The sequence below is a fragment of the Mustela lutreola genome, chromosome 10 (genome assembly GCF_030435805.1).
Source record: "Mustela lutreola isolate mMusLut2 chromosome 10, mMusLut2.pri, whole genome shotgun sequence".
Lineage (NCBI taxonomy): Eukaryota > Metazoa > Chordata > Mammalia > Carnivora > Mustelidae > Mustela > Mustela lutreola.
This window is the reverse complement of record NC_081299.1, coordinates 18,341,740-18,412,190: the sequence shown is the minus strand read 5'-3', so window position 1 is coordinate 18,412,190 and position 70,451 is coordinate 18,341,740. Positions and strand designations below refer to the sequence as shown.

The following is a 70,451-nucleotide window of genomic DNA, read 5'->3' as shown; positions in this document are numbered from 1 at the left end:
GATAAAATCTTTTTATGTTGAAGAATGCCTGGGTGATTCAGTCAGTTAAGTATCTGCCTTTGGCTCAGGTTGTGATCCCAGGGTCCTGGGACTGAGTCCCATATAGGGCTCCTTGCTCAGCAGGGAGTCTGCTTCTCCCTCTGCCCCACCCCCTGCTTGTGCTCTCTTTCTCTGTCTCTCTCTCTCTCATCCTCTCTCAAATAAAAAAAAAAAAAAAACTTAAAAAAAAATTACTCGTCAGTTGTGATAATAACACTTGTTGGGGCATACCTTAAAACGCACCCCCCCCACACACACACAGAACACCACCATGCTATCATTTCAGAGCCACCAGCCTCGTTTCTCATTCTAATCGCTGCAATTGTCTCCCTGCTTCATCTTAGGCCTCTACTCCCCCATCTTTTCTCCACACAGCAGCCAGAGAGGCTTTAAAAAATATAAAGCAGATTCTATTCTGTTCTCCAAATGCCTCAATGTCTTCTCATCTTGTAGAACAGAATCCTACAAAAGCCCTCATGCTCTAGTTCCTGGCTACCTTATCAGAACCGTTGCTTGCTGGCTGGCTCTGCTCTGTCACAGACCCTGAAACATGCCAGACTCCTGCCTTGGAGCCTTTGAACTTGGCCTCTCCACTGGAAGTGTTCATCCTCCATACACCCACACAGTGAGCTCTTTAACTCCTTTCAAGTCTCTGCTCAGATGTTACCTTTTAAGAGAGGCTTTCCCTCACACCCTGTCTTGCATAACAGCCTCAGCCACAAGTTGTCTGTTTCTCCTCAGCCTTGTTTTAATTCAAAGCAGTTATCACCACCTGACATAATCTTTGTTGTTTTGCCTATTGTCTGTCGCTTCCATGAAAACACAAGTTCCGGGGCGCCTGGGTGGCTCAGTGGGTTAAGCCGCTGCCTTCGGCTCAGGTCATGATCACAGGGTCCTGGGATCGAGTCCCGCATCGGGCTCTCTGCTCAGCGGGGAGCCTGCTTCCTCCTCTCTCTCTCTGCCTGCCTCTCTGCCTACTTGTAATCTCTCTCTGTCAAATAAATAAATAAAATCTTTAAAAAAAAAAATAAAAAAAAGAAAACACAAGTTCCATGAGACCAGGCACTTTATCCAGTTTATTGCTGTATCTTGGGTCCAAAGGTAACGCTCAATAAATATTGGTTGAATAAGTGAATTAATGCATAAAATACATTTTTTTCTTTTAATGAGCAGGTTGAATTGTTAAGTAAGGTGGTTCACAATCTCGGACTCCCAAACTCCTAGATGTCTTTGAAGGTAGCAATTTTCTGAATTTCTAAAGGTCTGGTCTCATATGAGTTAAGAACAGGGGCGCTGGTTCTTTCCTGGTTGTGTCCCCAGAATCTGGGACAGTTCCTGGAATACACCGAGCACTCAATAGATCTATCTTTATTATAATAAACTGGGAAGAAATGGCAACTTGGGAAATAAGGAATCATATTTTCTCCAAGCAAAGTTTTTGTGATAGAACTGTATTTGAAAGGCCAAGAAATACCAAGAAAGTTTATGTACAAGGGCAGTAACCATAGAATAAAATTATCTTTACGTAAAGTCTTTTACTTTTTAAAAAAAATATTTTATTTATTTGAGATAGAGAGGGGTGAGGGACAGAGAGAGAAGCTGACCCCTTGCTGAGCAGGGAGCCCGATGCAGGGCTTGCTCCCAGGACCCTGGGATCACAAAGGCAGATGCCCAACCAACTGAGCCCCTCAGGCATCCCAGTTTACATAAAGTCTATTAATAAGTACTGTTATGGACTGAAATGTATCCCCCTTCCCCAGTTCATATGTCGAAGCTCTAACCTCAAATGTGATTATATTTGAAGATAGGGTCTTCAAAGAAGTCATTAAGGTTACATGAGGTCATACGTGTGGGGCCCCCATCCATTAAGACTTCGTGTCCTTATAAGAAGAGGAGGAGACACCAGGAGCACACATGCACACAGAAAAGACCATGTGAGTACATGGTGACAAGGTAACTATCTGCAGGCTGGGAAGAGGCCTTACCAGAAACTGAGCCTGCCAGCCCCTTTCACAGAACTGTGAAAAAAATAAATTTCTGTGTTTAAGCAACCTAGTCTGATAGCATTCCCTATGGGTGAAGATATTAATCACCTTAGAATGTGAAGTTATTAAAGAAGATACACCCCCCTCTCCCCTGTGTTTTGGGGGTGGCATCAAATTCATTGTTTTCTGTACTCTATGAGAAAAAAATCCCTGAAATAAATTTTTAGTTTTAAATAATGAATAGGTTGGTTCTCTTTCGTTCAAATAATACTCCTAATTTAAAAGTCCTGGAAACCAGGGAGGGTGCCTGGGTGGCTCAGTGGGTTAAAGCCTCCTACTTCCGCTCGGGTCATGATCCCAGGGTCCTGGGATTGAGCCTCCGAGGGAGAGGAGAGAGTATCGGGCTCTCTCCTCAGCAGGGAGCCTGCTTCCCTTCCTCTCTCTGCCTGTCTCTCTGCCTACTTGTGTCTCTCTCTGTCAAATAAGTAAATAAAATCTTAAAAAAAAAAAAAAAAAAGTCCTGGAAAAATAAATTCACTGTCAAATTTTTTATCTGTAATTACAGTTATATAAGTGAAACCTTGATAATTTGGTAGCTTGTTTATCTTTTGTTTTTATTTTTTAAGTATTATGGAACCAAAAAAGAAGCTTGATCTTTCAGAATTTTCAATGAAAATACTCCTTTGACCAAACTAAGGTTCCCCACAGTAACAACCTACAGACAGCCATGTTCAGGGACTAAATTGTATTTATTCCTTTCTTCAGCAATGGAGTTCCTTTTGACCATTTTTTAAGAATCATGCAAGAAGGGGCGCCTGGGTGGCTCAGTGGGTTAAGCCTCTGCCTTCTGCTCAGGTCATGATCTCAGGGTCCTGGGATGTAGCCCCGCATCAGGCTCTCTGCTCAGCAGGGAGCCTGCTTCCCCCTCTCTCTCTGACTGCTTCTCTGCCTACTTGTGATCTGTCTGTCAAATAAATTAATAAAATCTTAAAAAACAAAAAAAAGAATCATGCAAGAAAACTGCCTATTCGTTTCCCATATTCTGTTTGGCAAGCAAACTGTGACAGAGCAATAGAAAAATATAACCCTGGGATGCGCTTGCAATCAGTGACTGTGTAGAAGTGTGGCGACAGCATTGAAACACTGCCACACACTGTCCATCTGTGTGTCCTGCAGCCAAAGGACTCGGCTTCTGCCCCTGGACTTGATGGTGGCCTGAAACATAAGCACTGCCAGGTTCACAAAATTGTCAGTTCTTTGAAAGACTTTTCAAAAAGGAAAGTATAAAAATCTGAAGACTCTAATAGCATATTCTCATTAAGATCCCATCAAGCACATGATTGACTATAGTTGTGACAAGCATTCTTCAAGAGCGCACAGTTCACTGCTAAAAAACCAGAGGACGGGGTCACCTGGGTGGCTCAGTGGGTTAAAGCCTGTGCCTTCAGCTTGGGTCATGATCTCAGGGTCCTGGGATGGAGTCCTCCATTGGGCTCTGTGCTCAGCGGGAGCCTGCTTTCCCTCTCTCTCTCTGCCTGCCTCTCTACCTACTTGTGATTTTTCTCTCTGTCAAATAAATAAATAAAATCTTTAAAAACAACAAAAACAAAAGCCAGAGGATCCGCCAGCAAGATTTTATATGTAATATATGAAACTTATTAACATATCCTAACTTTTTATTTTACAAATTTCATAATATTCTATCAGCATTAATGTTATGTGATACTACTAGAACCAATTTCTCTTAGAAGAATTGGTTCAAATAAAAGTTCATTTGCCTTTTCTAAAAACAGTGTAATAACCAGATGCCTGTGATATATTTCAAGGTAGGAATCATATTTATGTTAGTGTTGTTTTTCCTGTAACTTGTAGAAGAGGAAATATTGAGAAAATGCTTGTTGACTAACTGAATGGATGACTAAGCATAATTCAGAATTCCCGAAATTTCTAAAGGATAATAGATCCTTAAAGAAGGTACCATTTACTTCTAGTCTCCCCCTTTTCTGAAAATAATATGTAGATGGAAAGATTCAAAACTAGTCGGTTTTACATCCTTCTTCATTCAGCAACATTATCTTCAAGAGAAATAATAGTGCTAAAATAAAATCCTTGTTTATTATAATTACCTTGGACAGAAAAACTGAACCAAGATGTGTTAGTCTTTGCTGTTATCTAAATTCCTTAACTTTAATAAATTCTAGCATGAAGTCCAATGAACATAGAAATAGCAAGTTGAAAAATGTCTTTTGTATATGTAATGTCAACTCAGTATTAACTCCATTCGTTGAAAGCTGAAAACTTCTAATTTGGTAAGAGAAGATCAGACGCTGGAAAAAAGTAATACTGACTGGCCTCATTTTATTTTTTTAGAGATTTATTTATTTGTCAGAAAGAAAGAGTGAGCACAAGCAGGGGGAACAGCAGGCAAAGGGAGAAGCAGGCTCCCTCCCAAGCAAGGAGCCCGATATGGACTTGACCCCTCGTTTCTGGGATCATGACCTGAAGGCAGTTCACGATCATGAACTGAAGGCAGATGTTTAACTGACTGAGCTACCCAGGCATCCCATGATTGGCCTCATTTTAGACTCATGATCACAACCTCAAGTGGCTCTGGGTGATGCCTCGCTGTCCTACTCTGTGTAGTCACTGTCACCCTAGACGACTGTATTGAACTTTCTTCTTTCTCTTCAGACCTCCAATAACTCCTGCCTCTCTTTAAACTAAGCTGCTTATTTCACTGAGGAAAAAACAAAAAAAAAAAACCAAAAAAAACAAAAAAAACAGATCACAAGAGGACTTCCACAAATGCTCACCACCAAGCTGTCCTATCTCCACCTGGACTCACACTCTGTCTTCCCACTTGTCCTAGTCCATTTGGGCTGCTATAACAAAGTACCACAGACCCGATGGGTTATAACAACAAAAATACCTTTCTCATGGTTCTGAAGGCTACCAGTCCAAGATCAGTGATATTATATTTGGGTTCTGGTGAAGACCTTGTAATGGGTTGCAGACTGCTGACTTCTCACTGGGTCTTCACATGGTGGAGAGGTTGAAGGAACTCTCCAGGGTCTCTTTCAGAAGGGCACTAATCCCAAACATGAGGGCTTCACTCTCATGACCTAATAGCTTCCCAAAGGCCCCTCCCCCTAACCCAATCACTTTGGGGGTCAGATCTCAGTACATGAATGGAGGGGGCACAAACATTCAGACCCCAGTACCACCGGTTGTACTGTAGAAACTGTCTGTGCTCACATGTAAGGCCAGTTCCTCCTCTTGTTCCCTAGACCGTCATCACTCATGCTCTATACCTGGACCCCACAACTGTCTAACATCTCTCCCACATCATCCATTTCCCCCTTTCTATGAGATTATTTCCATCAGTATACAAATATGCTATCTTCAAACAAAAAATAACAAAAAAGCTTGCTTGATTCAACCACCTTCTCAAGCCACCAGCCTAATTCTTTGCTTTTCTTTACACCAAAATGCCTCTAAATTCATATGCACTGTCATTAAAAATTAAGAGAGAGAGAAAATAAGGTTTTGGCAAGGATGTATAGAAATGGGAACCCTCGTACATGTAAAATGGGGGATGTAAAATGGTACAGCCACTGTATAAAACAGTCTGACAATTGTACAAAAAGTTAAACACAACATTATCAAATGACCCAGCAATTCCACTCTTAGGTATGTATGTACCCATGAGAACTGAAGACATATGTTCATACAAAAACCTGTACATGGGTGCTCTTAGCAGCAGCATTATTCATAATAGCCAAAAAGTAGAAACAACCTAATGTCCATCAGTGGATGAGCAGATAAACAAATGCTGTATATCCATACAATGGAATATTATTCAGCCATAAAAAGGAATGAAATTTGGGTATATGTCACAACATGGATGAACCCTGAAAACATGCTAAGTGACAGAAGCCAGACACAAAAGACCACATATCATATTAATCCTTTTATATGAAATATCCATAATAGGCAAATCCACACAAACAGAAAGTAGATTTGTGGCTGCAGGGAGCTGGGTAGGGAGGGAATGAGACATGATTGCCAACAAGTAAGGGGTTTCTTTCTGGGGAGATGAAAAAGTTCTGGAATTAGTGAATATCTGGAATCCACAACACTGTAGATACACTAAAAATGGTAGGATTGTGTACTTTAAAAGGACGAATGTTCTGGTAAGTACATTGTATTTCAATTTTTCAAGATTTTCTTTAGTTTTTTGAGGGGGAGGAGCAGAGAGACTCTCAAGCACACTCTGCAATACGTACAGAGCCAGAGGCAGGGCTTAATCTCAAGACCCCCGAGATCATGACCTGAGCTGAAATCAAGATTCAGATGCTTAACTGACTGAGCCACCCAGGCGCTGGATACATTGTATTTCCATTTTAAGACTATTCTAATTGGTCTAAACTTGTCTTGACTCCTGTTTTCCTACTGTTTTCTTGAGCCTACTGCTTTTCCTTCCCGGTACCCCATAGAAACCACTATTTTCAGTGTCATCTATGCCCTGTTGTTTCCTGTAGTTTTAATCTACGGGATTAATCTGCAGCATTCTTTTCAACAGAATGTCAAGTAAAAATAAAGAGTTTAAAATTCCTTTAGTAAATTCTCATGACAGAGGATTCTGGAAGTCAGAAAGGAAGCTAAATATGTTCATTAAGGACAGTATTTTATTGTATTATACAGTGCATGATAAGGTGTGAGATTATGTATTTTTGTAGTAGGTGTCTGTTCAAGGAGAGCCTTTTGAATTTTATCCCCCAAATCCTGCAAATAGCTTCTTCTTTCCAATCCCATTAAGTAAAGCTGTTTACCATCTCGTGTATCTAGTTAGCTTTGGAAGGGCAGTTCAGTATTTCTGACAAACTAGGACCCTGCTGCTTGAGAAGAAGATATTCACATTTATGGCTCATCATAAGCTACCCTAATTCTGCATCTCCAGCTTCATCTTCCCCAGATTCTCCACCATACACTCTTTGCTCTAGCCAAGCTCACTTATTTTCTGTCCCCAAATAATAGGCATTTCCATTTCCAAGATTTTGCTAAGACCTTTGTCCTTCTCTAGAATGTTCTTTTTCTTTCCCTCTGCCTATCCTTCAAGACTTATTTGTGATTCTCTTTCATTTATATATTCATAAACATTGAGTGTGTACTATATGCAGTGCACTGTCTAGAATGCTGGGGTTCAATAAAAACAAGGCTGTCCTTATGTAATTTCTGTTCTAGCAGGAAGATGATACAAAATGAATTCAAACTAATTACAGTTGTGATAAATGCTCATAATATGAGGCACAGGAAAATAAGATAACCTATAATGGGGGACATGAACTGGTCTGTAACATCAGAAAGGCTTTCTCTCCTATATTGTTGTTACAACCTCTTTGGAAATAATATGGCAATATATTCAATCACACACAGGCCCCCTTTCTTTTTTTTTTTTAAGATTTTATTTATTTATTTCTCAGAGAGAGAGAGAGAGTACAAGCAGAGGGAGCGGCAGGCAGAGGGAGAAACAAGCTCCTCCCTGGGCAAGGAACCCGATGTGGGACTTGATCCCAGGAGCCTGGGATCATGACCTGAGCTGAAGGCAGACGCTTAACTGACTAAGCCATCCAGGCATCCCAATCATATAGACCGTTTAATCCAGAAATTCATTCTTTTTCCTTATTCAAGTATAATTACCATATATTCAAGTGTTATACTAGTTTCAGGTGTATACCATAATGATCCAACAATTCTATGCCTTTCTCAATGCCAGCAATTCCACTTTTGAGACTTCATGATTTAACAGTAAAAGTACCAGTACTAGAAATGGCATCTGACTGGGGCACCTGGGTGGCTCAGTTGGTGAAGCATCCAACTCTTGACTCTTGATTTTGACTCAGGTCATGATCTCAGGGTCTTGAGATAGAGCCCTACATCAGGCTCCCCACTCAGCAGGGAGTCAGCTTGAAATTTTCTCTCTCCCTCTCCCTTTGTCCCTCCACTCCTCTGCTCTCTAAAATAAATAAATAAATCTTAAAAAAAAAAAAAAAAAAAAAAAAGTGGCGTGTGACTTTTGTTCCTAGCAAAGTTGCAAGTCTTACAAGTTTTAAAGTCCTGCCCAGCCAAGCTGCCCAAGAGGTCAGCTCTCCAAGCTAGTCTTATGGATGGAGGAAAGTAAATGAAGATAATCTAATGTGCCATAAAGTACTACTCAAGTGGGTGCACCGAACATGAGATGCATGGAACATTCCAGAGAAATCAGATTTAGATCCAATTGCATAATACAATGGATCCAGCATGAGAGCTTGCTATAAGATCCTGATGGATGTCTCTGAGTAAAAACTTACCCATTCATGTGCTTTGACAAAATGGTTGCTGAAAATGGGAGCAACGGTTGGGGTGACTACTCAGGGCACATTTGTTTTTTTGGCCAGATTAGTTGATATGTCATCCTTTGCCTCTGGAAGGCAAATTACTATATAAGATCCTGTCCAGCTGGTAAAACATCATGGTGTCACTGCATCGTACCTGGAAGTAAAGGTCATCTCTTGTTAGGTTGAAGACAGAATAGTTCATCTTTACACAGGGCCAGACAAGTGCCCAGTCTCCTGAGACAGTCCCTGAGATTGTTTGGTTGTTGAGCAAAGGCAGCAAACATCAAGCATGGTCAGGTGAAGACTGTGAAGGGACTTGAGGAAGCAGGCATGCAGTAGACTGCATGGCATCTGACCCTTGAAAAGGAAGTCAATACTGTAGCCTAGTGCAGTACTCCAGCTTCCATTCTGGACCAGTCAACATTCTCTAGTTATTTTGCTTCCCATGACTGTGCCATTATTGAAGTCAAATTCCCTGTGAAGGTTGTGTAACATAATCCACATATGGTTAATGATGGTTCTTTTGACATTCAGGTGAGTGTGGCTGAGATGGCTTGTCTGATTGAGTAGCTGTACCCTAGGGAACAAGGTGTGCACTGAAGCGGTCTATTGCTTTGAGAGTTGAGTAATTTTCAAACAAGCGATTTGGGTGGCCATTAGGCATGGACACGAATGTCACATTCTTCGTTAGGCAGAGGTGTGGACCAGTCTGTATACTATAATACCACCACCAGTAGTTGCACCTTTGTGGGTTATTGGGAAAGACGTTGGTGGATACACATCTGGATCTATGCGAGGCTCACTTGCTTTCCTGGCTTTTTCAAAGCTAAATGACAGTACAGAATCCCTAACACCTCTCTGTGGTGGCTGCAGTGGGAACAGAGGAGCAGCTTCCATGGCGATGTTAAGATAATATCCTCATGCGTAAGTCTTCATGGCAGAAAACATGTGTTACACTTGATATAACAAGTGGGTGCCTCTTACATAGTGCTGTAAACCTGATATTCCCATGCCAGAGCTACCAACCTGAGAAATGGTTATCAGGAGGAGCAGGAGGAATAATAGTCTGGGGCACCTGGGTGGTTCAGTTGGTTAAGCAGCTGCCTTCAGCTCAGGTCATGATCCCAGGATTCTGGGATCGAGACCTACATCGGGTTTGTTGCTTAGGAGGGAGCCTACTTCTCCCTCTGCCTGCCGCTCCCCCCTCTTGTGCTTGTTGTCTCTCTATCTCTTTCTGACAAATAAATAAATAAATCTTAAAAAAAAAATAGAATAACAGTCTAGTTATAGCTCGGCTTAATAACCATAGGCAGTGGAGGAATGAGCCCACATGGGGTGATGATTGAGCCAGTGGCAGGAGTTCCTTGGGACATGCTGGAGCACAGGAATGTCACATCAGACTGGAGTTTATTGATCTTTGTGTTACTTGCCTTGAATGTTGCACTGGTTAGTGTAGCTAATGATTCTACAGCAGGTCTAACGATAGAGATGTCTGATGTCAACTTGTCTGTGATATTATAAGATCAATAAATATGTTTTCTATGTCAGAATCACTCAGAGCTGTTTTTCCTCTTTGTAGCTCACTCTAGATAGGCTCTTGGTTGAAAGCTCCTCTGATCCTGTCTGTTGGTCTGAGAAAGCTGAGCTTATCCCTGGGCTGCCATGTCACATATCTTGGAGGTAACTCCTTGTAATCAGCTTGTAATCAGCTCTCCAGCTTGTATCATGAACATGGCTGTGTTGACCTTGAAACCATGGATTAGGAGCATTCATGGGAGCTCCACAACTGTCAACATTTTCAAAATCCAACACCGGTTCCAAGGCATAGTTTTTAGTGGTGGAAAAACTGAATACCATATGACTGTTCATGAATAAGCAATAAGGGATAAAAGATTAATTTCTGGTATTTCTACTATGGAATATTATACAGCTGATATATAGACATAAATTAGATCTATATGATTCATCTCAAAGAATATTGACTATAAAAGCAAGTTTTAAATCAATTTTTTATGAAAAATCATAAAACCCCACATGTTTGTATTATATTTGAAAGAGCTTGGAGAAAGATGACAGAGCACTTGCTAAACTGTTAACATTGGTTACTTCTAATTTATGGGGAAAATAATGCGGACCTCTTTTATAGGATTTCATACTTCCAAGGAATGGGTGTTTAGCTTTTCCTTTGTATATCTTTGGATTTCCTCACTTGTTACAAAAGTAGCTGTCATTAAAATTAATGAAATTTTTAAATTTTGGTAGGGGAAAGGGCCATTACATTTTTCTTAACTTTCCCAACAGCATCTAATACAACAAACAATCTGTAAATATTTGTGGAAGAAGACAGGAGGAGAAGAAAAACAGGCTTATATATTTAGTAGAAATAAAAAGATAGCCATTAAACTACTAATGGCATGATGAAGCATTGCAGAACCTCTAAATGGGTAGTGAGAGAGGAAAAAAGAGAGACTTGATCATGCTGGCCAAACAAAATGGGAAAAAGTGAAAAAAGCTAAGTAAAAGAAATAAGATACTAATGAAAGTGGTAAGATCAACATTGCAGTTACTCTAGTAAATGTAAATGGATTGAATTTACCTATCAAGTGAAAGAATCTTTCATATTGTTTCCAGTCAAGGTGTCAGCAGGGCTGTGTTCCTTTTGGAGACTAGGGGGGAATCTCTAACACCTTGCTTATTCAGGTATTGACAGTATTGAATTCTGTGAGGTTATAGGATTGAGATCTCTGTTATCTTGGGGACTATCAGCAAGCTGCAGATGTTAGCTCCTAGAGGCCTTTTCAGGTTTTGAATCTCTCCAGGGAATGGACTGCACCTAGCTCCCCCACCCTCATAATTCCTGGTAATCTCATCACAAGATCCTTAATTTTAATCACATCTGCAAAATTCCTTTTGTAAGTGATGAGTGAGCAAAAGGCTAGCTGAGGACAGAGCCTTAGCGGGCACCCTACTCCACCCCCACCCCATGTGACACATGTGACATTCCTCAGGCACTCCTGGCTACCCTAAAGAACAGATGGTTAACTGACAGAGATCACAGTCCTGCAGGACAGGAGTCTCCCTCAGTGTACAAATGTGCTAGTGATTTACAAGGAAGAAGCTGTCTTATCAATAGCATAACTTCCAGGGGCGCCTGGGTGGCTCAGTGGGTTGAGCCTCTGCCTTCGGCTCAGGTCATGATCCCAGGGTCCTGGGATCGAGCCCCACATTGGGGCTCTCTGCTCGGCGGGGAGCCTGCTTCCTCCTCTCTCTCTGCCTGCCTCTCTGCGTACTTGTGATCTCTCTCCCTCTGTCAAATAAATAAATAAATAAATCTTAAAAAAAAAAAAATAGCATAACTTCCAGAGACCCCTAACTCAGTTCCTGAAGCCCTAATATCACACTCCCCTCCATAAAATTGAGGGAGGCTGAGGCAGAGGGAAATGTAAATAAAATTGAATTTCTTTTGAAGTTCCACTGAAAAGGACATGAGTCATAGGAGGAATGTAACATTCCTCCAGGAAACTCCCAACTGTCTTCATGTTAGTACCTCATTAGAAGGGAAAAATAGCCTTGGCTTGACAATAACCAGGCCTCCAGTATCCTGAGAGTCTTCATTAGCATATGACAGTCCTTCTGGACACCCCCTTTGTCCTCAACTGCCACCCCTAACTCCTGAGTATAAAATCAGCCACCCCTCACAACCCCGGGGCAGCAGCTCTTTCTGCCCACTGGTCCTGTTTCCATGCTTTAATAAACCACCATTTTGCACCAAAGACATCTCAAGAATTCTTTCTCGATCTCTTGACTCCGGACTTCACCCCCACCGAACCTCACTTATTTTCCAAAATTTCATCAGTAAAGTAACATTCCCAGGTTCTGGGAAATAGGGTGTGAACTTCTTTGGGTGCCATTAACCTGCCTAACCCCTGTGAAGGCCCTAAACAATTTTAAATAAGTGTAGAAAAGCATCACATTCTTGGATGGGAAAATGTGCTATTGTAAAGATGTCATTTCTGCCTGCATTAGCCTACAAATTCTGCAAGGTGCATTAATGGTAACTGAAAATGGATTTTGAATCAAGTGAGGGGATAGATGCTCAGAGAAGACTCTATTGCTTAGAAAAAAAGAAACATTTCTTCCAGACTTAAACTCAGGTAGACTTACACATATTATAGATACAAATGTTTGGGTTTTGGGATATAGGTGAGATTCCGTCGGGTGGGGTCCGGAACTGATGACCAAGAAAGAATTCTTGAGTCATCTTTGGTGCAAAATGGCGATTTAGTAAAGCACAGGGTCAGGACCTGTGGGCAGAAAGAGCTGCTGCCCCAGGGTTGTGAGGGGTAGCTGATTATATACTCTGGGGTTGTGATGAGGGAACATGAAGGCAGGCTGAAGACAAAGCAAAAGCTGACACCCTGCAACTTCCCCTACCCCCACTCCTGGTGAGGTTTATGTGACATTCTTTAGGAACCTCCCAACTATCTTAATATCTTGCTAAGAAGGGAAAAACAACCTTGACAATGGCAAGGCCACTGGTATCCGGTATCCTGTAGGTCTTCTTTAGCAACCACCCTTTTTCCTTACTTCCCCCAACCCCATCGTTCAGAACTTGCCACCCCTCACCCCAGGGCAGCAGCTCTTTCTGCCCACGGGTCCTGTCCCCATGCTTTACTAAACCCCCATTTTGCACCAAAGATATCTCAAGAATTCTTTCATGGGCTCCGGATTCCACCCCACTGAGCCTCACTTACATTCTTTAAAACGTTATCAGTTGGGGGAGGTAAGGAAAAGGGAAGTTTCAAAAGGACTTTGTTACAAAAAGGAAGACTTTACAGGATTCCTGAGGCCTTGCCATTGTTAAGGTTGTTTTCCCCTCTAGCAAGCCATTAACATTAAGATAGTTAGGAGCTGCCGGGAGGAACATTACTCTCTGCCCGCTTCATGTATCTGTCAATGGGCAGCAGGTCGTTAAGGACATTTAATTGTATCTACATTACCTTCTGGAAGCTAGGTTATTGAAAGAAATGCTTTATTCTTGTAGATTCCTAATACATTTGTAAACTGAGGAAGCCTTATGCCTTACAGGATTGTGACCCTACAACTATTTGTTTTTCCTCTCCTTGGCTTTAGGGCAACTAGAAATGACGGAGAATGTCACATATATCCCTTGGCTGGGGGTGGGTGTCAGCTTCTGATTTGTCCTCAATTTGTCCTTCTCTTCCCTCATTACGAATATACCAGTATCATGCACACGGGCAAGGTAACATATCCCATGGTTTTAAATATCCTCCTGTTAACATCCAGGATTTTTCTACTCACCTTATTATTATTTTTAAATTTTATTTATTTATTTGACAGAGAGAAATCACAAGTAGACCGAGAGGCAGGCAGAGAGAGAGAGAGAGGGAAGCAGGCTCCCTGCCGAGCAGAGAGCCCGATGCGGGACTCAATCCCAGGACGCTGAGATCATGACTTGAGCCTAAGGCAGCGGCCCAACCCACTGAGCCACCCAGGCGCCCCTCTACTCGCCTTAGTTTAGGCACTCATTTGACTGGTATTTTGTACCAGTCAGAGACTCCTACCACGCTCTTTTTTAATAACCCAAAGCTCCACACTCCCATCATCCTATATTCCCAACACATACACTTGTCAAATCTGAAGCTCTTATATTTCTGTGACTCATATAGCTTTATGAGAAGTTTCAGGAAAAGTTCCTGGCAGTTGGGCATTGTGTCTTCTGTTGTGATACCACTTAGATAAACGTTTCTAAAGAAACATTTCTTTCCCTAGGAACGATTTCCATCACGATACTTCCCTAAAGATGTGGATGATTGTGGACAGTAACCAATGCAGGTTACATGGGTGGGTGCAGATTCTGGGATAAGGTTTTTATTCCCTCCATTTCTTTGCCTATTTGGGGATGTGGGCTGAAGATGAGGAAGAGAAAAAATTTATATAGCTCCCTCGAAAGAACGCAACTTTAGTAAAACTGCCACTCTTGACTCGCAAAGCTCAAACAATGACTCTATTTGCAGATGTGATTAATTCATTCAACGAAAAATTATTTCAGGGCAACTGTTATGCTTTATTAAGCCTAAGTATGTTTGAAATGTATCCAATTTACAAATCCCCAGAAATAAAACAACCACCATTGTTTAATCCCCTAAAAGCAAGCACAAAGTCTTTGGAACTGAATTTTCAGCCGTCATTCTGACCCCCGGTATAGGTCCGCTGTGTCTCGAATTGTCTCCAACTTTCTTAATCTCTACTTGGCAAAACATGGGCGTAAGCGACCTTTTCTAAGTTGATACTGCATTGACGGAAATCCTGGGACGTCCGCAGCCTGGCACCGGTCCGGAAGAAGTGGCCGTGAAGAGTCCAGGGAGGGTCAGCCCGAGCCTGCAACTTCTTGGGTAGTTGAGGCAACGGCCCGGCCTGCACTGACCCAGCAGAGAGAGCGTCCTCAGCCTAGGACTGCGGCCGCAAGAAATATCCGCACTCCGCCGGGTTCAGCAACAAACACAGCCCACGGGTACCCGGATGCAGCAGCTCCGCGCCCCGCTCCACCCCCTCCCCCAGGACGAGGACCGCCTACGCTTCCAGGACTTTGCGCACGGCGGGCGGGACGGGGCGGGACGGGGTGGGACGCGCCAAGAGAGGAGAAAGGGCGGTGATTGGGCAAAGGGGAGGCACGCCCACCGTGCCAACGTTTCTGCGCATGCTCTGCGCCTCGGCTTCTGGTATTTTCGACGCGTTTGCTGGCGCCCGCCCAGTCCGCGTCTGGAGGTCGGAGAGGGGGGTTGCTAATCTGCTTTTCTCAAGAGTAGCTTCGAAAAGTCTCCCTTCGTCCTCAACTTCGAAAGGAGGGCGTCTGTTGGTCCTTTACTTTCACTTTTGGTGTGGCTTCGGCAGCCTGTGGTGGTAAGTTTTCCAGTGACGCGGGGTCGGTCCCAGGTACGTGGGTTGGGGGTGACGCACAAAGGGGCCGCTGGTAGGGCGTGCAGGCTGGCCTTTGTGGCCGTCACGGCCTGGAGTCGGAACGGGTTTTAGTTTCTTGGCTTGGGATCCTCCCGCGCGACTCACTTCCGGTCCCCCCCCCCGGTGGATTTCAGGTGCCGAGTTTCCGGGCAGGGATTCTCTGAGACAGGGAAGCTTGCAGTCTCGCGCCGAGATGTCCCAGTACGTGAACGACCTGTGGCCGGGCTCGCCGCAGCACAAGGAGTCCCCCTCGACGTCTCGGTCGGGCCGGTCCAGCCGCCTGTCCTCGGCATCCAGGAGCCGCTCGTCTTCCGGGAGCTCTCGGTCGCGCTCCAGCGGCTCGAGCCGGGCGTCGTCGCGGAGTCGGAGCCGGTCTTGGAGGAGGAGCAGGTCCAGGTCTTGGTCCAGGAGGCGCCACCAGAGAAAGTACAGGCGCTACTCGCGCTCCTACTCGCGCAGCCGGTCACGCTCCCGCGGCCGCCGGTATCGCGACAGGCGCTACGGCGCGTCCAGGAGATACGGTCGGTCGCCGTCGCGGCCCCGCTCCCGCAGCCGGTCCCGCTCGCGGGGGCGCTCGTATTACCGACGGGCCTACGCGCTCCCGCGGGGGCGGCGATACTACGGCTTCGGCCGCACCTTGTACCCTGAGGAACGCGGAAGTTGGAGGGGCGGGTCCCGGGGCAGATCCCGGACCCGGTCGCGGAGCCCAACCCCTTTTCGCTTAAGTGAGAAAGGTGAGTCCCCTGGTGCGAAGCTCTCTTCTGCACCCTCGTGCGTGGCTGGCTGGCGACAGCAAGACTACGCCGGGGGACCAAAGTAGTCTTGTAGTGCGGATTTCCATTGCTTTTGGCGCTTGTAATCTTAGTAGTTTCGTTGGGAGCAAACAAGGGACTCATTAGGAGGTTAAGAGCAGTTAAAAGCGCTGTTTGGTACCCCGTTTTAAAAGTGGACGTTCTTTTCCTTGGGGATTAGAAGTCGATTGTGGAATTAAACAGCTTGAGGTAGAGGAACTTCTTTTTCCCAGTGGTTGGCCCGCCCTTCTCCGTGCAGCTTTTCTAGGTATTGCTAGTGGCTCAGTTTGTCTTAAGCTTTTGTTATCCGTTGAGCGGGAAGAAGAATATCAAAACCATTTTTGTCAATACCGTGTTAGTGGTTAATATTTTACTTACTTGGTAGAGGACGCGGTGGGGGGGCCGGGTGAGGGGCAGAAGCAGCAGACGCCCCGCTGAACAGGGAGCCCTGTGGGAGCCTTGATCTGGGACTCAGGATCATGACCAGAAAAAGGCAGATGCTTAACTGAGCCATCCAGGTGCCGCAGTTCCAGTATTTTAACACAGGTGATTTGTTAATGGTGGGTAAGATCACAGAACAGAAAAAGATAACTTGACTGGAAACCTGTAGGAATCTGGGCGTCTGCGTGACTCATTGGGTTGAGCCTCTGCTTTGGGCTCAGGTCATGATCTCAGGGTCCTGGGATCCAGCTCCACATCAGGCACTCCTCTTGGTGGTAGCCTGCTGCCCCCCTTCTCTCTGCCTGCCTTTCTGCCTACTTATGTTGTCTTTCTCTGTCAAATAAATAAAATACTAAAAAAGACTTCTAGAAATCTTAAAGTGGATTTAGGAATGTATCTGTATTGGTTCATTAGTTGTGGTGATTGTGCCATATATAAAATCTTACAAAAGAACTTGATAGGTTTAGGGAAACACATTTGAAGGGAAAGAAAACAATTGGGAAATTCAGGCCTTTGGTAAAGAAAATTGAAAACCAGTTGAGAATATTTAAGGATGCTTGCTTGCTTTTCTCAGCTAAAAATGGGCATTCTTTGGGGAAGTGATTTACAGGAGTAATAATTGTCTTGTTTTTGTAGATCGAATGGAACTGTTAGAAATAGCAAAAGCCAATGCAGCAAAAGCTTTAGGAACCGCTAATTTTGACTTGCCAGCTAGTCTCAGAAAAGTTCTTGCATCTAAAGAGACGAACTGTGGAACAGCTGTACCAAACAGTGATGCAAAGTTTGAGGTAAGTATTCTAGGTTTATCCAGAGTCTTCAGAAAGCTGCTCTTAGGAAAATGTAATTAGCCACTTTTTTTGTTTTTTCTTAGAGTGCTTCTTGAAAAGCCTAAATATAATTTGTTAAGATCAAAGTAGTAGCTCCAGAAAGGGTCTCTCCCCCATGAAAATGGGAAATTAGTGATCTTTATTTTCATGACACAATACTAATCAGTTTCATAGTTGTAGGTGGTATTTGGCAATTCTGTGTAGCTATTAAGTTTTTCTAAATAGCCTTTACAGAGTATTTTATCTGTAGCTTTCATTTGCAACATTATGTTCCCACAAATTCTGTATTTAACATACAGTATAGTTTATCTGCTTTATTTCTGTCTTATAGAAATCATGAATGTGGTCTCCAGACATTGATGAAGAAAATCTGTTGGTAATTGATAAATGGGCAAAAGCATCAGAGGTTTAACTAATTTGAAGTTTACGTTCACACACTGAAAGTTTAGTTTTTTGTTGTTAGATCCATGTGCATGCTAGATGTCGGGATAGGTACTATTTTAATAAGACACTAAAGACAGTTTTTTAAAAAACCGTTTGTAATGTGGGGCATCTGTGATACAGATGTCCCTTCCATAATATATGCAATATATTCCAGATGTTTTGAAAGATTACAGAAGAAGAGGCCTGCTTCACTTGCAGATAAGTTTATTATATTCTCCAGAAATGTGCAGGATGTGCATTGGTAAATTGCACTGTGTGGTCTTAATTACATGAAGTAGAAAGTATAAAATTCATAGCCTTCAAGGTTTAAGGTAGTTAGAAGTTTGATAGAATCAGTTAAGATCGGAAAGTCGTTCTCTAGATGAATCTACCATTCAAACCCAGATGTGGGTTTGCTTAAGTATTTAGTAATAAACAAGGTCTTAGTCCAGTTGCTTCTTCAGATTAGGTTTCCAGCTGGCAAATGCCTTATTAGTTCTTTGGAACTAAGTATTTTCTGCTATGACTTTACTTTCAGAGTTAACTGGATTTGCATCAGGGGAATATAATACTGTTAGGGAAGAGTGCCTTAAGCTGATTATTGAATCAGTTTTGTTTTTAAAGTATTTTTTCTCTTGTTTAGCTGTCGGGAAAACTAGGAGAAGATGGAACTAAAAATCCCAGTGAAAAGACTTCTCAGCAAAAAAGCATAGCTTTTAGCTCTAATGTGAGTATATCTGGGCATTGACTACTCAAAAATTGGACTTAAGGGATATAATTCTATTATGTGGGCTTTTATTTTTGTTGGAATACTCATTGTTTTTGTGGTGTTAATTCGGGTCTACTAAGCCACTTTAGATAGAATAAACCTTTCATAATTTTTTTTTACCATTTTTAGAAGTGACTGGTATATTGGCTTTTTCTATTATATATGGTACAAAAATGTACCATATATAATAGAAAAAGCCAATTCTATTATATGATACATTTTTGATACCAGTATTTATTTTTACATATTTCTTCTGTACTTGCTGAACTATTTTAAAACCACATTTCAGAAAATCCTGTAATCAAATATTTTAAAATCCTCTAAGTGCTTAAACAAAACTGAAAACTCTGTCAGTGCATTATTTTGCAATCTATTTTGCATATAGACCTTGTTTTTTTTTTCCTAGTATTTAAGATTTTATTTATTTATTTGACAGAGAGAGATGACAAGCAGGCAGAGAGGCAGGCAGAGAGAAAGGAGGAAGCAAGCTCCCTGCTGAGCAGAGAGCCCGATGCGGGGCTTGATCCCAGGACTCTGAGATCATGACCTGAGCCGAAGGCAGCGGCTCAACCCACTGAGCCACCCAGGCGCCCCTTTTTCCTAGTATTTAAAGTAGGCTTAACAGTTGGGATCATGTGGGGTCCATTCTGTCCAACCACATTCCATTCTGTGGTTGGTGTCTCAAGTTTTAGTTTTTAATGGGATTGCTTAGTGTATTTTGTGAACAAGTATTTTTGGATACAATGTGTTTGTATAGCTGACTTAAGAATTTCTTCTATTACAGAATTCTGTAGCAAAGCCAATGCTTCAGAAATCTGCTAAAGCTACTGCTGAAGAGACCTCTTCAGGATCCCCCAAAATAGATAAGAAGAAAAGTCCATATGGATTGTGGTTACCTGTCTAAAAAAAGAAAACTAATGTATAAGGTTGGCTGAAATGCACTTTATTGCACGTGTGTGTTCTAGCATTATTCCATCTCTGGGAGTCATTTAGTGGTAATTGTTGGAATTACAATGACACAGAAATACATAAATCCTTTATATTTAAATATTAACATTTTAGATTTCTTCTAGATAAGAGAAAACCCACACGGACCAGATGATTCATACAGGTGGGAGTCTTGTACATATACTTGTAAATGTTTTGTATAATACCAGTTATGTAAGAGCAAAATTTGTAAGAACAGTAATTGATATGTTTATATTTGTTAATAAATTTTTTATTTTTTAAATTTGTGTCACTTTATTATATATGTATATATTACATTATGAATCTTTATTTTTTTTATTTTTATTTTTTTTTTAAAGATTTTATTTATTTGTCAGGGATAGAGGGAGAGGGAGAGAGCGAGCACAGGCAGACAGAGAGGTAGGCAGAGACAGAGGGAGAAGCAGGCTCCCTGCCGAGCAAGGAGCCCGATGTGGGACTCAATTCTCCCAGGACTCCGGGATCATGACCTGAGCCGAAGGCAGCCACTTAACCAACTGAGCCACCCAGGCATCCCATGAATCTTTATTTTAAAGAAGCATAAAGTGTTTCTTGTTTAAAACTTTGCTAATCCCAAATCTAGATCCATGGAGTGATGGCAATAGGGTTCACGGATTCTGGAGTCTGAGAAATGCTAAATCTCAAAGTCTCCACCCCAGAGCTGAATCTTAATATCCCCAGTTATGTGGGTCTTCATTTAAATTTCAGAAGTTATGCCTAAAGTTTATGGAATTCTGGCATAGTGTTGTCCTAGATGACTTTAAACTACTAGCTTCAGGGTAGGAAACTCAGCCAAAGAGGTAGAAATGGAATGCCTCCTTGAATTTCAAAATTTGTGATGTTTAGCTGCATTTCTTTATTATGTTTTTTTTTTTAAGTATTTTTTTTCTATTTTGCCATCAATTTGGGTGGTCTTTTAAATTTAGGAAATAATGAAATAGATTTTTAATAGGGATGATACGGTAGAGAACAGGAAAAGCAGAATTTTAAGAGACAACAACTCAAAAATAATTTGAATAGATGAGTAGGTAGAAGTCAGGAATTCTTAAAATAGAAGGGACAGTAACAAAGGTTCTCAAGTGGGACTTAATTTGTTGTTAACTAAAGCTGTACTATCAAATATTTTACCTGTACTTTGCAGTAACCTAGCCACTGATTACATTCAGTTTCTCAGTCATGCTAGCCACTTCTGAAGTGTTAAGGCTAGTGGCTGTGTTATTGGAAAGTATGGATAATAGAATATTTCTGTCCTAAAACGTATGGGAGAGAGCTGCTCTAATAAAATTTGACCTTATGAAAAACTCAAAAGGACAATGAATGGGAAATTCCTGTAAGGTTTGCTGCTCTGGGTGAACATGTCCATTTTACATCTAGGTTAACAGTAGTAGTTAACCAGGAGGAGGACATGCTCCTAGGGGAGTACGAAAGTTTATGCAGTAGGTTCATTTTTTTCTAAGAAGACTTGAGAACATTACATTGGCAGGCTGGCGTGATTGCAGCCAAATCCAGTAAAAGGTGAGGATTTGAGTCGTAACTGAAAATGAGGCTAATAGGAACACTTTGTTAGTATATTTAGTATTCTTAGCAAAGTTGCAGAGGATTTCCTTGTGAGGGAAACTTTGGAAAAGAATGAAGTGATAATCTTTTCCACTTTTTTTTTAAAGGCAGAGTTGGGGGCTGAGAGAGGAAGGGAAGCAGGCTCCCTGCTGAGCAGAGAGCCTGAGTGGGGCTCGATTTCAGGACCCTGGGATCCTGGGATCATGACCTGAGCCAAAGGCAGAGGCTTTAACCCACCGAGCCACCCAGGTGCCCTTTTCACCTTCATTTTGCTGGTAATAGCATTTTCTCTTGATTATGACCTGTATTTGAATATTAGCCCTTATTAACAGCTAAGTGACTGGACAAGTCCTCTCTTCTAACCCAACTCCATCCTATCCGAAGGGTCTGGCTTATTACTGTTTCTGATACTTCACAGTGATTTTTCTCTTCAACATTCTTCACCATTAGTTTCTCCTTCAGTTTACTAGCACACTTGAGGCTTCACGATTTCTTAGTCTGTTGGATCGTTTTATCTAGTGTCCTGAAAAGAGTATGGTTTAAACATAACATCTTTTTTTTACCCCCATAATTGCCCCATCAAGTACTAACGGCCTCCTTGTTTAATTAAGTTCACTTGTCGGTGGTAGTCAGTCAGTCCTGGGCTTTGTAACATAGAAGATAAACGTACTGTGTGTGTATACCCAGACTGGCTGTCACTACGTAAGTGGGATACAGTTGCCCAGGTGTGATACCATGATGCTAAGTTGTGGACCGTATAGCAAGGTGGTGCTGAAGGTGAGAAAGTGTACCAAAAGACTAGATCTCAGTGCTGTCTGGAGAAAATGAGGGAACCACAGTGAAAAAGGTAAAAGAATTAAAAAGTTTTTTTTTATTCTAGTATATCTAAAGTGTCATCTCAAAAGAATAGTGTCATTTTAACTTTTTTTGTACTAGGTATTGTGATGAGTGTATATCTTACACTTAAAGCACCTGTTTGTTCTAGCACTTTCCAAGTCCTACGGTGGCCACCATTTTGGAAAGCACATCTAAATTGGTTCAGGTATTAAACCCTGAAATTTTTTTTTTTTAAACATTTATTTTGGAGACAGCACTAGCAGAAGGGGCTGAGGGGAAGAGAGAGAATCTTAAGCAGGGAGGCTGATGTGGGACTCAATCCCAGGACCCTGAGATAACCTGAGCTGAAACCAAGAGCCGAACACTTAACCAACTGTGCCACTCAGGCTCCCTGTCTTCAATTATTTTTTTAAGGTTTTTATTTGTCAGAGCACAAGCAGGGGGCAACAGGCAGAGAAAGAAGCAGGCTCTTTGCTGAGTAGCGACAATGAGCCCGACATGGCACTCGATTCCAGGAGCCTAGGATCATGACCTGAGCCCAAGGCAGATGCCTAATTTCCTGGTGTCCCTTGAATTATTTTTAAGGGAGTTACACATTTGTTCTTTTTAAAGATTTTGTCAGCGAGAGTGTGTGTGCAAGCAAGGGGAGAGGCAGGCTCTGACTGAGCGAGGAACCTGATGCTGGGCTCAGTCCAGGACCCTAGGATCATGACCTCAGGTGAAGGCAGATGCTTAACAGACTGGGCCCCTTAGGGGCCTGCCCTTGAATTATTTTTAAAAGGAAGTCTAGGGGCACCTGGGTGGCTCAGTGGGTTAAAGCCTCTGCCTTCAGCTCAGGTCATGATCCAGGGTCCTGGGATCGAGCCCCACATCTGGCTCTCTGCTCAGCGGGTAGTCTGCTTCCTCCTCTCTCTGCCTGCTTCTCTGCCTACTGTGATCTCTGTCTGTCAAATAGATAAATAAAATCTTAAAAAAAAAAATCCCCTAAAAGGAAGTCTAACTAAAATTACTGCTTCTGTTTCCATTCCACAGAGGCAATCATAGTATGAAGTACATGCTGGATTTTTTTTAATGCCTCACACAAACTGCTTGGGTATGAGCATCTTTTCATGTTAGTATGTATAGCTCTACCTCATTCTGCATGTGAATGTACAACATTAAAAGTTTCCTTATTCATAGTATATTGAATCATTAATAGCACATTACCATCTTAATCCGTCCGTCATTCACAAAATCAGAGCTACTGGTGTGCCCAACTTAACGGATACCAGTCCTACTCTTTTCATATAAAATGGCACAAATAACCTTTACTTTTATGGGATACTCCTGACTTTCAGGTTTTTGCCCTATATTTCCCATAACTACTATTCAAACTACATGCCCTCATTTTTCAGTTACAGTTGAAATGAGGTTAAAATTTCAATTAGGTTTTTTTTTTTAAAAAGTTTGTATTATGTAAGTTTTAATAATACTTTGACCAAATGTTTTAATTTACTTTCTTCCGAGGGAAATTTGCTTTTAAAAATGGTGTATATACAAAATGTCATTAGAGGATCAGTTTTCCTACTTTCTGTGCCAGCCCCATAAATGTACCTGGGCCCTGGGCTAGAGCATGGGATAGGCTAGCACTACTTATGGAGAGGGAGGGCCAGGGGGAATTTCCAGTAGCCACTAACCCCTTCCTCTCTCCACCCACCATAGCATACAAGAAAAATTAGTCCCAGTTTAGCATTCTATCTCTGAAGCTCCCAAGTTCAACTCTAGTTCAAGGCAAACATGACACCTGGGTAGCTCAGTTGGTTACACAGCTGCCTTCAGCTCAGGTCATGACCCCAGTGTCCTGGGGTCGAGTCCCACATCGGGCTCCTTGCTCAGTGGGGAGCCTGCTTCTTCCTTTGCCTCTGCCTGCCACTCTGTCTGCCTGTGCTCACTCTCTCTGACAAATAAAATCTTAAAAAAAAAAACCATGATAAATGTAAGGATGATGACATATGTTTGTAGCTAGTAGTGTTAAGCCCACTAGGGTACACACATGAAGTGCACACACTGAACAAAAATACATAAGATTTTGTCTCTGAAATGAGTGAATAATAAATATATAAGCATGAAAATACATAGTCATAGAACACTTAACAAGTTATAAAAGAAAAGGTAATAGTCCTGGTTTACTGTTAGAATTTGGCAGTCAAAAGAGTTCCCAAAGGAGATTAGACTGCTGTTCCCCTCTCCAAATTCTGTTTAATTTCAGCTGTATATTTCCCATAGAACCTTTCTGCTTTCTTGTTGAATTTGGCATTCCTTTCATTAATGTAGTCGATGTCTGCATCATCATTATAAGGACGTCTCCGGCTATACTTGTCTCGTTTTTCAATTCTGAAAGAAAAGAAAACTGACAATATTCAAAATTGCCTTCTTTTTTTGATCTTAATAAAACATGCCCAAATAATTAACTAAGAGTAGAGTCAGTAATGGAAACAGATATACAGAATTCCAAGCTGCTTTCTTTTTTGGTCTTAAGACTGAAAGCAATATCTTTAGGGAAAAATTCTATGAAGAAATAAGTTCACTGAACTTCACTAAATTTATAAGTTAGCAGTACTGTCAGATAATCTAGTCTTAGGAACACAAGTTCATGTTGAAATACAAGGTCAGTGACAAATTACTTTGAGAGAATTTATACATTACTGGCTCTGCCTAATAATTACCCTATTCAAAACACAAATGTACAAATAACAGTGATGGGACACTCCTCAAACTAGTAATTCAGGTGTTCCTTAATTTCTACCCTTTGCTACACGTGAAGACCACAAAGTTAATTTTGTCATGAAGCATTAGTCAGTACTAAAACTTAAGGTTGCATGATAGTACTTACTGCTTTTCCAAGTCTATGACCATCCTATCAATTTCCTCTGTGGAGGGCACATGGGTTCCATGAAGAAGACTGTTGGATGTTGGGTAGAACTCCTCTCCACTGAGAAAGAGCAAGGTGAAAATAACACCATGAAAATTCTCTACCATCAGAACTGGACAGTGTTTAGTGGTCAAAGTGGAAACCTCGGGGATCATATTTGATTACAAAGAAGAGAAATCAGACCTGAAAAAAGGTACTGAAGAAATCACCTACTCTAGTGCCCACGTGAGGGACCAGCTGAGGACCAGAGGCTTATGGACTCACCTAACAAGCTGCACAGAGAGAGCTTGAACTGTGTGCTCTGAACAATTTAGAGCGCTCTCTGCTACACTCTCCCTATCAAAACAGTTGTGATCTTAAGCACACTACTGGTCTTAGGGAAGGAGCAAGTGCAGCTTAGCACTGCTTACCGCTCCTGGGCAAAGTAGTTACCTCCACAGGTAAGGGACAGAGTAGGAGCAGCTGTAACCATGAAGACGATACTGCATACAGTGCTATGTGCCAAACAGTACGTACACTGTACGAATTAATTCATTTAACACTCCCCACACCCTGTGAGGTGAGCACTGTTACTCTGTGTATACAGATGAGGAAACGGAGGAAAACGGTGTGACACATCTGATAAGTGGTGGAGCCAGAACCCAAGGCCAGGAAGTAAAGCTCCAGAATCAGCGCTCTTAAATTCAAGTCCTTCCAGGTAACATACTAAGAATATACCATTAAATCACTTACTGTTTTTCTCTCAGTCTTTCATAAGTTTCCATGTTAGGTTTGATCTGCTTGGTCAGCCGATGATACTGGCGTAACTGGGCGGCAGCATAATCTAAAAGGAGAATCCAGATTTTTCAGGTGTTGGGGCATTATTAACCTATTATTAAGAGGCCCATTCAATAAAGTAAAAGCCAGTTTTACCTGAGAACCCCAGGTCGGGGTTTTTCCTCCTCTTCTTCCTCTCCCATCTTTCTGCATCTTCTGCACTGATCTCCAGCAGCTTCACTTTCTCATAGTCCTCCCCTCTTGCCGCACATTCCTAAAAAGAGGGGAAAAAAATCATTAGTTTTACTCCCTTAGATCATTCTTCAACCCCTTTAAAATTAAGAGAAGCCTAATGACTTATCAAGACTGTTTAAGTTGATTAGCTTGAAAACTGTGTAATTTTCTGTGATCTGTAAGACATAATACATCTAGGGTCACCTGGGTGGCTCGGATGGGTGTCTGGTCATGATCCAGAGCCCGGGGATCAAGCCCCACATCAGGTTCCCTGCTCATCAGGAAGTCTATATCTCCCTCTGCCCCTCCCCCTGCTTGTGCTCTCTCTCTCTCCCTTTCTCAAATAAATAAAATCTTAAGAAAAAAAAAAAAATCACCAGAGCTTCATTTCTTATTAAAAAAAAGACAAAAAACCCCTCTGTAACACTGACACCAAAAACAGCCACGGTGTCCATTAAAATCCTTTCTACCCTCCTTCCCCAGCTCATGGCTCCCCATTTCCCAGCCTCCCCTGCAGTTCAATCAGGCCAGGTGACTTGGGCTGCTCAAAGGGGAGCTAATACATGGGAGACTCATGAGCTTTATAGTTTCATTTTCTTTTTTTTAAAGATTTTATTTATTTGACAGAGACAGTACAAGCAGGGAGAGCAGCAGGGAGAGGGAGAAACAGGTCTGCTAAGCGGAGCCGGACGTGGGGTTTGTCCTGGGATCATGACCTGAGATGAAGGCAGACACTTAATGACTGAGCCATCCAGGCACCCCTATAGCTTCTTATTGTTGGACTTTCTGTTACTGCAGCTTTGGCTCTTACTCTGACAGCCATTGCTCATTCCACTGTATGTGCCAGGCACTGCTGTTAAGTGATTTACACATTTTATTCTCACAACTGTCTCAGATGCAGCTGAGACCAGACCCGGAGGGCTCACCCACTGTGCCACACGTTGCCTGGATGAAACACAGGAGGGTCCTACAATCCCCAGACTGTGAGGATGGTGGACTTGTACTTACTTTTTTCTTTTCTTCTTCCTGCAGCTCCCATTCCAGACGAGCTTTTTTAGCCTCCCAGTTTGCAGGTAATTTAAGTCTTTTATCTTCCTCCACAACTTCCTGGTGGTTTAACTTTCGAGCTTCATTCTACCACCAAAACACACAAAGTTTGTCAGCACAAGTATGGAAACAAATCTAAATAGACATTACCTGTCGTCTTGTATGGCAGGCATCCAAAGCAGACCTTTGCATTTTATCCTGAATGGAGGAGAGCCACTAGAGAATTTTACATGTGTATTTGTGTTGGGGGAATTTATGGAGGGGGAGATGAGGAAGTCAACACCTATTCCTATATCTTTAAATATCCTTTTACTACTTTCAAGGAACCAGGTGGTAGGGATGCATAGAGCTACGGTTTGGAAGTAAGAAGGCCTGAGGGATATACAGACTTGACTACTCTCTGGCTGTGTGATGTAAGCAAGTCTTTTAGGATTGGATTGAAACAGGGTTTCCCACGGTGTGAGTTCTACTATAGGGAGGGACTTGAGAGGATTTTAGATGCTAGTGAATGACACCAAGTCACATACTGAGAAGGTGATTCCATTTTCATGTCTATTTTTTTAAATATATATATATATATTTAATTTTATTTATTTATTTGACAGAGAGAGAGATCACAAGCAGGCAGAGAGGCAGGCAGAGAGAGAGGAGGAAGCAGGCTCCCCGCCGAGCAGAGAGCCCGATGTGGGGCTCGATCCCAGGACTCCGGGATCATGACCTGAGCTGAAGGCAGAGGCTTAACCCACTGAGCCACCCAGGTGCCCCTTCATGTCTCTTTTAATTCTAATTGGGTCCAAGACAAATTCTCATCAACTAATGGGTTTAAAGCGTCTGAAAACACCTTTCCTAACACCTCCTCTTAAAAACAAACAGGGTAGGAGACTCCATCAGAATGTAACCCACAAAACCCAGACAGTGGGAAGCTACAGAAAAACAACAGTCTTTTTTTCCAAACAAATGAAACAAGATGACCTCCCAAATAAAAACCCAAAATAAAAATAAAACACAAAAACTAAAAAAAAACCAAAAAAACAAAAAAACAACCCAGAAACAGAAAAGATGAAAAGAGAACCTATAGATTAAAGACATAAAAATGTAAAATTCCCATCTTAAATAGTAATATTACATTTAAATAGCAACTTAAAGATAAACACTGAGCAAGTGGGCAGGTGGTCACATGTATAAGCTGTGAAGGTGATGGGAGACTCCAATCTAATGTTTATGAAATTGAGAAAGTTTTTAGATTTACAGAATTAGTGGCAGAGTTAGGCCAAGACCAAATTTCCTGATTTCTGCCTATTTCTTCCCCAATCTATGTATATTTTAATATCTCATTTTTAAAAAGGATTTTATTTTTAAATAATCTCTACACCCAATGTGGGGCTTGATCGCAACCCCGAGATCAAGAGTTGCATGCTTCACTGACTGAGCCAGCCAGGCACCCTTTTGATCTCTCTAACAATACCACCATCACACTCCCAAAATAATGAATTCTCATCCTATAATGTTCACATTTTCCTGATGGTCTCAAGGGTTCATTATTTTTACAGTTTGAATTCAGACAAGTTCCATATATTGCGACTAGTCAATACATCTCTTAAGGTTTATTTAATCTGTAGTCTCCTTCTCCATCTTTTTTTACCCCCTGCTCTTTCGAGGACTGTGAAAATGATCAGGCTGACTGTCCCATTTCCCAAAGTGCTAGCTACCTCCCTATGATTTCCTTTAACAGGCTCCGTTGACCCCTCTATTTCTTGTAAATTGGTCTTTAGATCTAGTGGTTCCATTCAGTTCAGGTATTATTTAAAAAGTCTACTTATATGAAGCCAGTGTTATATACTTCTATCAGGAGACACATAATCTCTGGTTTTCTCCCTTTTTGTGATGTTTGCAGTAACTGATCACTTAGAACCAGTGATCCATTAAAGATTACAAAAGCTTGGGCTACCTGGGTGGCTCAGTGGGTTAAGCCTCTGCCTTCAGCTCAGATCATGATCTCAGGGTCCTGGGATCGAGTCCTACATGGGGCTCTCTGCTAGGCAGGGAGCCTGCTTCCTCCTCCCTCTCTCTGCCTGCCTCTCTGCCTACTTGTGATCTCTCTCTGTCAAATAAATAAAATCTTAAAAAAAAAATTACAAAAGCTTGATATTTGAATTATATTTACTTCACAGCCTACCCTTTTCACAGTATTTCAAATTAAGTATGTGTGTCTGATGAGTCTTTAAATTGAGTTTTTCTGGGCAAACACAAATAACTACACTCCTCACACACATCCTGTCTCCCACTGCTTGCGGGCCTCCCCCCCTAAAGAGGACTCTGTCTTTGCACTTGTCCTTACTGCTTGGATACCTCTTCCTCCAACTTCCTTTACTTGTCTGATAATATCCTACTCATCTTTCAAGCAGCTTAGCTGTCCCATTAGTCTATAGTGGTCTTCTTTGAACTTCCGAGGCACTTTGTTCCTCCCTTTAACACACAATTACCAACTCGCGGAGTAATTACTGTTATGGACCTGCCTCCATAACCAGGCAGGCAGGAGCCTTACCACACCTGCCACTGTATCCACGCTATCTGGTTGGCTGTGGCTCACTAGGAGCTCGGGGGTGGGGGGGTGGGGGTGGAGGAGGGCGTTTGGGATGAATGAGTGAGTAGCCAACTTGCTGTGTGACAACAGACAAAACCAGTGTCTGGATCCAGAAACGGATTAAGTGAGACATTCTAGAAGTGAGACTTAAGCATGAGCATTTTTAAAAAAGTTCTCGAGTGGTTCCAGTGTGCCATCAGGGTTGAAACCGCGCGTCTGTCAGGCGTGTCAGACGTGTCACTTGCTCGTCCCTCCACCAACACTCGCGGGCCGCCCAGGTGACAGGTCTTGGATGCCTCGGGGGCTACTCACCCGCTTCAGGTGCAGCTCCCGGAACTTGCGCAGCCTCTGTTCACGCTTCTGGGCGGCCAGAACCGCAACCCCTGCGAGGGGCCGCTCCCCCTCCTCCGCGCTGCCCACCGGCACCTGCCGCGGAGAGGACGGGCTAGAGGCGGGGCGGCCGGGGCCGATTCCCCTCACTGCCGCCGGATCCCACGGTTCGTGCGCCTCCCTCCCCGGCATCGCCTGTAAGTGTGGGCCAAACGTCTAGCCGCAGACACCTTTATCCCCAAGCCCTCGGCAAAGCCCGCCACCCACCTCCCCAGCCTCTTCCTCAGCTGCCATCACCCGGCAGCGCTTTATCCCTTAGACTTCCGGCGGCAACAAATAACTTTTCCGACTCGCCTGCTCACTTCCGGCTGCCGGCAGCTACAGGTTTCAGGGGAAAGGCCCGCCCTTTACTGCTTCGCCCTGGAGACGAGGAACCAATCCCCGCCGCCGCAGCCCTGGGCGGCATCCGATTGGGCCAGGCTAGTGAGGGGCCTTGAGTAGCCACACCTGGGCGGCGCGGTAAAACCAAAGGGACTGGCGTCAGCGCTATTGGGACTGTAAAGGGGAGGATGAGGGAGAAAAGGGAGTAAACCACCAGATGTGAGAGAAAGCAACCCAAAGCACAGGTTGTGCCCATCAACCAACCGGCCTTGTAGTTCCGATTTCTGAATACTAAATACAAAGTAGATTCACAGTTACCGTCACGTCGTCCTGTTTTAATCCTGCCTTCAGTTTATGGTCGCCCTGCTCAGCATAGCGTGAGCTCCAAGACAACAGCTGATGCCTTGTGGCCCGAACGATCCCTAGTGCAGGGTATGAACTAATATCATACTCTTGAATGGATGAAGGAATAAACCAGTTGGAGATTATTTGGGATCTCGAGCATCTTCGTGATGCAGAAAGATTTCTTGGATTAATTTGAGGCTTTGACTTTCTTCGGAAAATTCTGCAAGAAAGGCATTCTTCATCTGTCTACTCATTCAATAATGACCTGTTCTTATTTATTTACTAATTAGTGTATTCTCTGGTTCATCATTTATGAAAAAGAAATAATAAAGCAATACCCATGTCACAGAGTAGTTTGAGGACAAATTAGGTAATATGGGTGAAGTATCTGTGACTAGTACCTGGCCCATAGCAAATGATGAGTAATTGCTGACTTTTGCCAGTTGGCATTAGATGTGCCCCTTTCCTGCCTGAGGTCTTAAATGTCTTTCTTCAGGGAAGCCTTCATCTCCACCCCCTGAAGAGTCAGTTTCCCCTGTTATAGCTCGTCATACTTTCTTCTTTGTTGCATTTACATAAGTGTAATTAAATAAATGTGGAATTGCTTGTTTAATGCCATTGATTTAAAGGAGACAAATTTCTCAACCACTATTAAAGCAGCAACTCTAGGCCTTTATTTTTTCTATATCATGGATGAATTGATGGAGGAATCTTACATGTATTTATATTCTTTAGGAATAAATACAGAAATGTCAGCGACAAAATTATTTTCAGTAAGATCCCATCAGAATTACAGATTTTACAAAATATTTTTTTCAGAGCCCTATAAACTGAAACCAAATAATTAAGGAGAGTTTAATGAAGGGACTGTTTACAAACTTGTAGACTGGATTAAGAGAAACCAGAAAAAGAAAGTGAAGCATTCCAGGGCTAGGAGCAGGGGGAAGCCATTGGCTAACCCTAGTCCTAAAGAGGTAAGCAAAGGAGAAGTAGGAGAGGGTGTTCAGATAGAAGCTGTGACCAAAGAAACCAGCCCATGATCCAGGCATGGAATAAGTATCCTGACCTCATTCTTTTCTTCTGTGGGTGCCACTCATTGGAAGGAGCCAATGAGAAGAGAGCAATAAACAAGAGAGCTTATTGATACAGACCCTACAGACCAGCACTGGTGAGTGCAGAACAGAGTGGACACTGGTGGAAGGTGGCTCCAAAGGAGCAAACAAAATATCCACTACAATTCTTTCCGTGGGACATGGTAACAATTTCATAATTTTTTGAAGTCTTAGAAGAGCTCTTTGTTCAAGTAATACTTACAAAGATTTAGTAACAACGAACAGAACAAGTTGTGTGGCCAAATGAATTTTCCAAGATGATTGAAGATCTTTCATCCTATGTACTATTCTTTTTTTTTAAAAGATTTTTAAAATTTATTTTAAATTTTAATTAATTTAATTTAGATCACAAGTAAGCAGAGAGGCAGGCAGAGAGAGGGAAGCAGACTCCCTGCTGAGCAGATCCCAGGACCCTGGGATCATGACCTGAGCCAAAGGCAGAGGCTTTAACCCACTGAATCACTCAGGGGCCCCCTATGTGCTATTCTTACAATGTGACATTGACACACCTCCCAAGGAGAGGTAAGATCTATATCCCTAATCCTTGAATGTGTGACTGTGGAGGAAGTGACACTACATAACTTCAGAGGCTAAGTCATAAAAGCGGAAACAGACGCCACCTGGTTATTTTGAGATGCTTGTTTTTTGAACCCAGTTACCATTCTTTGAGGAGGCCTGAGCCAAATGGAGAGGTCATGTAGGACTGAACATTGGTACAATCCTCAGGAAGGGCAATTTGGCAATATTTATTTAAAAGTTACAAAGACATTTCCTCTTTGACTCAGCTCTTATGCTGTTGGGGTTTATCCTACAGGTACAATTGCACAGGCATAACATGAATTATATGTAAGCATTGCTTAGGACATCTATTTATTTTCTCATATGATTTAGTAAAGACATGATAGATTCATTGGGTGAGAATGCACAATATTCTTTTTTGGCTGTCATTTAAAGCTTATTGGGTACATTTGGTAAAGCCTCTGTATACATCATAACATCTTGGCCAACAGAGGGAACAATAACAGTGGGATGGAATCTCCTTCATGCTCAGGGAAAGACAGGGTGCGATGATCTAACCATCCAGGTGGAAAGCACGGCCTAAGATCCATGCCATATAACCACTGAGCTCCATTCAGGGCTGCTCAGTAAACACCTGGACAGTGTGGCCTCTTGGTGCCAAACCAGTCACTTTCCTTCAGTGTAACAGAATGCTCACAAAGTTCCAGATATTTATTCACATGTTGGGTGTAATGAGGTTGGTTCTGCTTAGAGTGATTTTGTTGTTGTTCCCAACATAGGGGTCCCTGGGTGTTCCAATGTCCATATCCTGGGGTAAGCCACATAAATCCATCCCAAATCTGGTTATAGCCATACATGGTTCTGACAGTCACATTTAAAAAAAAATATTTTATTTATTTATTTGACAGACAGAAATCACAAGTAGGCAGAGAGGCAGGCAGAGAGAGAGGAAGGGAAGCAGGCTCCATGCTGAGCAGAGATCCCGATGTGGGGCTCAATCCCAGGACCCCGGGATCATGACCTGAGCTGAAGGCAGAGGCTTTAGCCCACTGAGCCACCCAGGCACATTTTTAGGATTCTTTTGGTTGACAGGTTGGTGGGCTGCCTGCATAGTTTGGTTAACAGAAAAAGAATACTTAGGTCCTGTGTCATTAATACTGTGCTGTAGGCTAGTCTTCTGGATCAGGTTTACTAATGTCAGATGTACTAAGGATACCAGTGTCAACATATTCTTCCTTAATGTGTTGCTTTAGGACCTTCCAGTCTCCCCGAAGAAAGTGGTAATATTTACCATGGTAATTCTAACAAGCTAGAGAGAGGAAGCTGTCCACATATGCAGCAGTCGGATTGATTTTTGTTTTGGGCAAATGAGCGGGCCTACTGCAGAAAGACATTTCCATCAGTTGTACGTCCCATGACTGGACACCATAGGATAAAGAGACACCTAACCAAATGATTTCTAAAAATTATATGATTGTACTTGGGCTGTGAGTTTTCTGTGCATTTGTTTCTCATCTCTATTGGGAAAATTAACACAAGAGCTCCAGGGCTTTTGGAACAAATGTGAGACAAAGTGATCTAAGGTTGTATCTGTTGTTAACCTCAATCAGTTCTAAAGAACTGGAGTTTATGAAAGAGGGGATTTTTTAAAAAAGATTTTGTTTATTTATTTGACAGAGATCACAAGTAGGCAGAGAGGCAGACAGAGAGAGAGGAAGGGAAGCAGGCTCCCTGCTGAGCAGAGAGCCCAATGCGGGGCTCGATCCCAGGACCCTGAGATCATGACCTGAGCCGAAGACAGAGGCTTAAACCACTGAGCCACCCAGGCACCCCGAAAGAGGGAATTTTTACCACCAGTAGAGAAGCCTGACCTTGTGTCAAAGATCAAAAGTCATGAGAATTCCAATCGGAAGGAGTAATATCACAAAAATTTCAACTGGCTTAATCATCCTATAAAATACTCATATAACCTTCACGTTTCCTTAAATAAATAAATATATTTAGGCACCTAAGTATTCATAAAACTCCCCACTTTAGACAAGTATTTCTGTAATCAGAAATGCAAGGATCAGGGTCACATGTGTGAATAAAACTTTGGACAGTACAGCTGGCATAATAATCATAGAAGAAGAGGAATAAGAGAATTTAAAGTATGATGAAAAAATTTTTTGAAATTGTAATATACAGGCCTGGTCCAGAGTCTTGGGATAGCTCTCTACTCAGATGTCATCTGTTTTTGGGATGTCATAAGTTTCAATTCTCTGATAGAGAAGGGTGGCCCACCTCATATTAGAGCTTTCTTTAAATGAGAACCATGAACCAAAAAATCAATACCTTTGAGTTTAACTGCACAAGGATTTGTTCAAAGTAATCTGGTAGTCTCTTTTCCATTGAGGCTACAAAGAAAGCATCCTTGTGGAGATATCTTTTCCAATGGAGAGAATCTCCAGATTGAAGGCAGTGCTGTAGGATGTCTGTCTCCTGGGTGTGCTCTGTGGAAGAACTTTTCTACCAAGGCACTCATTTTCTTTAAGGCCTCTTAAAGCCTTTATTCAAGCATTTATCCTTTAATTAATAAAGGTTCATGAATTCCTGAACTTAATCTCATAGGTCTTCCAGTTACTACTTCGAAGGACAATACTTTGTTTTTTGAAAAGTGTGGATCTTAAATTTAACAATATAATTGGCAGTTCCTTAGGCCAGGGTAAGTTGACGGCTTCTCTAAATTTAGCTAGTTGGGTTTTAATTATACCATCTGTCTTTTCTGCCAATCCTGACTATTAATGAAAATGTAAAATAGGGGTGCCTGGGTGGCTCAGTTAAGCAACTGCCTTTGGCTTGGGTCATGATCCCAGGGTCCTGGAACTGAATCCCTCATCAGGCTCCCTGCTCGGCAGGAGGCCTGCTTCTCCCTCTCCGACTCCCCATGCTTGTGTTCCTTCTCTCACTGTGTCTCTCTCTGTCAAATAAATAAAATCTAAAAAAAAGAGAAAATGTAAAATAGACCAAATATCAAAATTGTCTTAATTATTTGCCCACTAATGGGTCTGCCAATTGCTGTGCCATTCAGATGGGATTCTCTCATTGAGAGTGATGTTTCCTGACAGTAACTTGGCTATTGCTGATACAGTGGCTCTGTGACAAGGGAAGCCTTCTACCCAATGGGCGTACATACAAATCATTACCAACCCATATTTACATCCCTGAGAAGGTGGAAGCTGGATAAAATCCGATTGGCATACCTCAAAGCGTCCTGAAGGCAGTGGGAAATGCCCCACAGGACTGTGAATAGGTTTCCCAGAATTATGTTTTGGATAAATTGGACAATGCTGATGGATTTCGGATGCAGTTTTGTGGGAAGGGTACAAAAAGTATTGTTTTCCTCAATTTATCATTTTTTTTCTGTGCTCCAGTGGGTCATTTCATGAATGAATTTTGGAGTAGTTTCCTTGTGAATCAGGGAGGACAGGCAGTCCATCCAACCCAGACCAAAGATAGAACGAGCCAAATTTGCAATTTGATTTGACTGTCTTTTCTTTTCCTTAAAGGTGGCTTTCTGTTGAGTGTCTTGATTATTTATTTTCAATTACCAATAGCGGTTGAAGCGAACATTCCTTTTAGAGTAGACCAGCTCTTGCTGTGGGTGTGATATATGGTTTCCTTTGGTTTTCTCCGTGTTTGTTACAAAGTGGCCAGGACTTTTAATTACAGCAAATGACTTTGGTAATAGAATAGAATCTAGTAGTTCTAACACATAAAAGCTATTTTTAATCTTTTGGCCAGAAGGGGTTAAAAATCGTTGTTGTTCTGAAAGCATACCAAAACCACGTGTGACACAAAGGCATGCCTGCTATCAGTATATCCTATCAGACATTTGTCTCTTGCCAGAATGCAAACTCTAGCTCAGGCCAAAAGTTCAGCCTGTTGAGGTTTCCAGTTATGGAATGAATGAATCACGGAGATAAAAGGTACAGAATAGGGAGTAAATGTAGCCAGTCGTCTTGTAATAGGGTTGTGTGGTCACAGATGGTAGATACATTTCTGGTGAGCACAGCAAAACCTATACACTTATTGAATCACTATGTCATGCACCTGAAACTAAAATAACATTGTGTGTCAACTATATAAGAGAAATGAAAACAGTTCAACATACAGAGCTGTAGGGGCCTAGGTAGGGGATTAGCCTTAAATATTTCTGTAGCTGGTTACAGCATATCCTGCTGGTATTTTCCCATTTTATCCCTTAAATAAGAATTACCGATGAACCCAATTATTCAGCCTTTATGATAGGGTTTTCTTGAAGACCTAGTCTATGAGTCAGCAGTGGATCAGTCATAGTAATATAGTCATGAGGAATCTCATCAGGGGAAAGAGGCAAAAAAAAAAATTGCAGGGTTTAGGGATGCCTGGCTGGGGCTCCTGTCAGTGGAGCATGGGGCTTGGACTTACAACCCCCGGATCAATATCTCTTGTGAGTCCAAGCCCCACACTGGGTGTAGAGATTACTTAAAAATAAAACAAACAAACAAAAAAAAGTAGCAGGGTTTAAAGAGTGACAGTTGGTGATAGAGAGATTTGAAAGTGACAGCAGGAGAATGTCACAGGAGGTTCATTTGCTAGCGGATGAGAGCTTTCACCAAACATGAAACTTAAATGATCTAGAGAAATTCATGATGGCTTCTTCTGTGTCTTCTGACAAAACAGCAGTGGCTGCTAGAGTTCTCACGCAGGGTAGCAGTCCTTCAGCCACTGAGTACTGGAGTTCCCTGGAGACCCGTACTGGTCTCCATGTCTCTGTCATTTGCTTTGTGATCATGAACAAAGAGGAAGAAGGGCATTTGACAATTTGGGGTGCCCCAGAGCATGGATTGAGCAACGTGTTTTACCTTCTCAAAAGCCTGTTGGGGGACGCCTGGGTGGCTCAGTTGGTTGGACGACTGCCTTCGGCTCAGGTCATGATCCCGGAATCTTGGGATCGAGTCCCGCATCAGGTGCCCAGCTCCATGGGGAGTCTGCTTCTCCCTCTGACTTTCTCCTCACTCATGCTCTTTCTCACTGTCTCTCTCTCAAATAAATAAATTAAAAAAAAAAAGCCTGTTGGTTTCATTTAGTCCAATGGAAGGGTTCTGGTTACAGTGACTTAAGTAAGGAATTTAAGGTTAGCAGAGAAATTAAGAATTCAGTTTCGGCAATACCCAGCTGGTCTCAGGAATCCCCACAACTGTTGTTTGTTTTGAGGAAGGGGAAGGGAGCCAATGCTTCTTATTCTTTTAGGATTGAAGAGAAATCATTTGTCACTAATGACATATCTCAAATATTTAACTTGGGATATTTTATTTTTTTAAATTTATTTTTTTCTCCCCCACCCCTTGACTTAGGGCATTTTCCTTTTTTTTTTTTTTAAAGATTTTATTTATTTATTTGACAGGCAGAGATCACAAGTACATGGAGAGGCAGGCAGAGAGAGAGGAGGAAGCAGGCTCTCCGATGAGCAGAGAGCCCGATGCGGGGCTCGATCCCAGGACCCCGGGACCATGACCTGAGCCGAAGGCAGAGGCTTTAACCCACTGAGCCACCCAGGTGCTCCGACTTAGGGCATTTTCAATTATGATTTCTCTTTTGCTTTTTCCAGCTCACTCTTTTAACAGTTGGATACTATTAATTGAACAAGCTCTTTACGAAGGGGAACAAAGAAGATGGTGGCCCACATATTGTAATAAATAGAGTTTTGAAGGGAGGTTATATCAGCTATGTCTGCTTTAAAGATTTGGGGTACATAAGTAGGGCTCCCAGTGTGACCTTGAGATATAACTGTCTAGGTATATTATTTTCCTTCCCAGGTGATGGGAAATAAAAATGGTCTGAGTCCACAGGTATACTGAAGAGGGCACTACATGAATCCACTCCTGTGTAGATTAGCTGTCTGGAGGAACAGCAGAAAGTAAGGTGTGAGGATTAGGCACGCGTGGATGTTGTGGAACAGCAACATTACTGACTGCTCTAAGGGCCTGCACAAACCTCCATCCTCTGCCATGAGATTTTCAGATGGGAAAATTTGGCATTTTATAAGGACTAGTGCATGGAATAATCAATACACACACACACACATACACACACCTTGATTACAGGTTTAATCCCTTCAGTGGCTTCAGCATTTAGAGAATATTGTTACATATTAGGGAGTGGTTTAATATCAATCTGACCATTTAGATAGGAGGGGCAGAGTGTATACGTCTGATCTCTCTGGGACTTTTGAACAGAAGAGTGTCAGGACAGTGTCCAGGAGGGGGTGCTGTAGGTTTTGAATTTTAGGAAAGAAGAGTATTGAAGTAGGCTTCTTTTGTATAGACTTTTCTGTGTGCTGTTCTGCTATTTGCAAAAATATTCCCCCTGCCTTTCTATTTTATTTTTATTTTTTAAAATATTTTTATTTATTTATTTGACAGAGAGAGAGATCACAAGTAAGCAGAGAGAGAGAAGGGGGGAAGCAGGCTCCCCGCTGAGCAGAGAGCCAGATGCGGGACTCGATCCCAGGACCCTGGGATCATGACCTGAGCTGAAGGCAGAGGCCTTAACCTACTGAGCCACCCACATGCACCCCCCCCTGCCTTTTTAAAGTAATCGCTACACCCAAAGTGGGGCTCGAACTCATGACCCTGAGATCTAGAGTCAGATGCTCTATTGACTGAGCCAGCCAGGCACTCCCTTTCTATTTATTTATTTTTAGAGCTTTAAAAAGAAAAATTTTTTTTTTTTTTTACCCATTTTGAAAGAAGGAAAGGTATGCCTGATAAATCTCCAGAAAATCACAGCCTAACAGGTGAACAGCAATTGTAGGGATTGGAAGGAATGGATGAGTGCCTTGTAAAGGCCCCAGCTGAAAAAAGGATAGGCAGGGATTTAAAAATTGTCATGGGATATTAGTCAAGCCCACCATTTGTAACGTTTCTGTACTCTGATGAAGGGATGCAGAGGGGCTGGTGGGGTTGAAAATTGACAGTGTTGCTCCCGTGTCTGTAAGATCTCCTGTCGCCTCATTCCCAGTAACAAGATTTATTTCCCCTACGGTGTCAGTTTGAGGTCATGGGAAGACCCGGACCTCCCGGCCTCAGAATTGCCCTGTTCTGTCCTATGAGTAATCTTCCCCAGCTGCTGGTGTCCTTAGAGGGGGAAAGCGTTCTGAGGCTCTTGAAGCTGAATTTGTCTTGTTGGCAGCAAGACTTCTTCCAATGGCCAGGTTCTTCTGCAGTAATTGCAAACACCTTTGACAGGAAAAAGACCCTGAAGATTTTGGGGATTTCCAGGGGTTTTTAATTGTAATTGTAATTGGAGATGCATGATCTGGGAAGCTTGGGCTTGTGAGTCCTTTCTTTTTTGTTGCTCATTCTGTGGTGTGAGATAACTGATCAGCCAAATTAACCAGACCGTGAGGCTCCATAGTGGTCCAGCTGAGTTCATGTCATTTACCAAAGGGACCAAGTTCACCCTTTAAACTGTTAGCAAGGTGAAGTTAAGCAAAAAGGGCAATGAAGGAAAAAAGACGTTTCATTTTGTTAATACCATAGTATTGTTTAAAAGTTTTTTCCAATCTATCACAATAATCAAAACCAGGTTCATTTGGCTGTGGAGTACATTGTTGAATTTTTCTCTGATCTGTGGTCTTTGGAAAAATCACCAGAACTGTTTTATGTAATTCTTCTGCTAGCTTAAAAGCGTGTTTTTTTTCTCTGTAGCCTTTTTGTTTAGAGAAATCATCAAAATGCTGTGTCCAGCCTATTTCCCCCAACCATTCCCTTGCATGACCCTCACTCACAAGCATATGGGTAAGTCAGTAAAGGTCAGAATAACCAGGTTTGCAGATCTGAATAACTAAATTGAATTCCTTAGCAAATCCTAGAGGGTTTTCAAGAACACTGGGAAAGTTCCTGATAATGGCTTGTAATTCTGCCTTCATCCAAGGAGTGTAAGTAACTGATAAAGTCCTGGAGCCTCTTTCATTAGGTTTAATTTTAGAAGGAGTCTGGATGACTGAGAGCCTAGGGGATCCTCTGGGTTGTCATTATAGAAAGGAAGTTCAGCTCGACTGGGATTTTATCGGTGGAGAGCAGAGGGAAAGGTGGAAGGAGGAGTGGTAGTTGTAACAGTTAGCTAAGAAGACTGTAGTAAAACTTCTATAGTTTAGGTACTCTCTGAGAGCAGTTACAGATAGCATTAAAAAGTTTATTTTCTTATAAGGAAGCAAGTTTAGAATTATTTAATGTCTGGGATGCTCCAAAGACAATTTAAATGTACCTTCCGCCCCTGGTTGCTTGATTTTCTTTTCATTTTCCAATTGTGCTTGCAGGGATGCCTGGGTGGCTTAGTTGGTTAAGCAGCTGCCTTCGGCTCAGGTCATGATCCCAGCGTCCTGGGATCGAGTCCCACGTCGGGCTCCTTGCTCCGCAGGGAGCCTGCTTCTCCCTCTGCCTCTGCCTGCCATTCTGTCTGCCTGTGCTCTCTCTCTCCCCCTCTCTCTGATAAATAAATAAAATATTAAAAAAAATAAAAATAAAACCAATTGTGCTTGCAAATAAACTAATTTTGGAATCTCAAACAATCCCCAAAGTGGCCATAGTAAGGACAAGTCATTTTCAGTCTGATTGGTCCGACAACACTGAAACTTATAAGGAATGGACCCATAATATTTGAACATAAGTACTGCTGGGCTTCCAGATGGGGATTGCTCTCCAGCAGCAATTTTTGAAACCAAACACTCTATTTCATAATCCATCACCAGACAGAAAAGCATCTCTCTCTGTAAATCACACGGATAGAAACTGGCACCAGAAAGACACCCAAAGAAATTAGGACTGAACCTTAACCAAAAAAAGGGAGATTGGGAACCAAGAGGATTTACCACCAGAACCTGGAGTGGACTGGGGAGAGGTTAGAGCCCAATATGCTCAGGAAGCTACCCTGCTCAAATCCAGTGTGCCTCGGAAGTCAGAGCGGTGTGTTGCTTCTGATGCCATAGTCAACTGAGAAAAGAAGGCAAAACTGAAAAAGAACAAAGGCCTTTATTTGGGGTATCAGAGTTGCAATTTGGGCAGCATAGATTACAGCAGCAACCAGAAAAATGTGTGGGGAAACAAGTGTAGGGAAAATAAGGGGCTTTTATAAGAAAGGGGAAGGGGGGCAATTACATGACTTAAATAAAAGAAAACGAAATTGTCAGTTGGTACTCCCAGGCTGAACAGCTCTGGGTTACACTTGGATGGACTGATTTACTGTTGCTAACTAATGAAACTACCCCTGATATGCATGGATTCCTGCGTCTTCGGAAAGTCCACACTGACAGTGTTAAAGGCCAGATGTCGGTCCCCCCTTTGACTCTAGTAAGGACTGTTCCTAAGACGATTGCTGTTTCTGGTCTAGTTCAAATGTCTTTTTGCCCTGTTCCAGAGTTCATTAGCTATTTGTTTTAAAAAGGAAGATGGAGCTTCTCTCAACACGGAGTCCCTCCTATCCGGAAACTAGACAGTTCTGCAGCGGAGGAGAAAACGACCGGACGAGGAAAGGATCTCACACTACCCAAGAGAATGAAAGTGGTGACTGTTGACAGTACTGGAGGCTACATGAGACAAGGCAGGCCCCGAAGAGCCACCTCCCAGGAGGTGATACTGAGGCCAAGCTCTGGATGGCAAACACTCTTCGCTCCAAGAAGTGGCATGGACTTGGGACGACTTTCTTTCTTTCTTTCTTTCTTTTTTTTTTTTTTTTTTTAAAGATTTTATTTATTTGTTTGACAGAGAGAGAGAGAGATAAAGACCACAAGTAGGCAGAGAGGTAGGCAGTAGAGTGGGGGAAGCAGGCTCCCTGCCGAACAGAGAGCCCGATGTGGGGCTCGATCCCAGGATCCTGAGATCATGACCTGAGCAGAAGGCAGAGGCTTTAACCCACTGAGCCACCCAGGTGCCCCTTGGGACGACTTTCTACCCTGCTTCAAGTTCGTCTGGTCTCACCCAGCCGTCCTTTGCCGAGCACATTCCAGTACAAGCCCCTTCGCTTCCCCCCTCCCCGCCCTTGCCTCTGAGGTCTTTTGCGGCTGCGCAAGGCCCTACCCAATCAAAAACTTCTCACTGTTAAAAGGAGCAGGGATTGGTCCCAAGCCCTGAAACCGCCAGGAAGGGGCGGGGCTTATAGTAGGTTTTTAATGCGTATCCGCGGGTGGGCCCACAGGTAGGCGGAAGTGGTAGGTGTTATTGTCGGAAGTGGCGAGAGAGAGAGATTGTGATGGCGGCTGCGATTTTAGCTGAGAAGGTAAGTTCTGCCAGCTCTACCCAGAGATTTTTGTTTGGGGCGGGGGGGGGAGGCTCCGGGAAAACACGAAAGGGGAGACGTGGGGAGATGCCTGGGTCCTGGGCCAGGGAGGCGTAGACGCTGTGAACTCGGGGTCGGTGTGAGGCCTAGGCTCGGCCCGGCCCGGCGGGATCCGCGGGGAGTCATTCCAAGCCGCCCCGTCTCCAGGTGTTCCTCCTCGCCGCAGGTGCCGGTGGACAGCGCGGAGGAGAGGGAGCAGCCCCTGGCGGCTGCCGCAGAGCTGGCTGCCCAGAAGCGCGAACAGAGACTGCGCAAATTCCGGGAGTTGCACCTGAAGCGGGTGAGTAGCCCCCGAGGCAGCTGAGGTTGGTCATTCTGGCAGGCCCATGCGCCTTCGTGGAGGGCCAAGGAAGCCGCAAAACCGTGTCTGACAGACCTGCATACCTGGAAGAAGTATCTATCCCGGTGGTTCTCAACCCTGGCAGCAGATTGAAATCACCTGTGAAAGTAACATGCTCTCTCCAACCTTCTCACCTATTTCCGATTTAACTAATCTGGGCTAGATTTGGGAGTCTCTATTTTAAATAGCCTCCCTGCTGTATGAGTCTGATAAACTCTTCATTTTACCTATGGGATATATGGAGCTAGAGACTGGAAGAAACTAATTCGTGTTAATAAGAGAGCTGGTTGCCTGTTCATTAAAAAATAATCAGCACATCTCTCTTTTTAAAAAGATTTTATTTATTTATTTGACAGAGACACACAGAGAGAGGGAACACACGCAGGGGGAGTGGGAGAGGGGGAGAAGCAGGATTCCCACTGAGCAGGGAGTCCAGATTTGGGCCTTGATCCCAGGACCCTGGGATCATGACCTGAGCCGAAGGCATCTGCCTAGCAACTGAGGCACCCAGGCGCCCTAATCAGCACATCTCTCAAAGTGTATAGTGTCAGTGGCTCACCTAGTTGGTGGGAAACTCGATGACTATGATAGAGCTTTTGCTTCTAAGCAGAAGTTTTTTTTTTTTTTTTCTAAAAAGATTTGATTTATTTGAGAGAACACAGCCCAGAGGGGAGAAGAGTGGGAAGGTCAGGGGGAAAGGGAGAAGCAGACTCCCTGCTGAACAGGGAGTCTGATGTGGGGCTCCATCTCAGGACTCTGAGATCATGACCTGAGCCCAAGGCAGATGCTGAACTGACTGAGCCACCCAGGCACCCCACTTAAATTCATTTTAAATCATACTCTTCATAGAGTAAGTCAAATGGAAAATATCTTTTTTTTTTTTTTTGCCATAAAGTAAACTGTTAAAATATGTAAAAAGGAGAAGGGATTTGAAAAGGATTAGAGATACTAAGATTAGTGTTAAAGCCTCCGATCTCAAATTGAAGTTTTTTGCTTGAGTTAGGATTAAAAGAGAATTGAGGGGTACCTGGGTGGCCCAGTTGGTTAAGCATCCAACTCTTGGTTTCAGCTCAGGTTGTGATCTCCGGATACTGAGATCAAGCCTCGCATCGGGCTCTGTGCTCTGTGCAGAGTCCGCTTGAGATTCTCTCTCCCACTCTTGCTTGTGCATGCGCACACTTGTTTGCTGTCTCTCTCTCTCAAATAAATAAATCCTTAATTAAAAAAAACCTAACTAGGCCATTCCCTTGCTTAAAATCCTTTGATGGTTATCTGTTGCTTTTATGATAAAACGGAGTCCCCTCGCTAATGTGTCTTACCTGACCCTTTTCAAAGTGGGCAAGTTTTTTTTTTTTTTTTTTTAATATTTTTATTTATTTATTTGACAGACAGAGATCACAAGTAGGCAGAGAGGCAGGCAGAAGGAGAGAGGAGGAAGCAGGCTCCCTGCTTGAGCAGAGAGCCCGACGTGGGGCTCGATCCCAGGACTCCGAGATCATGACCTGAGCTGAAGGCAGAGGCTTTAACCCTCTGAGCCACCCAGGCGCCCCCAAAGTGGGCAAGATTTTGTTTGGACTTATTTTCATGTCCCTGCCAACTGACAAATTTTTTTTGTGTTATGTATTTAGAATGAAGCTCGTAAATTAAATCACCAGGAAGTTGTTGAAGAAGATAAAAGACTTAAGTTACCTGCTAACTGGGAAGCCAGAAAAGCTCGTCTAGAATGGGAGCTACAGGAAGAAGAAAAGAAGAAGGTTAGGATCTACTCTGCTGGCTTCATAAGTGGTTTATTCAGTCATTCTGTTGTACTGAGACCGTAATAGCTGGTTTTGTACACTGGTGTGGAGCAGACTTCAGGAGTCCATGTAGTAGCCCTCCTGTTTACTAGCAGCAGCACTTTGGGGGAGTTATTTCATCTCTTTGTGCCTCTCTTTTCTCATTTGTAAAATGGGGACTATAATAATGATTTGAGTTCAGACGAATTAAATGAGTCAGTGCATGTGAAACATTTCCAAGGGGACCTGGCACCTGCCGCCTGCTGAACACGTGTTTTAAATTGAGGCGCGCACTCTTACACACCGTAGCAGGTTCCCAGATGGCCTCCAAATAGTGATCATCAGTTTTAAAATATTGCCTGATATCTTTGTTTAACCTGGAGTTAAAATGGATCCAGTACTTGCTTCGATCATCATTGCAGGTATTAGCTTCTTTTCCCTCTTAGGAATGTGCAGCTAGAGGGGAGGACTATGAGAAAGTGAAGCTGCTGGAGATCAGTGCAGAAGATGCAGAAAGATGGGAGAGGAAGAAGAGGAGGAAAAACCCCGACCTGGGGTTCTCAGGTAAAGCTCGCCTTTCTGTGACCAAATGGCCTCAGTATATTAGTATTACCTTCAGTGTTTCTGGTTTTAAGAAAGGATATCCATGGGCACCACCTCCCCCCCCCCCTACCAAAAAAGAAAAAAAGGTTAGGTCCAAGAATATTCTCCAAGAGGTCTAAACCCAAGAAAAATACAAATACATCTCCTAGGGCAGAAGTAAAAAAGGCTGTCCTTCAGCCAGCTGCATTTTTTTGTTTTTTTGTGGTCAAAGTAGCAAAAGCCTGTATCTTCAGCATCTTCAGCGTAGAAGTTATGCTTAGTGTCTTGTGCAGATATTACTAATAATGATTTTGATGTTTGGTGGATCGTAATGACAAAACAAGGACATCTATCTTCTCCGATTCTCTTTTATCTATATTGTTTTTTTTCCCTCTTTTTATCTTTAGATTATGCTGCTGCCCAGTTACGCCAGTATCATCGGCTGACCAAGCAGATCAAACCTGACATGGAAACCTATGAGAGACTGAGAGAAAAACAGTAAGTTGACATTAGTTAATGCAGGTTAACATTAGTTAATGCAGTGTTAATTCTGAAGGGACATAAGGGCATGTGTGTGTGTGTGTGTGTGTGTATTTGTGTGTGGTGTATACATACATACACATATACATAAATACAAACACACTTTAAAGCTTAGGTCATGGTCATAGCAGCTGCCTATGAATGCTTTCTGGCCTTGACCATACTATTTATTGCTCACTCCACAGCAGTTCAGCTAACCCTTGGTTATTGTTCCAACTGGGCATTGAGTGTTGAGAGTTTAACAGCCAGATTATTGTAGTTAGTCAGATGTTTTAGGAGGCTGAATGCTTTAATGCCGAGATGGGTGAATATTTTCTTTTTTTTTTCTTTTCTTTAAGATTTAATTTACTTATTTGACACACAGAGATCACAAGCAGTCAGAGAGGCAGGCTGAGAGAGAGGATGAAGCAGGCTTCCCGCTGAGCAGAGAGCCCGATGTGGGGCTCGATCCCAGGACCCTGAGATCATGACCCAAGCTGAAGGCAGAGACTTTAACCCACTGAGCCACCCAGGTGCCCCTGGGTGAACATTTTCTACATAGATTTTAGGTTTGTGGGCTCTTTGGTCTCCATCCCAACTACTCTGCGCTGCTGCTGTGATGTGAAAACAGTTTTGGAGGATACATGAATGAGTGGGTGTGTCTGGGGCTCAGTAAGATGTTTGCAAAAGCTGGTGCTGCGGTTTGCTGACCCTTGTGCATTAGTGGGGAGAGGAAGAAGCTGAACCGAGAGGCATGTCCCTTAACCTTTGGCCCTTGACTCTTAAATCTGTAGAATGAATGTGCTGGGGGAGGGGGTATCTTTGGTCCCTCCCAATTTTAGCTTTCATATATATATATATATATATATATATATATATATATATATATATAAATAAAAGATAAGGTAGGATCCCACATTCAACACTGTATGTATTTTAATATATATAATGTGTAAAATAATGTGTATGTTTTATTGCTCACCAGGAGTGGTAGTTTGGTTTGAAATTTGCAAATGTCGAACTTTCTAGTGTTACTTTAAGTCCGTTTTGCTCTCTTTTCAGTGGAGAAGAGTTTTTCCCAACATCCAACAGCCTTCTTCATGGAACACACGTACCTTCCACAGAAGAGGTTGACAGGATGGTCATGGATCTGGAAAAACAGTGAGTACTCAGTACAGCAGTCTGAACTTTCAAATGTTTAACGACAAAATGGACCTAGCGTGTTTAGAGTGAATTGAAAGAGCAGATACTGTTCCTGCTCATTTCTGACTCAGTGTCTGTAGTGGTTTTGGGTATGGATGGCATGTGCCAGTCCAATCCATATGATCTGGGAGCAGGTGCCAAATATCGCTGAAATGGGTTTGTCATAATTGAAGCAGGGAAAGGTCCAAAGAAAATGATTCTTTAAGGGCTTTGACCTTCATAACTATTCCATTATTTGATTTGAAGAAGTACCAGTAAATGCACCCTTGTTATATTTGTGTTTCTTAATACTGATATGGGTGAATATTAGAGCAGAATTATATTTTAGAAGTTAGTACATATGACTGTTAAAAATACTATCTGGTATTGGGCGCCTGGGTGGCTCAGTGGGTTAAGCTGCTGCCTTCGGCTCAGGTCATGATCTCAGGGTCCTGGGATCGAGTCCCGCATCAGGCTCTCTGCTCAGCGGGGAGCCTGCTTCCCTCTCTCTCTCTTTCTCTGCCTGCCTCTCTGACTACTTGTGATTTCTCTCTGTCAAATAAATAAATAAAATCTTAAAAAAAAATACTATCTAGTATGTAGTGTGTCTTCTATTCACATTAGCTGTGGCTGTTACTAATATAAGTACTGTAATTTTCTTCTGGGTAGAACTTCATGTGTCCAGTGGCAACAGTGTATCATTGCTCTTTTTAGAAGCATTCCAAGGATGAGTTTGTATTTATTGAATTTCAGGGTTTGTACCTAGGGTTGTGTTATCAATTAGCAATTTCATTTTGATTTTTTTTTTTTTAAAGATTTTATTTATTTACTTGACAGAGATCACAAGTAGGCAGAGAGGCAGGCTGAGAGAGAGGAAGGGAAGCAGGCTCCTCACTGAGCAGAGAGCCCAATGTAGGGCTCGATCCCAGAACCCTGGGATCATGGCCTGCGCTGAAGGCAGAGGCTTTAACCCACTGAGCCACCCAGGCACCCCTACAGTTTGATCTTGATGAAAACTACCCCCACCCCTCACAGTGCTGAGTGCACTGATTCTGTTCTTAACTATTTGGCCATGTTTTGTTAAGATTACAAAATTCAAAATTGCCTTTTTTTTTTTTTTTTTAAAATATTTTATTTATTTGTTTGAGAGAGAAAGAATGAACAAGCTGTGAGGAGGGGCAGAGGCAGATGGAGAAGCAGGCTTTCTGCTGAGCAGGGAACCCGACGCAGGGCTCGATACCAGGACTGTGGGATCTTGACCTGAGCTGAAGGCAGACATTTAACTGAGCCACCCAGGTGTCCCCAGAATTGCCTTTTTAAAAAAAAAAAAAAAAATCTTTTTTCCCTTTCTCCAGAATTGAAAAACGAGACAAGTATAGCCGGAGACGTCCTTATAATGATGATGCAGACATCGACTACATTAATGAAAGGAATGCCAAATTCAACAAGAAGGCAGAAAGGTTCTATGGGAAATATACAGCTGAAATTAAACAGAATTTGGAAAGAGGAACAGCAGTCTAATCCCTTTAGAAACTGTTTTCAGAAGCTTGAGAATGCTGGGAAATTGAAGTTCTCTTCAGATTTCTACCAGGAAACCAGGACTCCTGTCTATTATGCCTTCCCACTCAGCATTTAGAAATAAATGCTTTTTCTTAAACGTACACTTCCATGTATATTTCCGCATTTCTGTGCTTGGATAGAAGATGTATTTTAAGAGGTAGTGTACTTACTTTGTAAAAAATCTACTTTGTATGAATACTAATTATTTTTCTATGTATTTTAAATGGGTAGGATTATTTAATCTTTGAAGCATCTTGAGTTTAAGATTGTTGGCATCATACATAAATGCAGTCATCATTGCTTTGAATGTTAGGAATTTGACGAAAGCTAGAGCTGGACTCAGCAACTTTTGAGGTTGTAGACTCGGAAGCTAAGTATAGTGAGGAGGAACATGGCTGTGGCTACTGGTGGGCTGTCTCTCTCTACCCATGGCCTTTTATGACCAAGTTCAGGAAGCAGCAGAACTATCTTCCTGTGATTATTGACCATGTACAGTTCCTTTTATAAAAAGCAAATATAGAATCCCTATGAAGCACTAGCATTTAAAACAAGAATTTATATATTTGTATATATATTGCAAGATTATGTGCTTTCATTGAATAAACATTAAAATTTTTTTGATTATGGGGAAGTCAGAACAGTCAGAAGAAGACTGAATACTATGAATCTCTTATACCCAATACCTGTGTTCAGTAATCAACTCTTGGCCAGTCTTGTTTCATCTTCATTTCTATCTCCTTTCCCCTCCATAAGTCCCATGTTATTTTGAAGCAAATATTAAATGTATAATTTTGCCTGTCAGAAACTGAAAGATAAAGACCGCTATACTATTATACAATGATATTTTAATAAAAAAGTCCAGAGAGAAAGATTGGTGTAATTTTTTCTATGTGTTGTTTAAAATGACATTCCAAATCTGAAAGAGGAAAATCTCACAAATATACGAGCTTTTGTGTTTAACGTTAAATACCACTGGTGATTATCCCCTTGTAGAATTTATGTAGCACTTTCTATGCTCATTTGTTTCTGCTGCTAGCATTTCTGTGTGCAGTTAGGTCTGATCACAGGGCCTTGATGCTGCCTTTCAACATACATTGAGTATGTTTCAGTTTCTGTTACACTAAGTTCAAGTTTTTGATCCTGAATGTTGCAATAGCTTTTTTTTTTTTTTTAAAGATTTTATTTATTTATTTGACAGAGATCACAAGCAGGCAGAGAGAGAGAAGAGGAAGCAGGCTTCCTGCTGAGCAGAGAGCCGGATGTGGGGCTTGATCCCATGATCCTGGGATCATGACCTGAGCCTAAGGCAGAGGCTTTAACCCACTGAGCCACCCAGGCACCTGCAATAGCTTTTTAAAAAAGAGTCAAAACGTTGTCAGATGTATTTAAAAGCCCAGTCCGCTAAAAGCCAGCAAGGTGTATTCTAAGAATGCAAGAGTAGCTTATAGACATGTTAGTTGCATGTCCAATAGCAATTAGCAGTTTTTCATTACCCACCAGAACTTTGATTTTTTTGTGAGTTTGTGGTAAAATTTCCAGCTAAACGTGCTTCTCCAGATTGACTTGATATACGTGGTCAGATTAGTTAGAGTTCTGGCCAATAGAACACCAAGTAAGTTATGTTGAGAAACTCTTTGCTTTCTTGGTAGGGGAATTGCTACTCCCGGCTTCCCCCTTCCTTCCTGCTTGGATCACAAACCTGAGGCCTGGGTTGTAGCAGCCATGTTGTGCTGTGAGGTAACAAGTATGAGGACAAAGGTCAGTGTGCTGAGTGTGGAGCAGAGCTTGAGTCCCTGTTGACATAGCCAAGTAGCTACACTAGCTCCAGGAGTCTCTTCCTGTTTCTTGCCACTGAGTAAATTTATGACCAATGCACAGTTCAATTTCAGGATGTCTGTTGATAAATACTACATATACAAAAGTCAATATGCGTGTGTAAACGTTACAGAAACAGCTTATCCAGTCTAAAAATAAGTATGTAGGAATGGAGATGAGAGGGAATAGTTACAATAAAATTTAGCTATTTAGACACAAATTTAATTGGAAGGTTTTCATACGACCCACGTGAAGAAAATTGTAAAATTCAGTTGAAGGAGTGAACAGGGGACTTCTACTTCCAACCAAGGTGGACTGACAAGAAACAAAAGATTTACCTTATCACTTAAAATGACCGGGAAAAAAAAAAGTATATATGAAACAAGTTTTCAAGATAGTAGAAGTCAGGCAAGGAAGGTCAGTGGACTCTAAGAGGGGAAACAAACAAGGATAGCCCTATGATCACTCCAGCTCACTGCCTTTAAAGAACTTCCAGGCTGTGGTGTGCGGAGGGAGAAGCCAGGTGGAGCCCAGTGGCTCCCTTAGTTGAAGAGATAGAGCTGGAAGCCTGGGGAGACCACGGTGGCAAGGGCTCATGTTGCCTTTCTGGAAAAGGAGGGAACCGCCCACAGAGAACTCGGCAAACGCACAGAGGCCCCCACCCCCTTCCCTCTCCCCCTCAGCATGAGCCAGAATAAGATCAGCATGTGTGTGAAATGATGGGGGAGGAAAGAACTCCCCAAATGGAGTGGGGGGAATAGAGCCTGGCACTCACGTGTGGCCAGGAATAGCGGTTATCCACCAGCTGGAATGGGAAAGTTCATAATTCATGGGGTAGAATACTGAGGAGGTTTTCCTCTGTAGTAGAGAAAATGAGCTGTAGACCAAATGCTGCTTGGGTCTTGTCTAAAAACTTAAAATTAAGATATGACAGAATCAAACTATTTCCAAGTAATTTGAATGCATTCCAGAATGAAGATCAAGAATTATTGGTTTTAAAAAACAGAAACCTCCAGGACCCCAAAACACCAAATTCACAATGTTTAGCATCTAATCAGAGAAACTGGAAAATTGCACCCAATGTGTGAGATGATATAGACATTTGGATTAGGAGACAAAACAGTTACCGTAACTGTTCTGCACATGATCAAAAAGGTAGAGACACGAAGACAGATAACAAAAAAGACCCATACTGAACTTCTCAACATGAAAACTACACATCCGAGGTGAAAAATACACCAGGTGGGTTTAACAGCGGATGAGACATCGCAGAAGAAGAGATGTGTGAACTTGAAGACAAAGCAATGGGAACCATCTAAAATGCAGTAAGAGAGTAAAAAAGAATTCAAAAACATGAGCAGGGCATCAGTGAATTGTGTGACCTGAATGTGTCATTTGGAGTTTCCAAAAGGCAGAAACATGGCTGCCCACTGGAGGCTCCGGATCTGAAGTCTGGTTTGTCTGTTCAAATGTGAGCAAACACGAGAGCTGCTGTGAAAGCACATTAGCACTGTGCTGAGGCTTTCCACCTGCCAGTTGCCAGGTTGCAAAAGAATCCTCTCACCTGTGCCCACCTGTGGGACACATCTTGCTCTTTGGGAAATGCTATGCGAGCAGCAAGGAGATGCTTTAAACCAGCCCTTCCATCCACGTGACTGACGAAATTGAGCATTTCAACAAGGAAATAAGGTCTATTGGGGGGCCTACGTAGAGGACAGTGGTGGAAATCGAAATGGGGATGTTCTTTCTCTCTAGATGGATGTGGTAGGAAACGGAAGCAATATTAGGAATCCCCTGCCCTTGGATCCCAACCTGATTGCTCTTGAGTCCCTGTTAGCTGTTGTATATTCAAAGGGAGCAGGAACAGCTGCTCTGTTCATCATCCCATTCCAATAGTCCTGGCTGGGTCATGTGCTTCTAACAGAGTTCCTCTTTCTCCCCGCCCCTACCCATTAGGGCAGGGCCGCCTTCCCACTGGCCCTTTCTCTACCAATGCTGTGATGGCTTACTGAAAACACCTTCCTCTTTGGCTCATTTATTTCAAAGGCCTTCTCAGTGTGGGCGTCATTATTACTTGACTCAGCAAAGTTATCTCACTTGCAGGATGGAGTTGAACGGTTTTTGGACAAGTGATGGAGCTGACCCAAACAGAATGATCTCTTGTAGTTGCAATTACTTATAGAACAGCATAATGTTCCATGTTGACTCTGGAGTGCATTTGCCCCCGCTGGAATCCTCTTACAGCTTTAAGAAATGGGGACAATCATGGCACTAGCTGCCTAGGGTTGCTGTTGGTGTTAAACAGAAAATCCACGCAAAGTGCTTAGTGCAGCAGGCAGGTGCAGAGTAAGTGCCTGTACATATTGGTGAGGATCCTGTGACTATCATCTTATTCCCCAGTAGGGCTCTCCTCACTCCACCAGGACAAGTGGCACTGTGAGATAGCCATGGATTAAAGTGGACTGGAGGGCTTCTGGGGGGCTCAGTCCATTGAGTGTCTGATTCTTTGTTTAGGGTCAGGTCATGATCTCATGGTTGTGGGGTTGAGCCCCACGTTGGGTTCCATGCTTAGCGCAGAATCTGCTACACATTCCCTCTCCCTTTGCTTTAACCCACCCAGTCACATGCAGGTGCAGGCTTTCTCTCTCTCTAAAATAGATACATAAATAAAATCTAAAAAAAAAAAAAAATTAAATGGCCTGGATGAAAATGCCAGTTCTTCCTTTTTCCAGACAAAAGATCTTGGGCAAAGGACCTTGTATCAGTCTGGAAGGGCTGTTGGAAAGGAACACCACAGCCTGGGTTGGGGGGTGGTAAGCAACAGAAATTTATTTTTTCCCAGTTCTGGAGGCTAGAAGCCCATGAGCAAGGTGCCACCGGTGTTGAGGACTCTCTCTCTGGTTTGCAGATGGTTGCCTGGCTGTGCCCTCACGTGGCTTTTTCTCCACGTCCACGTGGTGGTACTTCCTCTCTTTATAAAGACACCAGTCCTATTAGATTAGGCCCCCTCTCTTATGACTTCATTCAACCTCAATGATTTCCTTAAAAGTCCTGTCTCCAAATATAAACACTGGAGCTTAGGACTTCTGTGTATTCTTGGGGGTGGCATGATGAGGTCCATAATGTCACCCACCCCCTTCGTGCTTCCTTTTCCCTCAGCTTCCTAAAGTGTTCATAATCTCTATCTCGGAGGGTTGTTGGGAGTGTCATGTGCTTGGACCAGTGCCTGGTTCCTAGCGGGATCGATGCGAGTTATAACAGCAATTACAAAATGAATAAATAGGATCGTCTTCATGGACATCTCCTATACGTGGTCTTTTCTCTTTTCTCACTTCCAAATCAAGACAATGCAATCCTGAATGTTCAGAAATCTCAGAGGGAGATAAGAGTTCTATGTGACGACCGCCCTGTCCCCAAGAATGTTGGCAGCAAAGACTTCCTCTTCTTGCGGGTCTGAAGTTTTGAAGTGACAGGAAGCCTTGAGCCGTGGAGGCCCCCTCCCCTCTCCCCCTCCTGCAGCACAGCTGGTAACAGCTACCTAGTGTGCTCTGTACGCCCCGGCCGTGCTCCTCCGGGACTCTCTTCAGAAGCACATCATTTATGCAAGATTAACTGTGCTCTCTGTGGGCTGCTTCTTCGGTCCAAGGCAGTTAGAGTCAAAATCCAGCTTCCGACAAATGACAACTACTTGCAAAACCCAGGGATCCGAGGACCAGAGGTCCCACCTGGCTTTCTGCTATAATAGAATCAGAATACACAGTTAAATCATTAAAAAAAAAAAAAAAAAAAAAAAAAAAGACAAAACCCAAGGCACTCTTAACCTTAAAAATGTTCACATTCTGGATGAATAGTTTAGCTTTGGATCTGGTCTTGTCCCCTTAGATGAGGTTGGCGGATTTTTGTCTGGAAACCTACAGGCTGTTGGGAGTTCCGGAGGCTGGAGCCCAGGAGAAACCAGGAGATACTGACATCTCGTGTGTGTGTGTGTGTGTGTGTGTGTGTGTGCATGCATGTCTGTGATAGGTTGGGAGGGGCAGGTGTGTTTCTTCAGCTGGAAATGGCCCCCTGGGAAGAGATGCAGAAAATACCCCCGAATCTCAGAAATACAGCCTAGAAGGCATGAAATCTTCCATACATACGTCATTTATCACATAGGTGTAATGGTTACATGTAAAATATCTACAATATACCAGAATTTTTACAAAATCCTGTCTTGGCATTTCTCATTCTATTTAACATAATAGAGGCCATGAAAGAAGGATTGGCGGAGCCCTCTCCTGTTGCTCAGAGGCCAGTGTGCACATGGACCCGCCCAAAGCCGAAAGTGTGTGGGGTGATCACAGGGGGCTGTTTAGTGCCCTCTTGTGGTGTTCACGGAGCACAGCTTCCAGTCAGTTCTGTATTATTTTCTATTTTTTAAGATTTTATTTATTTATTTGTTTGATAGAGATCACAAGAAGGCAGAGAGGCAGGCAGAGAGAGGGGGGGGGGAATCAGGCTCCCTGCTGAGCAGAGAGCCCGATGCGGGACTCAATCCCAGGTCTCTAGGATCATGACCTGAGCTAAAGTCAGAGGCTTTAACCCACTGAGCCACCCAGGCGCCCTCAGTTCTGTATTTTTTTTTTTTTTTTTAAATCCAAGAAGCAGGCAAACGTTTTGTTTCAAGTTACATCAATCCATAGTCATTGTAGAAAATTACTTCCTCCAGTCTGGGGGTGTGCGTGTGGATTTTGATTGGTTTATTAAATCCTTAAGTATAGGAACCATGGGAACTATCTTAAACCTCTTTTTAAAAATCTGCTGTTTAATTTACATACAATAAAGTGCACACTCTTGAGGGCCTATCTAGATGAGTCTTTACATATTTGTAGATGTGGGCAACCACCAACAAGGTCAAGCCATGGAAGGATCCCTCTCGACCTCTTGCAGTCAAACCGCCCCCAAGGGTAACGAGCATTCTGCCTTCTATCACTTTAGAGCTGTTTGCCAGTCTTGGATCTTTCTATAAATCACACCCTACAGTATCTACCCTTTTGGGTCCTGACTTTCTTCACCCAACACTGTGTCTAGAGTGAGATCTGTCCAGGTTGTGTGTGGGGCTTGGTTTCACCTTACACTGATTTCCAACTTCAACATCATCTAATTCTATGAGGGAGGAGGAGATGAGGGGAGAATAAAACCAAAAGAGACCCTTGATGTAGTTTTGGAGATGATGGTTCCAAGCTCTTCAGGACAATGAGGATTACTTTGAAAGGAGAAGACTTCAGTGACCTGTTCTATCATGGCACGTGGCCTGTGGGGAAGAGATAATCTGTCTGTCTCCTTAATGAATGGCTCTTTTTTTAAAAAAATATTTTTTAAATTTATTCATTTGACAGAGAGAGAGAGAAATCACAAGTAGGCAGAGAGGCAGGCAGAGAGAGAGAAAGGGAAGCAGGCTCCCCGCCGAGCAGAGAGCCTGACACGGGGCTCAGTCCCAGGACCCCGAGACCATGACCCGAGCCGAAAGCAGAGGCTTAACCCACTGAGCCACCCAGGCGCCCCAAAGGATGGCTCTTTAGATCAAGAGGAGCTGTGCTCTTTAACTGAGCTCTGGGAGCCTCTGTGTTATCCGGACCTGATTTACAGGGCAAGATCCTGGATGTTAATCTGGTGCTGTGGTGGGGTGAGACTTGGTGGTTTTGTGGGTGAGGATGAGCATACTTTGCCTGTGGGAGGGCTGTAAACTTTCATTGGCCAGAGGACGGGCTGTGGCAGATCATAGCTTCCAAAGATGGCCACACCAACGTCTACCCCCTCCCACTAGCTCTTCCTACCGTGATGGGGATGGTTTTCCTTTGAGGGCTGGTGTACTTGTTTGCTAGGGTTTCCCACATGCTGGGGTGGAGAAGGGCTCAAACAACAGACATGTATTGTCTCACAGTTCTGGAGGCTGGATGTCCGAGATCAAAGGGCCAGCAGGGTTGGTTCCTTCTGAGTGCCTTAAAGAGAAGCTGCTCCATGCCTCTTGAGCGTTGAGTGCTTTTCTGGTGATCTTTGGAATTTCTTGGCCTCATCACCGCCTTTCATCACCCTCATCTCCGCCCTTCCTCTTCACGTGGGGTTTTCCTGGTTAGCAGAGCTGTCTCCCAATTTCCCCATTTTATAAGAGTACCGCTCATATTGAAATAGGGCCCACCCTCATGACCTCATTGTAACTAGATTAGCTCTGTAAACACCCTATTTCCAAATAAGGTCACAGTCTGAGACGTGGGGATTAGGACTTCAACATATGAACTTTGGGGGTACGTGTATTCGAGAAAAAGAATTCACACACATGTATGTGTGTTTTTGTGTGTATGTGTCTCTCTGTGTGTAATCTACATGAATCTGTACACATATAAATGTGTGTGGAGGTAGAGGTAGGATGAGGATCTGGCTCACGTGATTTGGGAGGCTGAGAAGTCCTATAATCTTTTGCTTGTGAGCTGGAGATGCAGGAAAGCCAGTGGTGGACTGCAGTCCGAGTCGGTGGGTCTGAGAACTAGGGGAGCCATCGAAATCCCAGCTCAAGGGCAGAGAAGACTGGAGTCCAGGCTCAATAGGCAGGCAGGAAGAGGATGAATCCTCTCTTCCTCTACTTTTTGTTCTATTCAGGCCCTCAATGGATTGTATGATGCCTACCCACCCTGGGCAGGGAAAGGTATTTGACTCGGACAACTGATCCAAATGCTGATCTCATCTAGAAACATCCTCACAGACACACCCCCAAATAATGTTTAATTTGGGCATCCTGTGGCCCAATCAAATTCACCATGCAATTAATCATCACAGTGCATCATATAATCCATAGCAGGGACAACGTGTGTTTGCTTCCCTTGACCTTGAGTGCACCTCTGTAACTATGATGGAAGTGATGCCAGTGAAATACCAAGGCTAGGTCCTAGAGGCAATATATGTCTTCCCCCTGGCTCTCTCTCAGATGCTTGGTTTGGAACCAATCCAGCCACCATGGTGTGAAGAACATGGATGCACCATGTGAAGGTCTCAGTCAGGAGACAACATCGACTGCCAGATATTTGAGTGATATTGGATTTTTCAGTCCTTGCCTCAAAGTCTTACGATGGAGGCACCAGGTTTGTGTGGCAGAGTCAAGCCATCTTGTAAATCTTATCCAAATGCTATCCAAATTCATGACTCTCTGTCATGAATTACAGTGGAAGTTTTAAGCTGCTAAATTTTGGGATGAGTTACTATACAGCATAGATAACTAATATATGCTGCTAACCTCATAGGGTTCTTGTAAAGTTTAAATGAACTAATTGTTGGAATTAGTATAACACTTGGCACATAGCAACTCAGGAGAACAAACATTAATAGATAAATTAAAAAGTGAGAAATGTTGTAATTTCATTTAATTACTTTATTTCAAGTAATGTCTACACTTAATATGGGGCTTGAACTCATGACCCTAAGATCCAGTTGCATGCACTTTGACTGAGCCAGCCAGGCTCACTGAAAATGTATGATTTTAAAATGCACAGTAAGCTGTTTTAGTTACTACATGTAATTAAAAGAAAAAAAGGGAATTCTTGGGGCACCTGGGTGGCACAGTCAGTTAAGTGTCCAGTTCTTGGTTTTGGCTCAGGTCGTGATCTCAGGTCATGGAGCTAAGCCCCACGTTGGGCTCCATGCTCAGCGCAGAGTCTGCTTGGGATTCCCTCTTTCCTTCTCCCTCTGTCCCTCCCCTCCACGCTCTTTCTCTCTCTCTAAAATAGGTATATAAATCTTAAAAAAAAAAAAAGAAAAGGGAATTCTATAATTCATTCAGAATTTAAACTTTTTGCCAATTCTATTTGGACTTTTGCTCAAGTAGACTGATTTTTTTTTTTTTCCTGCCAGACATACTCAGTGATGGGACTTCAGTGGCTGAGAAAACAGAATCATCTTTTCCTTTGCTGTGGATACAGGCAATCAATGCATGTGAATTAACCAGATTTTAAGACTACTTTGTTCATTATTAGGGAAAAAAGGATTTTGATGTCTTACTGTAGACTCACAAAACTTTTCAGCAAAGTGAGCCTACACAGATATGATGAACTTTATGTCTATACTCTTTAAAGAAGACAGATGGACAGCCAATGAACACATGAAAAGATGCTTAAAACCCGTAGCCCTCAGGGAAATGCAAAATAAAACCACAATGAGATACCACTTCACACTCTCTAGGATAGTTCTAACCAGAGAGAGAGAGCACCAGGTGCTGGGGAGGATGTGGAGAAGTTGTAACCCTCCATATACTGTGGGCAGGAATACGAAATGGTGTGGCAGCTTTGGGACACAGTCTGGTGGTTCCCCAAAAGGTTAAATGTAGAGTTGCTCTGTGACCCAGCAATTCCACTCACGGGTATGTACCCAAGAGAAATGAAGATATGTTGCCATACAGAAACCGTAAGCAAACGTTCACAGCAGCATTCTTCGTAAGAGCTATAAAGAGGAAGTGATCCAAGTGTTCATCAGCAGAATGAATGGATAAATGACATATAGTACATCCATATGATAGAATATTACTCAGCAGTAAAAAGGAATAGAGTCCCGATGGCCACACCATGGGTGAACCTTGAAAGCATCTTGTGGAGACCGACAGAAGTTAGATGCAAAAGACCACACACATGATGGGATTCCATTTATACAAAACGTCAGGAGTAGGCAAATCCATAGTGACAGAAAGTGGATTAGCGGTGGCCAGGGCTGGGCAGGGGTGGGGGAGGGCGGGATGGGGACTGAATGTTAATGGGTATGAGGTTTCCTTTTGGGGTGATGAAAATGTTTGAAAGTTGTATTGTGGCGATGGTTGCACAACCCCGTGAATATGCTAAAACCACGGAACTATGTGCTGTAAAAAGTGAATTTTGTGGTATGAGAATGATATTTCCATTATGGTTTCTGTTTGTAACCGTATCACGAGAAGACTTCCATTGAGTTGGGAGGGTCTCTGTGATATGCAGGCTTCATGAAACTCACTTGGGTGTGACTTCCAGGAGTTGTCTTGAGAAGACAAAGCAGCCAAAACAGATTCCCAAAAGACACATGTAATTGGCCATGGAGAGAAATATCAACAACTCAGTTACATTGTTCATTCAACAAGCTATTCGAGCACCTATTATATGCTAGGAAGTGTGTGAGAAATCAATCAGTTTAATCATGGATTACATCAATGAACAAATTCAAGGGTTGATTTTACTTATTTATCTATTTATTTATTTTGAAATATTTTATTTATTCATTTGACAGAGAGAGACATAGTGAGAAAGGGAACACAAACAGCGGGAGGGAGAGAGGGAGAAGCAGGCTTTCTGCCGAGCAAGGAGCCTGATGTGGGTCTCAATCCCAGGCAAGAGCTGATTTCAGTTAAGCTGTTTCTCAAATGAGCAACTGTAAACCTGGAGGGGCGTCTGGGTGGCTCAGTCCGTTAAGCATCAGACTTCAGCTCACGTCATGATCTCAGGGTCCTGGGATCGAGCCCCACATCAGTATCCCCTCTCACCAGGGAGTCTGCTTCTCCCTCTCCCTCCATCCCTACCCCGGCTCATGCTTCCTCTTTCTTTCTCAAGTAAATGAATAAAATCTTTAAAGAAAATTAAACTAATAGCTAGGGTGAGTGGAATAGCTACTGGTTGACTAATAGTAGCAAAGATTGTGACTTCCCTCCTGCTATTTTGGAAAGACCAGCCAACTTAAAAAAGAGGGAGATGTGAAGATAAAGCTTTTGTAACAGGTTTTGCCATACATTAGAAAGTCACTAGCACTTAGGAAGCCTTCGGCTGTGAATAATAGAAATCCCAACGAATAATGGTTTGAACAAAGAGGAGATTGTTTTTCTCATAAAAATGTGGAGGTGGACAATTGCTCAGCGGCTTGATAAGGGCCTAGAATCAAGGGCCTAAAATTAGTCCCTTTTTCTTCCTGGGTATCCGCATGCTGGCCTTTTGTCTTCGTGCCTGCTGCCTGTGGTCACCAGATGGTCCCCAGCAGCAGGCACAATGTCCTCATTCCAGTGTCCAGGCAGGAAAAGAGGGGCAAAGTCAAAGAATGTTTCTTCTCTGGAGTCTCCATTTATTCTGGAAAGCTTGCCTGGTGTGTCGTTGGATAGAATGCGATCATGATCTACATAGGGACGTAATGTGGTGTAGTCAACAACCACGGGGTTGCCTGGAGTTTGCTGATTAAGGCTGGGTTCAGTTGTGTCTGGCTTTTGGCTTCAGTCCAGTTTGGGCAAGCTTCCTGAATCTCCCTCTAGCGCCCATTAGGACAAGGGGTTATGCCAACAGCACAGGCGCATTCCAAGCCCCTGCTGGAATCACATGGTGAAACATCCCATTAGTCAAAGCAACTCACATGGCCGAGCTCAAAGTCAGGGGCGAGGAAATCCACTTAGCCCACTCTGAAGCCGTGGTGAAGGCTGAGGTGTCATTCTACCACAGGGCAGTGAAGACCCCACTTGTTTTTCCCGAGACCACTCAACAGGGGGTGGATTGCAATGGATGACTTAGAGCAAGGCCGATGCATGAAGTCTTCTGGTGTGGTGGTGAAGAGCATAGTCTTTGGAGAAGGACTTCTAGGATCAAATGCCAGCTTGTCCTATTGTCAACCTGGGACAATCAGTTTCTTGTCTCAGATTCCTCAACTCCACAATAAAGGTAGCAGTGGCACCTTCCAGGCACTTCTAAAGCAGTCTAGCACACAGTAGGACCCCACTAGTGTTAGCTTGGGGCCTCTGGGGCCAGAGGACAGGAGGGCCCTGCTGTCCCTGCTGTCCCCGGGAGCTGTGGCCTGTGAGTTTGGCCACAAAGAAGGCAGGAACCGTGTCCGTCTGTTGCTTCTTGTATCAGTGAGGTCTCCATCTTGCTCTGCGCGGTTCTTGTGCTTCCCAAACAGCTCACCAGCTAAAGGACCACAATTGCTTCTTCATTAGTAGCCACAGAATTCACATCAAGTAGCTCCTGACCACTGAGGTTTTCAGTTACTGGTGGCCTCATACATAGAACCATGAAGCCGAATGATTGACTCCAGCTTGTTGGGCTGGAACTGGCCACTGGAATAAAGAATGTCACTGCATTCATCACCTGCTCCAGGGCCAAGAAGTCTTCCTCCAAGGGAGGAAGACTGCCCCACCAGATGCTCCACGAGCCGGGGCTCCAGAGTTCTTGGGGGTCCCGAGTGTGTGCATTCCTGAGAATTCTCAATCAAAGCACAACGCCAGGCAGACACATTTTCACACTAGCATGCCCACAGCATGTGTGGAAAAAGAAGGGGGAGAGCGGTGTAGATCTAAGTCAAACTAATTAGCTGTCAGCTGCGTCACATCTGGAGATCAAATATAAACTGTTGGCATCAAAATCTGTTCCGGTCCCTGTCATTTCCGTTCTCCTGGTACCACGCCATCCTTTGTAGCATAGCCCTAATGTGTTTTTCCACGCTGACAAAAACCCAGCAGCTCGTCAAGCGTGGAATCCCAAGTCATCTGTTATTGGTGACTGTGGGGCCCTTTGTTTTGTGCCAGGTGCGGTTAGAGACCCCGGTCTTTTGCTGGGAGGAGTAGGTGGGAGAGGGTACTTGCATTTTTAGTATGCTGGAATGCCAATATTTACACAGATGCCCGTTACCAGGGTCCTTTGCCATGGCTACTGTTCTGTGTGTGCAAAGATCACGAAGTCCCGGGCCTGAAACACCCTCATTTTGGCCAATCTCCTGATGAATTTTATCACTTACACCAAGCCGAGGCGGCCTGATTGGAAGGCTGGGGCATGGATTTTCCTTTCAGAAGAGGTATGTGCATCTGGAAATGAGAGCATGGCCAGAGAACAGAGCCAGCAGCGTTTTTATTCTATTTAGATATTTAAAGTGCTTTTCTCTGGTGGAAAATAATCTGTTTCTGGTTTAAATTGATTTAAAATTGTTGCCATGTTAGTGTAAATAACGTGACACCTTATTTCTTTAAGGAAACTTGGAATATGGTTATAGAATCCAGTATACAAATGACAAATTGGCTTATGAATTTGACTCTTCTCCACGACAAAAGATGTTTAATTTTTAGTGCACTTTAAAATCAAAGGAATAGTTGGCATGGGGTATTTCTAAGGGCTATCCACTAGGTGGCAGTATACCTTTACATTTTTCACTTGGGGCACCACGATTCTCTTAGCCTGGTCCATCCACCAGCAGCACAGGCATTGCCTGGGAGTTTCAGCTACTTGACGCCTCTGGCTCCGCTCCAGATCTTCTGCATCAGAAACTCTGGGAGTGGGGCCTGGTAATCTGGGTTTTAACAAGCCCTCTGGGTGACTGTGTTGCACTCTCAGGCTTGAGAACCAACGATCTAGTCAAGCTTGAGATCTTTCTGTGACCTGAAAATGCCAGCATTCCAGACAACAAGGTGTGGTGGGCTTTAGATACATATGTTGTGACTAAGACACTAAAAGGCATTTATGTCTCAATGTATCTTTTATATTGGACTTTTCCCAGTCCACGATGTCCCCCGCTGATCGTGACTTAAAGTATGAAAAGCCCCAGCCAGGAAGCGAGTTAAGTAAGCCTCTAGGTCCAATATATCAACCATTGCAATCCAGGAACTATTCAGAGTCTTGGGCCAAATCTGGCCCACCACCTGTATTTGTAAATAAAGTTTTATTGGAACACAGCCACACTCATTGGGGTATTGTCTATGCTGCTTCCACACTGCAAAGGCAGAGTTGAGTAATTGTGACTTAGACTCTATGGCCTGCAAAGCCTAAATTTTTACTACTTGGTCTTTATTTTTATTTATTTTTTAAAAGATTTTATTTATTTATTTGGCAGAGTGAGAGAGATCACAAGGAGGCAGAGAGAGAAAGAAACAGACTCCTCACTGAGCAGAGAGCCTGATGCGGGGCTCGATCTCAGGATCCTGAGATCATGACCTGAGCTGAAGGAAGAGGTTTAATCCACTGAGCCACCCAGGTGCCCCACTAGCTGATCTTTAGATGGGGAGTTACAGCAAGGCCCTGAGGGATTGTGTCTGCAGTCCCAGGACAGTTGAGGGACCCAAGGTGGGAGACCTTGAGTAGTGATACGGCCAAGAGTGTGGGGGGATGGGTAGAAACAATGGTGTGGATAAGACAGAGAGCTTCTGGACCATTCACTAATATGCTGATGGGCACAAATCCAATACTAACCAACAAATCTTCTAGCTAGCATCACCTTCACCCGCCTGTAAATAACAACCATTTACTCATCTGTAATTAACTAAGATGCTTCTTGTTGGGGCTTTTCCTTCACTTACTTTCTAAGGACTTGAGGGAAGTGTGCAGACTCAGTGTGCAATGACAAAGAAGATGCTTGCTGATAAAACAGAATGGACCATGTTTGCTAGACGTCTTTCCATTTCTTTCTTTCTTTCTTTTTTTTTTTTATTTGACAGACAGAGAACATTAGTAGGCAGACAGGCAGGCAGAGAGAGAGAGGGGGAAGCAGGCTCCCTGCCAAAGCAGAGAGCCTAATGCGGGACTCAATCCCAGGACCCTGAGATCACGACCTGAGCTGAAGGCAGCGGATTGACCCACTGAGCCACCCAGGCACCCTTTCCATTTATTTCCATCTTCACTACCAGCAACTGTGCTGGGACTTCTTGAGCAAAATTTTCCATGTATTTGAAGCCTCTTTTATCTTGGGCAATTTTCATGTATTCACCTTTTGGATTTCCACAACAGCCCCAATAAATATTCCTCAATCTTTCCATTTATCTGAGGGAGGAAACCGCTCAGAGAAGGCAGACAACTCTCTGGTTAAAAGTCAGACCCTGAGTTTGACCCCCGCCTTGTGGGTCCACCCCTCCACCCTCCCTTTTCATGAATGCCTTTTTTTTTTTTTTTTTTTAAAGATTGTATTTGTCTTTTTGACAGAGAGAGATCACAAGTAGGCAGAGAGGCAGACAGAAGGGGTGGGGGAAGCAGGCTCCTTGCTGAGCAGAGAGCCCGAAGCAAGGGTTCGATCCCAGGACCCTGGAATCATGACCTGAGCCGAAGGCAGAGGCTTTAACCCACTGAACCACCCAGGCGCCCCTTGAATGCCTTTTTATTTTTTTATTTTTTATTTATTTATTTATTTTTTTAAGATTTTATTTATTTACTTGACAGAGATTACAAGTAGGCAGAGAGACGGGCAGAGAGAGAGAGAGGAGGAAGCAGGCTCCCTGCTGAGCAGAGAGCCTGATGCGGGGCTCGATCCCAGGACCCTGAGATCATGACCTGAGCCGAAGGCAGAGGCTTAACCCACTGAGCCACCCAGGCGCCCCTTGAATGCCTTTTTAATCGTGCTATTCTTGGTATTCTTTTTATAAGCTGGCAACGAGGCCTTGCAGTCTTATTTAAGTTATTATATTATTATCTTTCCTAGTAGGACCCTAATTAATTAATCATATAGAAATTGTTCCCTGTGTAGTCCATTAAGTTAAATTAAGGTCTTACCAAGGGGAGCCAGAGGCCGTGTCTGAGGCGTGGCGGTCCCAGGCCGTGGCTCTGACTGCTCATCTGAGAGACACAGGGCAGAGGATCACAGGCAAGAGGCCGATATTCAGAACAGATGTACCTGCAACTTGCCATCCTCGGGAAACAGGAAGGAAATCAGAGCAAACCCAGCTCTGTGGGTCAGGATCATTCATTAGACCCTTTTCTGGGTCTTAACCTTAATGTGGACCTGGGGAGGAACAAGTTAGCCCAGCCCAGGAGTGGGCTCAAAATCTCCATCCAGAGACCAACTTTGGCAGCTGGAAAAGGTCCTATTCAGTGAACAGAGAATTGTACAAGGGCATCTGGAAATAAATGCCGGGGAGCACATTGCTCTTTTATTCCTCGGTATTTTGTTTGTTGTCTTGGGAAGTGTTGACAGGTGTACAAATTAGAAATAATAAGAAAAGTGTGAGTGGAGGCTCTTGAAGAAACGCTTGCCCTGAAGGTCTCCAAACCACCCCACCACCCCATTTTCTGCAGGAGGTGCTGACGGCAGAGTAGGGTCATTGCCTATGCGGCTTTAGGTATTGACAACTGAACCCTTTCTGGCCAAAAATCCTCCCCTCTCCTTCCCAATTAAAGGTGGATAACAGGGTGCTTAAGACCATATGACCCGATGGGGAAGGCAGGTTCAGAGCACACATTCTCCCAAGATTTGTTTACCTGGTGAATTGACCTCTTGGAAGGGTCTAGAGAACTTGTCCCCAGCAGGGGACCTTCAGCTTATGTGGCAAAGGGTGAACCAGGCGCTGACAGTCTGGAATGGCTGGGAGCTGCGGGGCTGTCTACTGGAGGGGTGGGTCCGTGCAGAAGGGAGTCATGGCAGGGCAGTGACCCGGAGCAGGGTTCACAGAGGGTGGACTAAAAGGGGGAGGAAGATCATGAAACTTAAAAAAGGCAGAGGGGATGTAAGAAGCATCCCAAGACCCACACCATGCACACAGAGAGCTTCCCATGCAGGCGCCTGTTTAATGCACACAGAGCCTCGAAAGTGGGTGGTGTGTTTAAGTGCTCAACCGCAAAGCCACACCCCTTTTCCACTTGACCTGTGCACTGAGGTGTCTCTCAGAACCCATCTCAGTCTCACCCTGTCCCTGCATTCCCGCCATCTGTCCGGAGCCCGTCAGAGTGTGGGTGCCACGTGGCACTACCTTCTCACGGGCAGGTCTTGGCTGCCTGGCTGGTCCCTGCCCGGGAGAGCTTGGAATTGTTGCATCCTGTGTGTGTGCCGCCCCTTGGCACTGTCTGGAAGCTTCTGGAACATGCCGAGAGGCCGCCGGGGTTCTTGGGGGCTCAGGCTGGAGCTGCGGCCCTCACATTCCTGCCGCCTGCCAAAGCTGTCTCCAAACGCCCGTCAGATGGTGAAGGCGAGGAGTGGCACGTTAACAGCTGCAGCAGTCAGGCTGGGTCAGAATTGCTTAGCTCGCAGGTAGAAGAAAATTGCTTTGGAAAGAAGCAAGCTGCAAATAACCTGTGATGGCCAGAGCCGGGCCCTGCTGGCCTCACTCTCAGTTTGGTGAAACGTCTCAAGGTGTTTTCCCAAAGCCGGAAATGTCTTTTGCCCAATGCTTTCTTCGCGCAAGTTTTTTTTAAAGTCGAGAATGTTTTGAAGGCAATCTCCTCTGCTGTTTCAGGTTCATTTACTCTGGACACATTGAGGCTGTCTGGTGAGTGGGGGCTGTTTATGAGAGTGGATGTTAGAAACCAGAGGCCAAAGTGGGAAAGATTTGGTGCATCCCATAAGTATGTCCCCATATAGAGAGAAATACGTATTTCTCCAGAATACATATTCCTCCAGAAATTCATATTCCTCCACCTAGAAAGTTCTGGAAACAAGTGATTGAGGTTTGGGATCTCGAATGGATGTGAGAAGTACCCCTCTGTCCTTCCTGGGCCACCTTAGTAGCACAAAAGACAATTTCTGGTGCCCCAGAGCTTCCTCTTTTTTTTTTTTTTGGATTCTAGAAATGTTCCAGACCCCAAACCAGATTCCCTGAAGCCTATCATGCAGTAAGCCACTGGGCCTCAGTGTCACATTTGTCAGGGTCTTTCTGGCCTCCCAGAAACTCATTCAATGTGGCCCCACAGGTCTTTGGAGGAGATCACGAGTGGCTCCATGGGCTAGGAGCCCAGGTCTTTCTGGCCTCCCAGAAACTCATTCAATGTGGCCCCACAGGTCTTTGGAGGAGATCACGAGTGGTTCCATGGGCTAGGAGCCCAGGTTGGCCAGGACACAGAGGAAGCCCCCTGAGGCCTTCGGCTCCCGGTTTCCAGCCTGCCCCCCTGCCCCTCCCCAGGAACCCTGCCTCAGTCTCCTCCTGGTTCTGCACCGGTGGTGGAAGGGCAGATGGCACCATGTTCGCCACTCCTCTCACGACCGTGGCTCAGAGTCTGAGTCGCCCTTGGGGGTCAGTACTGCCCAGTTTGTTCCTTCATAACAAGGCAGGGCTTGAGAGGGCGAAGAACAGCGTTTCAAGCACACACCACCCCTCTCTCTAGGCCTTCTGTTGGGAAAATCTGCAGCAATGCCTTCCGAGTCAATTCCACTGGGTTCCTGGTGACAAACCACTCCGGCCGTGGCTGGTGGGTTACAGTCACCAGAGCCCTTCGATGGAATTACAGCGGTTCCTCTGCACTGTCGCTGTCTCCCTGTCTCCCTCTCTCTTGGCCTCTGTTTCCTTCTCGCAACATGGAAAGAGCTGGAACCAGACCAGAACGTGTGCTTGGCCCACCTCTATCCCTGGTGCCCACGTGCTGGGTGTCTTGGCGGCGTGGCACGGAGCACCCCGGCAGGGGCGAACAGATGAATGGGTAATTAAACTGAGCGTTTCTTTACTGAGGCTCATTTCCCTTGTTCCAAATTTATTACTTAATTAAAGGGCGTTCACAGCCTGCCAAGAGATGCTAGATCTTTCTTTCCTTGTGCCAATGGATAGTTCATCTAATATTCTCTTTGCCCTTAATTCTGTCTCTGAAACACACACACACACATACACACACCCTACCACACACAGTCTTAGATCAAATAAGACCATTTGCCTTTGGTAATATGAGATTACTCCCTGGGTAGGACCGCACACAATACTTTTTGCCACAGCACAAGGCAAGAGGACTGGTCTAGCTCTTGCTTTCTGTGGCCATTTAATGGCCTTGAGGTTGGGGTCCAGCGGGAGAGGAGTCAAGGGGCTGCGGCTCAGACCACATTGTGGATGGCAGGTCTGGTGGAGATAAGGAAGGACCCCAGTTTCCTGGGGGTGGCCTCCAGAGCCGCACCACCCATGGCTTGCTCCCTGTGACTGCCTCGGCTGTCCTCCTCCCGACCCCCTCATTCCTTACTGTTTGCCTCATCGGAGATGAGCCAGTGTGCTTTGGAACACAGCAAACTATTGTTCCAAAAACAATGAAAAAAAAAAAAAAGATTGGGAAATGCAGCGGCTGTCACCTCCCTGGGTCCCCACGTTAGAATTTACTGCGTGTGCTGGGAGCGCTGTGGCCATCTTGTGGCCTGAGGTAGAACAAACAAGAAGGAATGAGAGAGAAACTCGAGAAGGCTGGGATCAGGCACCCCAAAAAGAAGATGAAAAGAGGCAGTTCCTTCCTTCCCTCCTGTGGCAGATTTAAAGCTTTAGTAGTGGCCCACCTGGGGATCTCCAACAGCGACTGCCTCATCATTGTGGCCATTAAGCAGAGCGCAAATGACCCGCCAGGGCCTTCGACCCATCACGTAGCTGTCACAAGCATGGTTTATGACTTCGGAGCACGAGGTCCCTGATGGGCAACACTATCCCTTTCTTCCCTCGCCAGTGACTCTGGAGCTCGTAAATCCAGCAGGGCTTCCCTGGGGGGCGAGCTGACATCTTGAAGGTGTGGGTAAGGATTTATGGCTGAGTTAGCGGGAGCCACAGGTGACCGGTGGGGACACTGGGGGACGCCGGGTCACCCCTCACAACAAAAGGTGCTCCCGCTGGTAGCTTGGGAAGAGTGCGCTTTGCTGGCATGAGGGAGGACATGTGAGAGCCACTCATGACCCCAGGGGCAGCTGACACCCAGAGAGGTGCTGGGCTCTCTATGCCTCATATTCCTGCTTTCCACACTTCCGGTTGGGGGGCAGGGGTGGGAGGCGATCTCAGCCTGACCGTCCCTTCGGCCTGCTTCTCCCCATCAGCGTGGAGACAGCAGCAGGTTTTCTGTGCTCACTACAGGCCTTTTTCCTGCTGCTTCACCCCTGCTTACATCTGTGCCCCTAAGGACTGGCTTTGCCCAGCTGGAGGGACCTATCCAGTTAGAAGAGTTGCATCAGCGGAGAGAAGGGTACTTAGGTTCCTGAAGGGGCAGGGGCAGGGCCACTGTCTCCTTTCCACCCAGATTCCCCCAGCTCTATGCAAACGTCTTCGATGGCCCCTGCCTCATCCCTGCCTTGGGCCTCTGAATCCCTAAGCTTGCTGGCATTCATCTTCCAGAGCTGGACTATGGGACCCAAAGCCTTGCTTTGTCGCTTACCAGCTGTGTGTTCCTGGACGTGTAACTTAACTACTCTGGGCCTCAGTTTCTCATCTGTAAAGCAGGGGTTTGTTATGGAGTGCCTCTATCATTGGGTTGTTGGGGGGACATGCGCGTGCCTGGCCCATGGTAAATGGTGGATAATGTTAGCTTTTTTACTGATGTCAGTATCATCCTTGGGCCGACTTGTCAAACACATATCTGCCGGGCTTTGTGGCAAGACAAGCTGGTGTCACACTTTGTGTGTGTGTGTGTGTGTGTGTATGTGTCTGGCTCATTCCTTGCAGACTTGCTCCCACTCTGTATCCCTTAGACAGGCATCCTGTGTAGGGGAACCCACATCCGAGAAGCTTAGACCTGTTTTGAGGTGTGGCGACCTGGGTTCCTCAGGGGATTGAAAGCCACCTGGGAAATGTTTTTCCTGATAATCTTTCGGGGTCATTTACAGGCGGGAGGGATGTGGTAATCTAACAAGCTTCTCTGAAGCCTTCCTGCGGGCCTCTGGAACCCTCCCCAGGGCCAGCCGCCCAGCGCCCCGCCCCCATGGTTTGGCTGTTGGGACCTTGCGTGCCCCTTGCCCCTGCTCTGCCCCCTGCTCGCTTCCTGGGCCAGAGGGTACCAGCTAGGACCGGGTGTGCCAAGCTCTCCTGCCAGGGCTGGGCGGATGGCCTGTGCTTTCTGCCTAGCTCTCACACACATTGTTTGTGCAGACAAAGGAGAATGGAGTTTTGATTTCAAGGTGTGATCCGGCTGGGCACATCCATCAGGCCCTGCTGTCGCCCTCTTTCTTTTTCTCCCCTTCTAATTTCCGCTTTGGGCCCTGGAGGGGAAATAGCCATTGTGAAAGGGCCACTTGTCAAGATAAAAATCACACTGCTGGGCAACGCTGCTTTGCTGGGGGTGGGGGGCAGCGCTAAGGGCTGCTGCCCAGGGGGAGGGGCAAGCCTGCCTGGCTGGAAATCCTAGGCCTGCCTCTTACAACTGTGCTACCTCGTTGCTCTGTGCCTCAGTTTCCTCCTCTGTCTAATGGACTGCAAGGGAAGATTCAGAGAATCCATTTG

The 70,451-nt window shown here is 44.0% G+C and overlaps 3 protein-coding genes across 5 annotated transcripts; 2 read left to right on the top strand and 1 right to left on the bottom strand.

Annotated features, from left to right (window-relative positions):
• The first annotated feature begins 15,164 nt into the window (after positions 1-15,164).
• RSRP1 (arginine and serine rich protein 1) lies at positions 15,165-19,864 on the top strand. 3 transcript variants are annotated; one of them, XM_059136821.1, is made up of 5 exons: positions 15,165-15,325; positions 15,517-16,116; positions 17,251-17,402; positions 18,508-18,591; positions 19,418-19,864. In XM_059136821.1, the coding sequence occupies exons 2-5, from the start codon at positions 15,576-15,578 to the stop codon at positions 19,535-19,537; spliced, it is 897 nt and encodes a 298-aa protein (XP_058992804.1). In that variant the 5' UTR covers positions 15,165-15,325; positions 15,517-15,575; the 3' UTR covers positions 19,538-19,864. The 3 variants fall into 3 exon arrangements, with proteins under 3 accessions (XP_058992804.1, XP_058992806.1, XP_058992805.1); XM_059136823.1 differs by lacking the exon at positions 19,418-19,864 and adding an exon at positions 17,773-17,817; XM_059136822.1 differs by lacking the exons at positions 18,508-18,591; positions 19,418-19,864 and adding an exon at positions 17,773-18,428.
• Positions 19,865-22,415: 2,551 nt separating this feature from the next.
• Positions 22,416-30,220, bottom strand: LOC131809605 (pre-mRNA-splicing factor SYF2-like). The gene is made up of 6 exons (XM_059136824.1): positions 29,859-30,220; positions 26,924-27,049; positions 25,838-25,955; positions 25,658-25,748; positions 24,887-24,985; positions 22,416-24,387 (listed from the first exon to the last, which is right to left on the bottom strand). The coding sequence occupies exons 1-6, from the start codon at positions 30,066-30,068 to the stop codon at positions 24,222-24,224; spliced, it is 810 nt and encodes a 269-aa protein (XP_058992807.1). The 5' UTR covers positions 30,069-30,220; the 3' UTR covers positions 22,416-24,221.
• A 12,204-nt stretch (positions 30,221-42,424) lies between these two features.
• SYF2 (SYF2 pre-mRNA splicing factor) lies at positions 42,425-48,651 on the top strand. Its single transcript, XM_059137397.1, has 7 exons — positions 42,425-42,532; positions 42,759-42,872; positions 44,561-44,686; positions 45,154-45,271; positions 45,697-45,787; positions 46,871-46,969; positions 48,346-48,651. The coding sequence occupies exons 1-7, from the start codon at positions 42,506-42,508 to the stop codon at positions 48,509-48,511; spliced, it is 741 nt and encodes a 246-aa protein (XP_058993380.1). The 5' UTR covers positions 42,425-42,505; the 3' UTR covers positions 48,512-48,651.
• The last annotated feature ends 21,800 nt before the right edge of the window (positions 48,652-70,451 follow it).

Bases quoted from the DNA above. Each gene is read 5' to 3' on its own strand.
- RSRP1 (XM_059136821.1), top strand. From the start codon at position 15,576: ATGTCCCAGTACGTGAACGACCTGTGGCCGGGCTCGCCGCAGCACAAG. The intron at 16,117-17,250 runs GTGAGTCCCCTG...TTGTTTTTGTAG, and splicing joins TTTTCGCTTAAGTGAGAAAG to ATCGAATGGAACTGTTAGAA. The intron at 17,403-18,507 runs GTAAGTATTCTA...TCTCTTGTTTAG, and splicing joins ACAGTGATGCAAAGTTTGAG to CTGTCGGGAAAACTAGGAGA.
- LOC131809605 (XM_059136824.1), bottom strand. From the start codon at position 30,068: ATGCCGGGGAGGGAGGCGCACGAACCGTGGGATCCGGCGGCAGTGAGG. The intron at 27,050-29,858 runs GTGAGTAGCCCC...TTTTGGTGGTAG, and splicing joins GGGAGCTGCACCTGAAGCGG to AATGAAGCTCGAAAGTTAAA. The intron at 24,986-25,657 runs GTAAGTGATTTA...GCTCTTTCTCAG, and splicing joins GAAAGACTGAGAGAAAAACA to TGGAGAGGAGTTCTACCCAA.
- SYF2 (XM_059137397.1), top strand. From the start codon at position 42,506: ATGGCGGCTGCGATTTTAGCTGAGAAG. The intron at 42,533-42,758 runs GTAAGTTCTGCC...TCCTCGCCGCAG, and splicing joins CTGCGATTTTAGCTGAGAAG to GTGCCGGTGGACAGCGCGGA. The intron at 45,788-46,870 runs GTAAGTTGACAT...CTCTCTTTTCAG, and splicing joins GAGAGACTGAGAGAAAAACA to TGGAGAAGAGTTTTTCCCAA.